Source organism: Nicotiana tomentosiformis, chromosome 9 (assembly GCF_000390325.3).
Source record: "Nicotiana tomentosiformis chromosome 9, ASM39032v3, whole genome shotgun sequence".
Taxonomy (NCBI): domain Eukaryota; kingdom Viridiplantae; phylum Streptophyta; class Magnoliopsida; order Solanales; family Solanaceae; genus Nicotiana; species Nicotiana tomentosiformis.
Window position 1 is genome coordinate 108,741,552 of NC_090820.1, and position 72,089 is coordinate 108,813,640.

General features: G+C 39.9%; 2 long non-coding RNA genes and 2 other non-coding genes across 4 annotated transcripts; 1 reads left to right on the forward strand and 3 right to left on the reverse strand.

The window, feature by feature from the left end:
• The first annotated feature begins 31,180 nt into the window (after positions 1–31,180).
• Positions 31,181–31,287, forward strand: LOC117273717 (small nucleolar RNA R71). Its single transcript, XR_004503745.1, has one exon. It is a non-coding gene; the product is annotated as a small nucleolar RNA R71 (small nucleolar RNA).
• A 1,537-nt stretch (positions 31,288–32,824) lies between these two features.
• On the reverse strand, positions 32,825–35,127 carry LOC138899626 (uncharacterized). The gene is made up of 3 exons (XR_011411376.1): positions 34,369–35,127; positions 34,106–34,166; positions 32,825–33,802 (listed from the first exon to the last, which is right to left on the reverse strand). It is a non-coding gene; the product is annotated as an uncharacterized lncRNA (long non-coding RNA).
• A 5,478-nt stretch (positions 35,128–40,605) lies between these two features.
• On the reverse strand, positions 40,606–42,926 carry LOC138899627 (uncharacterized). The gene is made up of 3 exons (XR_011411377.1): positions 42,150–42,926; positions 41,887–41,947; positions 40,606–41,583 (listed from the first exon to the last, which is right to left on the reverse strand). It is a non-coding gene; the product is annotated as an uncharacterized lncRNA (long non-coding RNA).
• Positions 42,927–49,006: 6,080 nt separating this feature from the next.
• Positions 49,007–49,113, reverse strand: LOC117273718 (small nucleolar RNA R71). The gene has a single exon (XR_004503746.1). It is a non-coding gene; the product is annotated as a small nucleolar RNA R71 (small nucleolar RNA).
• Between the last annotated feature and the right edge of the window lie 22,976 nt (positions 49,114–72,089).

A 72,089-nucleotide genomic window follows, 5' to 3' on the forward strand; every position in this document is an offset into this window, starting at 1 on the left:
AGCCTCGTTGGGCTCAAACCACCCGATAGGAGAACGACATTGCCGACCATATAAAGCCTCATATAGAGCCATCTCGATGCTGGATTCATTACTGTTGTTGTAAACAAACTCGACCAAAGGCAAGAAGTGATCCCACTGCCCCCAAAGTCAATCACGCATGCCCTTAGCATGTCCTCCAATATCCGCTCTGACTGGCCATCGGTCTGTGGATGAAATGATGTGTTGAGCTCTACACGGGTCCCCAACTCACTCTGTACGGCTCTCCAGAAATATGAAGTGAACTGAGGGCCTCTATCTGATATGATGGATACAGGCACATCGTGCAACCGAACTATCTCCCTAATATAAATTTGGGCCAACTTATCTGAAGTATATGTAGTCACAACCGAAATGAAGTGTGCCGACTTGGTCAACCTATTGACAATGACCCAAACTGCATCAAACTTCTGCAAGGTCCACGATAACCCAACCACAAAGTCCATGGTAATGCACTCCCATTTCCACTCAGGTATAGTCATTTGCTGAAGTAGGCCACCTGGCCTCTGGTGTTCATACTTGACCTGCTAGCAATTTAGACACCTAGCCATATACTCAACTATGTCTTTCTTCATCCCCCGCCACTAATAGTGTTGTCTCAGGTCACGATACATCTTCGTAGCACCTAGATGAATAGAATACCGAGAATTGTGTTCCTCCTCTAGAATCCTCTCTCTCAGGCCATCGACATTAGGAACACATAGACGACCCTGGAGTCGCAAAACACCATCATCGCCAATAGAAATCTCCTTGGCACTACCCTATAGTACTGTCTCTCTAAGAACTGCCAAATGTGGATCATCAAACTACCGAGCCTTGATCTGCCCCAATAGTGAAGACTGGGCAACAACACATGTAAGAACCCAGCTGGGCTCTGAAATATCCAACCTCACAAGTCTGTTAGCCAAGGACTGAATGTCTAAAGCTAGTGGCCTCTCCCCTGCTGAAATGAATGCCAAGCTACCCATACTCTCTGCCTTTCTGCTTAAGGCATCCGCGACCACATTTGCCTTGCCCGGATGATAACGAATGGTGATGTCATAATCCTTCAGTAACTCGAGCCATCTACGCTACCTCAAATTGAGATCCCTTTGTTTGAACAAATGCTGTAAGTTGCGATGATCAGTATAAACCTCACATGACACCCCATACAGATAATGCCTCCATATCTTAAGAGCATGAACAATCGTGGCTAACTCTAGATCGTGCACATGGTAATTTTTCTCATGAATCTTCAGCTGCCACGAATCATATGCAATAACTCACCCCTTCTGCATCAATACATAACCCAAGCCAATGCGTGAATCATTGTAATATACCGTATACATCCCCAAGCCGGAAGGTAACACTAGAACCGGTGTTGTAGTCAAAGCTATCTTGAGCTTCTGGAAGCTCGCCCTACAAGCATCGGACCAACGGAACGGAGCACCCTTTTGGGTCAATCTAGTCAGAGGTGCTGCAATGGATGAGAAACCCTGCACAAACTGGCGATAATAACTTGCTAATCCCAGGAAACTCCCGATCTCGGTCTCTGAAGCGGGACGAGGCCAACTCTGAACTGCCGCAATCTTCTTGGGATCCACCTTAATACCTTTTCCTGATACAATATGCCTCAAGAATGCCACAGACTCTAGCCAAAACTCATACTTGGAGAACTTAGCATATAGCTTCTGTTCTCGTAAGGTCTGAAGTACCACTCTCAAATGCTGCTTGTGCTCCCCCAGGCTACGTGAGTAAATCAAGATGTCATCAATGAAGACATTAACAAAGGAATCAATATAAGGCTTGAACACTCGGTTCATTAGATCCATAAACGCCGCTGGGGCATTAGTCAAGCCGAAGGACATCACTAGAAAATCATAATGGCCATATCTATTACGGAAAGCCGTCTATGGAACATCTGAGTCCTGAATCTTTAAGTGATGGTACCCTGACCTCAATTCAATTTTAGAGAACACCCTAGCACCCTGCAACTGGTCAAATAAATCATTGATACGCGACAGAGGGTACTTGTTCTTGATGGTAACCTTGTTCAACTGTCGGTAATCAATGCACATTCACATAGTCCCATCTTTCTTCTTCACAAATAATACTGGTGCACCCCAAGGTGATACACTTGGTCTCACAAACCCCTTTTCTAACAACTCCTCAAGACGCTCCTTCAACTCCTTCAATTCTTTCGGATCCATACGGTATGGTGGGATAGATATAGGTTGGGTGCCTGGAGCCAAATCAATACGTAAATCAATATCACGATCTGGAGGCATGCCTGGAAGGTCAGAAGAAAACACATCGGCGAACTCTTGGACTACTGGCACTGAATCAATTGTCGGAGACTCTGCGGTGGTGTCCCAAACATAAGCTAGATAAGCCAAACAACCCTTCTCGACCATATGTTTAGCCTTCTGAAAAGGGATGACCCGACTAGATATATTAACTGAGGAACCCTTCCACTCCAATCTCGGTAATTCTGGCATCGCCAAGGTAATAGTCTTGGAATGACAATCAAGGATGACGTGATATAGGGATAACCAGTCCATGCCCAGGATGACCTCAAAGTCGATCATATCAAGCAACAGAAGATCCGTTGTAGTCTCGTAACACAGAATGCGACCACACAGGACTGATAGATCTGACCCACAACCACAAAATCGCCCACAAGAGCGGACACATGAACAGGAGCACCCAAGGACTCACAAGGAATATCCAAAAAGTGAACAAACAGATATGACACATATGAATAGGTAGACCCTGGATCAAATAATACAGAAGCATACCTACCACATACAAAAATAATACATGTGATCATGGCATCTGAGGCCAATGCATCTGGTCTGGCTGGAAAAGCATAGAATTTGGCTGGAGCGCCGGCGGGCTGGCCTCCGTTTGACTGAACAATAGTTGACTGGCCTCCCCCGGCCTAGACTCCACCTCTAGAACGGCCCCTACCGGCTTGCCCTCCACTTCTGGGCGGCCGGACAACCGGTGCTGTAATCATGGGCTGCTGACCCTGCTGCACTGCCTTGCCCCGAAGCCTGGGGTAGAATCTCCTCACGTGACCGAGATCTCTGCACTCAAAACAGCCCCTCAATGCGGCGATCTGCTGCCCTGATGTCTGATCCTGATGGCTTGTAGACCCACTGGAAGAAGCCTGAATAGCCGGTTGGCGGTATGAACTCTCCGGTATGGCACTAAGATAGGAGCTAGAAGAACCCTGGAGGGCTGGTGGGCGGTAAGAACTCTCTGGCGTGGCACAGAAATAGGGGCGCGTTGGAGCACCTCGAGGAGGTGGTGGTGATGAATATGGGGGCCTAATAGGTTGACCCCTCCCAAACTGATCTCTTCCCCTAGCTGGGGCACCTCTAAACTCTCCAGAGAAACGGGCCCTCTTGTCTTTCTATATCTGCTCTCTCCCTCTCTGACGGTATCCCTTTATCCTCCGAGCAATCTCCACTACCAGATGATAAGAAGTCCCCATCTCAACCTCTCGAGCCATATTGGCCCTAATACTAGAGTGCAACCCCGCAACAAACCTCCGCACTCTCTTTACGTCCATAGGAAGTATCATAAGTGAATGGCGAGACAACTCAAAAAACCTCGCCTCTTAGTCGGTCACTGACATTTGACCCTGCTCAAGCTGATACCGTAACTCTTCCCTCTCTGAGGGTGGAATATACCTATCCAGGAAAAGCTGTGTGAACTGGCTCCAAGTCATGGGAGGAGAACCCACTGGTCTGCCAAGAAGATAAGACTGCCACCATCTACGTGCCCTGCCCTCCAGCTGGAAAGTAGTGAAGTCAACCCCATGAGACTCTAGTATCCTCATGTTGTGCAGTCTGTCCCTGCACCTATCTATGAAATCCTGGGCATCCTCATGGCACTCGCCTCCGAAGACAGGAGGGTGTAGCCTAGTCCATATGTCCAATAACTTATGCGGATCGCCGTCCGCAACCGATCTAGGCTCAGGTGCCACTGCTGTAACTGGCTGGGGCCCGTTCGCGGGTAGTGTACCTGGAGTCTGATAAACTGCAGCTGCATGCCCAGGAGCCTGATCAGTAGGGGTCTGTTCTCCCCCTCCCGCCTGAGATGTAGCTAGGTCTGCTAGAAATAAACCAACCTGGGTTATAGAATCCATGAACCGCAACATACGGCCCATGATCTCCTGAAATCCTGGTGCTGTCATGAAATCTACCGGGGTTGGCTCTACTGCGGGCACCTCTCCCTTCTCCACCACAATGAGATCCTCCACTGGATCTGTTGGTGGGGCTACTGGGGCAGCTCTGGGACTCCCTCGTCCCTTACCTTGGGCCGGTACCCTCCCCCTTCCTCTGCCTCGACCTCTAGCAACGGGAGGAGCAGCTCTTCCCGGGTTTGGAACGTCCGCAGTACGTGTCCTCACCATCTTCGTGAGAATAGAAGAAGAAAATTTAGTATACCATCAACTGCACGATAGGAGATGAATAATGAGTAGTTTCCTAACAACCCATAACCTCTCGAAGATAATTACAACATCTCCGCACCGATTCGCAAGACTTTACTTGGCCTGCCCATAACTTGTAAAACCTACGTGAACCTAGTGCTCTGATACCATGATGTCACGATCCAACTCCATGTTAGGCCGTGATGGCGTCCAACACCGTTGCTGGATAAGCCAACAGTGAACAACTTAGTGATTTCCCATTTTTTGCTTATTAAGCAATTCCAACATTTAGCTTTACTTACATTTAAAGCATTTGATAAATAACAGATTTTTTAGGCAAACAAACGGAAACATCTGCATTTGATAAATAACAGATTTTTTAGGCAAACAAACGGAAACATCTAAAAGTAGTTATATCTATTGAACTACAACCCAAAAATCAAAGTCTACTAATACGTGCCAAGATCTAGTATCACAAGTGTGTGGGAAACCAGTAGAATATATAAAAGATGACTATCCTACTGCCTGAAACAGAATAGACAGATAAAAACAAAAGAGAAACTCCGGCATGCTGTTGAACGGCTCAGAAGGGGGCAGCTCACTGTGAAGTCTCGGTCCAAGATCAGGTATGCGCGCCGGGCAGGTAACTAGATGCACTAGCCTCAGATCCTGTATAATTAAGTACATAAGCGTAGTATGAGTACATAAACAATATGTACCCAGTAAGTATCCCGCCTAACCTCGAAGAAGTAGTGACTAGAGGTCGACTTGACACTAACTAGGGCCAATAATAATGTAATTAAAGGATTATGTTAATTATAGATATCATCAATAATTCTGACTGTTCAATAACGGGAAGGGATAAGTACTTCTTTCAAAAATTAAAATTTCAATTTCGGTCATATTATTTAACCACTTACATTTCAAGGCATTTAAACAGTATAAATTATGAAGAGTTCCAAATAATCAACATACACAATTATGCCGAGGTCGTACAGCCCGGTCCAACATAATATTAAATTGTGCACCACCGGAGGGTCAAATGGCGCAAACCATAGATGCATCTATTTACTACCGAGGCACTCGACACGATCCACAAATAGCAATTATTTTTAAGGAAACACGAATTCTCATTTTACAATCAAGTATTCTAATAAACTCTTTAAATAGGTAAACTTAGCTCTTTTCTCGAGTTCTTTTGTCAAATTCTAACATGATTCGAGTAATTGAATTAGCAAGTAAGGGCACAAACTTTTCGAATAAGGTATGATACGGTTCCTAAACTGCCTCGACAATAGCACAATAGTAGCTACATACAGACTCTCATCACCTCGTACGTACGTAGCCCCCACAAATAGGTACACACATTTATTGAATTCACATATGGGGTTAATCCCTCTTACAAGGTTAGAAAGGAGACTTACCTCGCCTCAAAGCATACTTCCCAATTCAAGAACATGCTCAAACCTCAAAATTTGATGCCAAACGACTCGAAGCTAGTCAAACATTACATAAACTAATCAATCTATGCTCAAAAGTTCATAATTCCACCATTTAAATGATTACCCAACCTAAATTGCAAGATTCCTAAAATTCAACCCCGGGCCCACATGCTCGGATTCCAGAAATATTTGAAGAAGGTTGTTACCCATAACGTTAGGAACATAAATATATGATTTTTACTGAATTCCATAACAAATTTCGTGGTTAAATCTCATTTTTATCAAAAACCTAAGTTTTCACCTAAACCCATGATTTTCACTAATTTATATGTTATAATCTACCCATAAATTATGTATTTAACTCACATTAAGTAAACATTACTTACCTCACAAAGCTAGGTCGAAATTCCCTCCTTCAAAGCTCTCAAATCGCCCAAGAGTGAGAGAAAATGTGATAAAAATGGCCTAAGTCCGTATTAAATGATCCCTCACTGCCCAGTGACTTTCGCACCTGCGGTGCTTTGGGCTGCACCTGCGGCAAATGCCTTGCAGGTGCGCCTTTCCCTCATCTGGTCAGGCTCCGCATCTGCGGATAAAAAGGTCGTCTTCTGTGAGCCAAGCCGCACCTACGACCATGTCTCTCGCACCTGCGCTCACGCAGGTGCGCCCAATCTTCCGCATCTGCGGATTCTGGATGCCCTCCATTTCTCACTTCTGCGCCTCATGGATCGCACCTGCGGCTGACCAAGCACAAGTGCGATTATGACAGATCTGGGAGCTTCAGTTGTTTCTCCAAGCTCCCAACTTGGTCCGAGTCTCGTCCGATTGATACTTAGAGCCCTAGGGCCCCCACCCGAACATACCAACAAGTTTAGAATCAAATAATAGACTCGCTCGAACTCTCAGAATGCCGAAACAACATTAAAACCAAGAATCACACCCCAAAACCAATTGAATCAAACTTATGAACTTCAAGTTCTTCTACTCACTCAAAATGCGCCGAAACGTACTTAGACTACTCGGATTGGCATCAAACTTTGCGTTCAAGTCTAAAATTACATTACGGATCTATTACCGGTATCGGAATTTCGTTTGGACCTCGATATCACCAAAATCCACTCCAAAACAAATTTAATAAACTTCTAAAACCTTCAAGAACCAACTTTCACTATTAGGCGCCAAAACGCTCTTGGGTCATCCAAAACCCAATCCAAACATATGCCCAAGTCCGAAATCACCATACGAACCTATTGGAACCGTCAAGTCCCGATTCTGAGATCATCTACTCAAAAGGTTTACCAAAGTCAAACTTAGCCTTTCAAGCCAACCTTAAGGAACCAAGTGTTCCGATTTCAACCCAAACTCTTCTAAATCCCGATCCAACCATCCCCGCTAGTCATAAATCAGTAAAAGCAAGTACGAGGAGTCTTATTTAGGAGAACGAGGTTCTAGCAAGTAAAACGACCGGTCGGGTCGTAACACATACCATAACAATTATATCAACGGGCTGGGCCTCCCCATCTAAGGCGCCCTCTACCCGCTTGTCCTCCACCCCAAACTGGCTGTGCATGTGGGGTAGTAACTGGAATAAAACATGTAACCTGAGTGTTCTGATAAAATCCACCTCTCCCAAGTTTGGAACAATATCTCATGATGTGACTAGTATCACCATACTCAAAACAACCCCTCTGCGGGCGTGGCTGCTCATACTGAGTCTGTGCCGTATAACTTGAATAACCACTGTCAGAACCCCATGTCAGTGGTGCACTAAAAGTATTAACTGGAGCACTACGAGTACTCTGTATTGCAGACTGGGCTGACCGATTGCCCGAGCGTCTGCCATGATGAGTCATAGCTGCGGAGTAGAATCCTCTGAATCCTCCAGAGTTCCGAGACCTTTTGGCCTCCTTAGAATGCTTTTCCTTACTTCGAACACATTCTAACATTCTGGAAGTCTATAGTACTCGCTGAAATGGAATGTTAGTCTGCAACTCCTGAGCCATACATATTTTAAAATCATAACCGAGCCCTTCAATGAATCTGCGGACTCGCTCTCCAACGGTAGGAACCAAGATAGGTGCATGCCGGGCTAACTCACTAAACCTGATAGCATATTCTGACACCGTCATGGTGCCTTGGCACAACCATTCAAACTCTGTGCATCACGCATCCCAGAGAGTCTGGGGAACAAACTCTTTCAAAAATATCTCCGAAAATTGAGCCCAAGTTGGTGGCATTGCACCAGCTGGTCTACCTTCTTCATAAACTTTCCACCACTGATACGCTGCTTCTGACAAATGAAATATAGTAAAGGCAACTCCACTGACTTCTACAATACCCATGGTGCGGAGAATACGGTGAAACTTTTCTAGAAATCCCTAGGCATCCTCGGTAGCAGTGCTACTGAAGGTAGGTGGACTATACCTTTAAATCTCTCGAGTCTCTTTTGTTCTTCTTTTGAAGCCTCTGGCCTGACCTCAGGCTGAACCGGAATAACAGGCTGCACCGGTACCCCACCCGGAATCTGACCATTATGAACCTGTTACTCTAGAGTACGGGTGGTAGGAGTCTGAGCTCCTCCCCCTATCTGTGAAATATTTGGCGAAACGGAGATCAATCCTAATTGAGTTAATGTACCAAACATATTTAGGAATATTGCTAAAGTCTCCTGAAGTGCGGGGGTAAACACAGGTGCTTCATGTACTTGTCCCCCAACTGGAGCTACTGGCGGCTCCTCAATTGTTACTCTGGAAGGTGCTCTAGCTGCGACACGTGCCCTTCCTCGGCCTCTACCTCGGCTTCTACCTCGGCCCTGACCTCTTGTGGCTCTAGCAGTATGCGCGAGTGTTTGCTCAGCTGACCCGGTAGCATGTGTCCACACTATTTGTGAGAGAATAGAGATACAAAGGCTCAAATTCCAAATCAATAAATTCGCACGATAGGAATGAAATAAATAAAAATTTCCTAACAGTTCGGTAGTCTCTCGAAGATAAGTACAGACATCTTCGTACCGATCTGCAAGACTCTACTAAACTCGTTCGTGACTCGTAGAACCAATGAACCTAGAGCTTTGATACCAACTTGTCACGATCCAAAATTCCCACCTTCGGGACCGTGATAGCACCTAACATTTCACTTGCTGGGCAAGCCAACGTTAGAATAAATTTAGCCATTTTTAACAGTTCAGACAAAATGATAACAAATCAGCCAAACATCTGAAATACATCTGAAATAGAAATTTCCTACATTCCTAAAACCGGTAGTACAAGTCACAAGCTCTACAGAGTTTACTAGAAAATCTCTAATTATAACTGTTCAAGAATAGAATCAAACAATGCAAAGAAAAAATCAGAAGGTGGCTCTGAAGCCTGCGAACACGACAGCAGGTATATCTTGAGTCTCCACAACAATGCTCGATCAACTAACAAGGATATCAATAACTCTAGGGTACCTGGATCTGCACAAAAGGATGTGCAAAAGAGTAGTATGAGTACACCACAGTGGTACCCAGTAAGATCAAGCCTAACCTTAGTAGAGTAGTGACAAGGCCAGGTCAAGACACCTACCAGACATATAAAGCTGTATAATATGTTACATGAAGATGACAAGGAAATAGTATCAATGTAAGGCCAATAATAGAAGAATTTTCAATACAAATCAACAATGAAAATAATGAGAACACGGATGACATCGTGCAAACAATCAAGCAATTGAGCAACCACACATTCAGAGTACGAGTAATATAAAAATGGCACGACATCACCCTTCGTGCTTTTACTCTCGTCCTTACCATGAAATGATGAATAATTTAAACACGATTCAAGTCAATTCCAACTTGAACATAGTAAAGCGTCAAATGAGTTATTAAGCCAATTTAGGATTTAAATAAGGTAAAATAGTGGAGAGGTTATGCAAAAAGAATATCAGTTGAGTTTAGTTTAGAAATATATGAGATCCAATATAATATTGTATTTATACAATTTAAGACATTCAATAAAATATTTAACGCGATAAATATGGGAATTATTAAAGTAAAACGTAATAACAAATTTTCACATAAATTACATGATAATAAGATAATGAGGAAGTCGAGGTATCAATTAGACTAAAAATATAATCACCATTTAAATTAGTAGATTTTCGAATAAGATATGAGTTTTATTTTTGAAAGACACACAAGTGGAACAACTTGAAATTCTTTCATTTATATCTGCTAAATTTTCAGCAACTTAACATATCACATAGAATGCATGACTCACACAAGAAGTCCATATTATTCCATCTTTAATATATTGACGGTTAATTAATTATGCTCAAAATATAATGAAGTGATTTAAGAATCCACAATAACCGTCCTAGCATGGAGTGCATCATGAGAATCAAAATCGGAATTAACCTTAATATCACAATAATTTCATATTTGTTCATTTGTTGCGGCGTGCAACCCGTTCACACAATATAATCCTTCAATTAAATTCCGTTGCGGCGTGCAGCCCGATCCATCAATATATATTTAAGATATAATCCGTTGCGGCGTGCAACCCCATCCCACAATATAATCCTTCAAATAAATTCCGTTGCGGCGTGCAACCCGATCCACTAATATAATCTTTCAAATAAATTCCGTTGTGGTGTGCAACCCATTCCAACAATATAATCTTTCAAATAAATTCCGTTGCGGCGTGCAACCCGTTCCAATAATATAATCTTTCAAATAAATTCCGTTGTGTCGCGCAACCCGATCCAACAATATAAATCATATCTGTTGCGGTGTGTAACCCGATCCTCAAGAAACACCAATTAAGAAACTAATTTACAACCAATTACGGTATACCATAAAATAAAAAGGGATAACGAGGCTACATAAAGAAGTCACAACTAATGAAAAAGGCTTCACGATAGCTCACGAAATCCAATAGCAAGGAAGTGACAATCCATAAGACAAGGCACAATTTATGAGCATCAATTGACAATTAAGGCATGTAGCAAGTAAAGCATGAATTCAACGAGTGATTACAATCAACAATTAGCATATAAGGGTGAATTTGACAACAAGGATGGAACTTGTGTTAACAATTTCAAGTAAAGCACGTACAATTGTATAAAAGGAGCCTAACGGTCCATACAGGTCAAATACCACATATAGGTCGTGTACCCACTCGTCACCTCGCGTACACAACCTTCACATAATACGAATGACACAATCAGCTCAAATCCTAAGGGGTGGTTTCTCCCACACAAAGTTAGACAAGACACTTACCTTAACGGAGTTAGGCCGATATTCCAAATGTCCTACTCTCGTGAAATGACCTCCGTACGGCTCAAATCTAGTCTAATTAATTACATAAAATAATTACAATTCATAGAAAATATTTTCGGATAATGATACGTCAATTTCCAATACGAGTCAACCTCAAGGCACGCATCTCGAAACCCGACAGAAATTCACGAAATCTAAATACTCATTCCGATACGAGTTCAACCATACCAATTTTATCAAATTTTGATAACGAATCGACCTCCAAATCTTAAATTTTCATTTATGAAATATTTTGCAAAAATCCCATTTTCTTCCAATTGATTCACTAATAAAAGATGAAAATAATCATGGAATCATGAAATACAATGAAAATCGAGTAGGAAACACTTACCCAAATCCATTTGGTGAAAATCCTTTCAAAAAAAGCCCAAATCCGAGTTCCCTAGCTCCAAAAATATTGAAATGAGCTAAAAAATAAAACTGCTTAATAAAAACCCATTTCCCCTCACTAAAAATCCATTTCCCATCACTAATGGCCAACACTAGATCATGCTTGCACCAACAGTTTAGTATTTTACTAAAAAGGCTCTAAGTCCATCGTACGAACTCGGAATTCGACGATTCTTGTTCTTATGAGTCACAAATAATAATACTAACCCGATCGTTCAATCGAAACTCAATTCAGAACTCATTTTCTCGATGCGATACCAATTTCGCTCGTTAAACAATTAACTCATATTTTGTGCTAAAAATCCAATCACAACTTGATGAAATTAGACCAAACATTCCAGATCATTCCTATAATTCATTATCAAACTTCCAGAAGTCTCGAAATCTAATTTCGATCTTTAAAACTAAAAATGGACATTTGGATCATTACATACTTATGCTCAAAATACCAAATTCTTCCAAAACTCATCCGAGATAACTTGTAGTGCATCAATCATAACTTTTTGTACCCAACTCCAACTACCAAATGGTTTAAATTTATGAAAACTAGATATAAAGGACTACAATTTTCATTTTTGGATAATTGCCAAATTCCTTATAGATTACGAGATATAAGCTTCCAAAGTCAGCCATGTGCAGTAGAAATTTCTGCGATGTGCACTACCAGGCAAAAGAACTGTAGTATCACGCTTCAGTTAATTAATCATAACTTTCTATACAAATGTCCAAATGATAAATGCTTTACATTTTTGGAAACTAGACTCTAAAGGTAACAATTTTAATTTTGGATCATATCCAAATTCCTTACAGATTAGGAGATATAAGCTTTCAAAATTAGCCCTGCACATGAAATTTTTGCGATGCACACTGCTGTAGCCAAAAACCAATAGTTAACAATGGCCTAGAAATGGTCTGAAACCACTCTGAAACTCACCCGAGCCCCTTGGGACCCCGTCCGAACATACCAACAAGTCTCAAAACATATTACGGACTTAGTCGAGGCCTCAAATCACATTAAACAATACTAAAACACGAATCACACCCCAATTCAAGCTTAATGAAAACTAACGAATTCCAAATTCTACATTTGATGCCGAAACCTATCAAATTAATCCGGAATGATCCCAAAATTTTGCATATGAGTCCTAAATGACATAATGGAGTTGTTCCAATTTCTGGAATTGAATTTCGACTCAGATATCAATAAAGTCAACTCCTGGTCAAACTTTTTAAAAATCTTTCATTTTCCAACTTTTGTCAAAATGCGTCAAATTGTCCTGCGGACTTCTAAATTCAAATCCGGACATGCGCCTAAGTCCGAAATCACCATACGAAACTATTGATATTATCAAAATTCCATTCCGGAGTCATTTACTCAAAAGTCAAACTCCTTTTAACTCTTTTTATTTAAGCTTCAAAAATAAGAATTGTCTTTCAATTTAGTTTGGAATCTTTCGGATATCAAACTCGATCACACACGCAAGTCATAATACACATTACAAAATTTCTCGGCACCTTAAGTAGCTGAACGGAATGTAAATTCTCAAAATGTTAAGTCGGGTCGTTACAACAATGATAAGTGACAAACAAATCCTAGGATGTTCGAATTATTCTCGGATCTAATAGAAAAGTATGGAACAATATGGACGAGAAACTTGATGAAAATGTAGTGTTTGTATCTTAGTAAGAGAGAGAGAGAGAGAGAATCTTTTTCCAAAAGTCTGTTCTTTTCAAAATGAATGTCACATGCCTTATATCATTGTCTCTTTTTACATTTATATGAGACATTTTCCTTGTAAACCCTAATAGTACAAGTGCAGAGAATATCCACTAGAATATTCTCTTTAATATCCTATTTCGAAAACTAGTCGTTACAACTTCATCAACGGTGCTTAGCCTAGACCATTATTAACATCTCCACCACGAGTCTCGCTGTTTCCTGATCTACCCCGACTAACGACGGCTCGAGGTCTCTTTCTTTTGATTTTTTTTTTATCTTAAATATTCTATGGAATATTTTGGCCCATACAGTTAGTTCCTCCGCTTATTGAGGCCGGCCTCTGGCGGGCTTGATGAGCGAATTTCGTTTATTGTAGTCGAAATAATTAGACGAGCTGACCGGGCCGTGATAATTGGGGCGAGCTGGCAACGTTGACCTTTGTGAGCCGCAAACTCTGGAGTTGTGCTGTCCATGAATAAAGGTGATGTCATGACATCATGCGTCATTATGATGCATTTTCCCAATGCGTTGCTTCATTTCGCGTGCGTCGTTTTATTGAATCTGCCCCTTCGATTACGATGCCAGGTAATGATGAATCAATTTCTTGGTTATGATGCTTGAATTCCTATAAATAGGGGTGTGAGAGTATAATTTCAAACTTAACGAAATTCTTGCACCAAAACCCTGTATCTTCTTATTCCTCTTCAATTGTTGTGCATCTTTTCCTTCTGCTCCAACGATCCTTATCGTTTTTAATTAAACATTGTCTGATACCTTCCTCTTTTTGTTGAAACTATGTATTACATACCTTCTGGGCCTAGCGAGGTAGGTGACCCGGTCCCTTTGGAAATTCTTCTTCCTCCTCATGCAGACAATATTCCCACTGCTGCAGAGGACGGAAGCTTCCCGACTGTGGAAGAGATAGTTCCTCGTAAACCCGATGTTAGATCTGATTTCTCGAAACTGCCTGAAGCTGAAGCTGGAACCTTTAAGTCATCGATGAAGGAGGCTAATTTGTTAGAGCTCAAGGCAAAGTACGGCCTTCCTGATCACGTCGTGTTGATCCCTGCCGGGTGGGATGCGGTGCAGCACCACCGTTCTAGGTATTGTGCATTCTATGCCTACCCTTTTCATGTCGGTTACCCTCTTCCTCTCCCCCCACTGGCAGATGAATTCTATCACTTCTACGGCGTTTGCTTGACTCAACTCGCGTCATATGTTTACAAGTTCATAAGGATGCTCACCAAGTTCGTGGAGTTGGCCGGGGTCGAGATCACACTTCGACACCTGATGCACCTGTTCACTCCTAGCTTTTATCGGGGGACGATGTTGAATCTCCGCCACCTAGGAGGCAAATGGCTGGTGGTGAAGTTGGACGATAAGGCTAACCGCTAGTTCTGGCTTAACCTTTTCTTCATTAGAGCTGAGGACATGGTGGCCAATGTCGCCGACTTCCCTAAAGCTTGGAATTTCACTCGTAAGTGCCTCACTCCCTTGCATGTAGGTGCTTGGTTTATTTCGCTTAGTTGTGGATTCTGACCTCTCGTCCTTTTCTTATGCAGCCAAGGCCTCGCCTCCTCCTTTGGTCAAGGATATTTCTGGTTGGTTCGGTCAACTCATCCCTCACATCGCGCGTATTCGTGAGTGACCGGGATTCTTCAAGAGGTTTAGGATGGCTTCCCCCTTGACTAGTATAATTATGCTCGAAATACACACTTAAATTATGCTCGCTAGTCAAAGATAGTATAGTATAATACCATATCCACATGGATTGGAGTTAAATAGTATTTTCGTAGTTTCTACCTTGATTGCTATCCAGGAGAATCAACAATTGAGATGTATATGATTTCTAACTAAAATTACTTAAAAGTCTAAAGCTATTGACTAATAACAATCAAAACAACGAATGTTATCAGTGGGGGAAAATAGGGATTGATAGGATAGGTGCAAGATAATTATTCGGGATCTAACTATAGATAATTCCCTTCTAATGTTCATGTGAGTCTCTCTAATTCACTCAATTATTAGTTCAAGCATTCAATAAAAACTCCTCTCTCGATTATGTCTTAACCTCACAAGATGAACCTATTTAAGCACGTGAAGATATGCAAGAATGCATAGTGGATTGGTCTTTAGGAGAACCTCTTTCGATTATCCTCCTTACTAGGTTTAATCAATGATTCAACTAGTCTCTTTAGATTACTTAGAAGAATCTATGAACTCAACCACAATATAATGCAAAAATATCACAAGTAATGCCTCTCTCGATTACATGAACAAGTGAATATAGATGCAACAATTAAATCATCCAAAAATACTTCAATACATAAAACTAGAGTTATAATCCACAAACAATCATCAATACACAAAATCCATCAAACCCTAAAGAGAACTACTCCATAGATATGGAGCAATTCATCACAAATAAAATTAAAATATAGAAAAACATAAATTCAATCCAAACTCGTGTCTTGAGTGAGGAAGGAATGATGGAATCCTTGTGCTCATGTTCTTCCCACTCCTCCTTAGCCTCCTTAGGTCAAATATGTGTCAAAAGTCCAGAAAATAATATTTTTTCATGTATTTATACCAAGTAGGGTCGGGCCCAGACGAAATCACCTTTTCCTAGACGAAATAGGTCATTTACTTTGTAAAAATTGTACAGGCATGCCGCCTTACGCGAGGCGCAAGTGGAGAAGTTCAGAGAGCACGTTCTGACGAACAACAACACAATAGCACCGTCGCGCCGTCCAGTGCGCCGCACTGCGCGCCACACTAATGGAAAAATTCAGAGGACATTATTCTTTAATTCCTGATGACAATTTACTTGTCCCTTTTGTTGGCCACGTTGGCTAGCACAAAGTGCTAAGCCACTTTATCAAAATATTTCAATTCCTTGCAAGTTTTGTTGCCTAACATTTGATTCGGCAGTAACCTCGTCATGCCCAACCAGCTTCCCGCTGTGCTAGGCCATCCAATTGGTCTTGAGCATTTTTCTTTTATTTTTCATATGTATACTCAGTTTTTGACCCTAAACTCAATCCCGACTTTAATTTTCGAACTTCTACTCTGACTTCAAAGCTCTACATTGTTCGATCTAGTTTCAAATTATATTTTTAACTTGAAATCACTTCCTGCAAGGCGTAAAACACATAATAAGTGCAATACACTATTATTTAAGCTCAAACACAAATAAAATACAGTAATTAGAGTGCAAACTATGACTAAAACATGAGATTATAGTCTACCATCAACACCCCACACTTAAACCATTGCTCGTCCTTGATCAATCAAACTACACTTCACATAGACACGACCTTTTTAAACAACTCTCCTAACTCATCATACCAAGAATATTTAAAATAGATTAAGCACAATAACATAACATCCTAGCCTCAAGATTTGACTCAAAAGCACCACACATTATTTATAACCCGCTCACTTACTCTAAAACAGAGTTCAAAGACATTACTTTTCCTTCATGAATCAAGTGCCCTCACGCAACAATAGAGAGTAGTTCCACACATAATAGAAATTAAAAACAATTAGGAATTCAAGATAGAAACAATTCACTCACTCTCAGAAATAACATTCATATGCCACAAAAGACGTACCGTAGGCTTGCCGGTAGTGTACTACTCTACTAATTGAGCTCATTCAGTCAAGAATCAAGTAGGACTTTAACTGGTTGTAATGTAGGCTGCGAGATGGGTAGGATACATTTAGATATAAGAGTGGCTACACCTCCCTAAGCACTTCAATACATACATTTCATTGTTCAAAACCCCACACTTATGTCAAACCATAACTTCACCTTCACATCAATATACATTAACTTCCTACTTCTTTAAGCAAAATTACATCAAGAGTCACCACTATCAAAGAATATTTTGCACAACCATACAACTATTTGTTTTCTTTTTCAATTCAAGTGGCTCTTACTTTTTAAAAACAGACTACCTTTTTTCTTATTTCATTAGTTCCACTCAAAAGCCAAACCAACCACCCCACACTTCAACTTTTACAAAGTTCATATCAAATTCAAGTGCTCACGAGAGGTACAAGGTTCAAATAGATGGTCAATTCAAACAAATGGGTAAGGCTTGTAATGTGGTTGTCAAAGAAACAAGATTATATGCTCAAAGGAGTTAACTAAGATACATAACAATTAGGTGGGTAAACATATATCTGGCTTAACAAAGAAATGCCTATATCACTTCCAAAACTGAATAAAACTACTATTTCACTTTGCAAACACACATGGCAAGTTCTAGACATCAAATACAATGCACATAATACACAAAACCTCACACACACATGGCACATAACTCACTCAGGATCGGACTCATCAAGACAATCTAGTCAAATGAGTTAAGCAAAGTTAAGATCATACAATTTAAGGTACTTGTACAAGAGTCAAAAACTGAGCATAAGCATCACAACTAAAGCACTTATTATTTTCAAGGTATAATAAAGTTAAGAGATATTTCTTTCAATTCAAATCATAGCACAAGATTTCCAACTCCTAAAAAAAATAAAACTAACTACACCCAGTTCAAACAAAGCCCTTGGAAAAGAACCGTGACACAAAGAAAAACCAAGGGGGAATTAATACACTACCTAACAAAAAACAATCTTTTTGTCTTTTTCTTTCGACTTTAATCCCTCAAGAAACCCGTCGAATGATATCCATCATCGGGAAAAAGCAAAAGATTTTCAATTTTTATGGGTTTTTTTTCAATTTCTTTCTATCTCTAACTACTAAAACAACAAAAATTAAAACTAAAATACATACATACATACATACATACAACCTATCCCCCACCCCACACTTTAAGTTGTGGCATGTCCCCATGACAGATAATTATAAAGCATAAGGTAAAGAAAACTTCCCTGAACATCTAGTCGGGGTCTGAGTCGAAGTCAGGATCCATTCCTCGCCTTCGAACTAATGTGCACATCCATGCAGACAGCTTTTTCTCAGCCTTTTTGGGGTACACCCCACATTTCTTTCTCTCACTCAGTGCAACCTTCTCTTTTGAGCCCTTCACTTTCCACTCAACACTTGCAGCTGGTTTTTCTTTTTGCACCCCCTTTTCTACATCCATGTTAAATGTCACAGTTTCCTCACCCACTCTAAGCATGAGTTTTCTCTCAAGTATATCCAATATTGCTCTACCCATTGCTAAAAATGGTCTTCCTAGGATTAGGGGGACCTCTTTGTTCTCCTCCATATTCACCACTATAAAGTGTACAGGAAATACAAACTTATTCACCTGAACTAACACATCTTACACTATCCCCTCGGGTATTAAAGTCGTCTGTCTGCCAGCAGCAAAGATATTAGCACCGACCTTCTCTCTCCAATCTCCTTCTCAAGTTTCCTGTAAATAGATAGAGGCATTAAATTAATTGAGGCACCAGAATCACATAAGGACTTATCAAAATTAATAGAGCCTAAAGAGCAAGTTATAGTAAAACTCCCTGGATCTCCACACTTTTGTGGGAGTTTATTTTGCAATATCGCGTTGCAATGCTCTATAAGATTGACCACTGAGGTCTACTTTATCTTACTCTTCTTTGTAAGGATCTCCTTTAGGAATTTGGCATAAGTAGGCATTTGTGAGAGCACTTCTAAAAATGGTAAGTTTACATGAACCTGTTTCAGCACATCCAGAAATCTCCCAAACTGCTTGTCTAGCTTTTCTCTATATAGATTTTGAGGGAAAGGTAAAGCAGGCATATGCTCGCTCTTCTCAGGTTCCTTTCTTCTTCTTCTTCTTCTTCTTCTTCTTCTTCTTCTTAGTTTTCATCGGGCCTTTCTTCTTTTTATCAACTTCATTCTGCAGCTGCTCCCCACTTTCTTTTTCAAGTTCCACATCTTTTTGGACCGGGGTGGGATCTTACAACACTTGCCCACTTCTTAGAGTTACAACATTCACTGTTTCTTTGGGATTTCTTTCAGTATCAGCGGGGAGAGTTCCTGGAATCCTCTCAGACAATAGAGTCGCTAGATGCCCAATCCGTCTTTACAAGTTTTGAGAACCAATGCCTAGTTCTTTGATAGCTGCTCCATGTTCCCTTATAGCTGAGCTATGAGCTTTAAGCCTCTCATCAGTTTTTAGAATGAAAGTCTTCATGAGATTTTCTATGCCAGAATGAATGGGCTGTTGAGGCTAAAATTGCTGCCTCTGCTGATTTTGGTATGCTGGAGCTCCTTGTCCCTGGGGTAAAGAGTTATTTTGTTGCCATGCATTCGTTGTACTTCCAGGTGAACTCCATGAAAAACTGGGGTGCCTCTGACCCATTGCATTTAAGTTGTAGTTCCCCACAACATTCACTTCCTCAATTAAGGCTTGACACTCATGAGTAGATTGTCCTCTTCCACATATATCACAAGCTATGTGAGGCTCATTTTGTATTGAGGCTAAGGTCATCTTTTTTTTGTTTAGCCAGAGCATCGAGCTGTACCTGCAGAGATGTGTTAGCATCAACTTGGTGAACACAAGTTGCTCTTCTTCTTTCAGCAATCTAAAAGGTCCACTTATTTACATCTTTAGATAACTCATCAAGAATTGTAACTATATACTCTGGAGTCTTCTTCATCAATAGGCCTCCAACTGCATTGCTCAATGTTCTACGTGAGGTCTTTGTCAATCTGTCATGACCCAATTTCCCATGTAGGATGTGATGGCGCCCAACGTTACCACTAGGCAAGCCTATAGTAAACTAATCATGCGAGTATTTCTTTTAACAATTTAGAAATAGTTAATTTTTAATTATTGAGCAAAAAGGAAGCCACAATTTTCATAAAAGTGAGTAATAGACAATTTAAGAGTAAATGAGAGGAAATAGATAATAAAAAATCAACATATGTCTACTAGCAAAATTTCCAAGACGTGGTGTCACAATTTTATGAGCAACTAGTAGAACATACAAAACACTAGCTACTGTCCGAAGTAGAGTAGACAGAATACAAATACAAAAGAGAGACTCTAGGGACTGCAGAACGGCTTTGGAAGCAGCTCACCACTAGGCCTCGGGATATCTGGGACATGCGCCGGTAGGACCTCCAGATGCACCTGCCTTAGATCCTGCACGGTTAGTGCAGAAGTGTAGCGTGAGTACATAAGCAATATGTACCCAGTAAGTATCAAGTCTAACCTCGAAAAAGTAGTGACGAGGGTCAACTTCAACACTTACAATGGGCTAGCAATATGAATAAATAAATTTCTAAATAACAAGAGTAATGTAAGTAATAATAATAACTCATCAACAAGCATAAGCAAATAGGTTCTTCCATAATTCTTAATAATCCCAGATAGATCACTTTCTTTACAAATCATAACCTTTCAAACCACAACATGATATAAGGTATGGTTAGGCACTAAGTATTATTAAGCATGATTTATACCAAGGTTGTACGGCCCGATCCAGAATAATGTGTACACTGCCGAGGGTCGAACGACATGAACCATAGTTGCATCTATCTACTGCCGAGGCGCTCATCTCGCTCCACAAGAAGAGAGGATACTTTATAAGCATTTGACTCAACCGTTATTAAAAGCAAATACACAAAGTACCACAAATTCCATTAATGGTCTTCCACAATTTAATCAACAAGTTCTAAATAATTTAGGCACTTTAACTAACAAGTAGGGTGCCAACATTTCAAGTAATCCATGATTTGGGTCCTAGACTACCCGGACATTAGCATGAATAGTAGCTACACATGGACTCTCGTCACCTCGTGTGTACGTGGCCCCCACAATTAGAAGCAAATAATAATTTATATCACCTAGGGGGAGAATTCCCTCTTACAAGGTTAGACAAGAGACTTACCTTGTCTCATAGCTCACTTTTCGGCCTCAATTTCCACTCCAAGGCCTCAAACTCGGCGCCGAAAATCCGAAACTAGTCAAATGTGGTGAAAATCGATCAGTATATGTTCAAAAGTTCATATTCTAACCATTAGAGTGATTACCTAACCCCAATTGAAAGACTCCTAAAATTCATCCTAGGACCCACGTGCCCGTATTCTGAAAATTTTCAAAGAAAGTTGTTACCCATAACTTCACTAACTCAAATGTATAATCTTCACTCAATTCCATAACCATTTTCTTGGTTAAATCTCATTTTTATCAAAATCTAGGATTTTCATCTAAACCCATGATTTTCCTAAAATTTTCATGTTAAATATATCCATGATCTATGTATTTAACTCACATTTGTGTAAACATTACTTACCTCAAAGGGTTAGGTGAAACCCCTCTCTAAGAGCTCCAAAAATCGCCCAAAGATTGAAATAATTGAGCTCAAAATGCCTAAGTCCCGTCTTAAATGAGGTTTTGCAATCTCTGATTTTCGCACCTACGGAGGGTTGGCTGCTTCTGCAGCTCTACGTCTGCGAAAAAGTCATCGCAGATGTGGCCCTTGCCCAATGACCTACTTTCACTTCTGCGGACCGCTGGCCCGCTTCTGCGACACACACGATGCTGCTTCAATTTCTTCTATCACACTTGCAGGTTAGCATGTGCGCACGCCCACCCAATAAGTATCAAGTCTAACCTCGAAGAAGTAGTGACGAGGGGTCGACTTCAACACTTACTATGGGCTAGCAATATGAATAAAGAAATTACTAAATAACATGAGTAATGTAAGTAATAATAACTCATCAACAAGCAGGAGCAAATAGTTCTTCCACAATTATTAGTAATCCCAGATAGATCACTTTCTTTACAAATCGTAACCTTTCAAACCACAACATAATATAAGGTATGGTTAGGCACAAGTATTATTAAGCATGATTTATTCCGAGGTCGTACGGCCCGATCCGGAATAATGTGTACACTGCCGAGGGTCGAGCGACACGAACCATAGATGCATATATCTACTGCCGAGGCATTTGGCCCACTCCACAAGAAGAGAGGATACTTTATAAGCATTTGACTCAACTGTTATTAAAAGGTAATACACAATGTATCAAAAATTCCATCAATGGTCTTCCACTATTTAATCAACAAGTTCTAAATAACTTAGACACTTTTACTAACCAGTAGGGTGCCTAAATTTCAAGTAATCCATGATTTGGGTCCTAGACTACCCAGATATTAGTAAGAATAGTAGCTATGCACGGACTCTCGTCACCTCGTGTATACGTTGCCCCTACAATTAGAAACAAATAATAATTTAAATTACCAAGGTTAGACAAGAGACTTACCTTGTCTCAAAGCTCACTTTCCGTCCTCAATTTCCACTCCAAGGCCTCAAACTCTGTGCCAAAAATCCGAAACTAGTCAAATGTGGTGAAAATCGATCAATATATGTTCAAAGGTTCATATTCTAACCATTAGAGTGATTACCCAAACCCAATTGAAAGACCCCAAAAATTCATCCCCGGGCCCACGTGCTCGGATTACGTAAATTTTCATAGGAAGTTGCTACCCATAACCTCACTAACTCAAATGTATAATTTTCACTCAATTCCATAAACATTTTCGTTGTTAAATCTCATTTTTATCAAAACGTAGGTTTTTCATCTAAACCCATAATTTTCCCAAAATTTTTATGTTAAATCTACCCATAATCTATGTATTTAACTCACATTAGTGTAGAAATTACTTATCTCAAAGTGTTAGGTGAAAAACCCTCTCTAAGAGCTCCAAATATCGCCCAAGGATTGAAATAATTGTGCTCAAAACGCCTAAGTCGCGTCTTAAATGAGGTTCTGCCTTCTGCGATTTTCGCACCTGCAGAGGGTTGGTCGCTTCTGCGGCTCCGCATCTGCAGAAAAGTCATCGCAGATGTGGCCCTTTCCCAATGGCCTACTTTCAATTCTGCGTACCTCTAGCCCGCTTTTGCGGGTCCGCTCCTGCGACACACACACCGCTCCTGCGATTTCTTTTATTGCACCTGCGAGTTCACATGTGCGCACGCCCACCTGCATCTACGGTTCCTGGGGTGGTCTTTCTGGGCTGCTTCTGCGGCTTCTTGCTCGCTTTTGCGAGCTCGCACCTGCGGCTAACCCTCCGCAGGTACGGTTACACTAGAAGCCTGGTGCTTCAACTGCTGCTTTTAAGTCCAAACTTGGTCCGTACCTAGTCCGATTGACACCCGGGGCCCCGCCCAAAGATAAAAACAACTTTTGAAATCATAAAACGAACTCTCTCGAACCCTCGGAATGCATAAAACAATATCAAACCTAAGAATCACACCTCAAACCAAATTGAATCAACTTAGGAACTTCAAGTTCTTCAACTTACTCCGAGCACGCCGAAACATACTTAAACTACTCACAATGACACCAAATTATTCGTGCAAGTCTTAAATCACCATACAGAACTATTCCCGAGCTTGGAATTTCAAACAGACCTTGATAAAAGCAAAACCTACTCCAAACTAAATTTAAAGAACTTTAAAACCTTCAAATAGTCAACTTTCACTATTAAGCGCCGAAACGCTCCCGGGTCGTCCAAAACCCGATTCGAACATATGCCTAATTCCAAAATCATTATACGAACCTATTGGAACCGTCAAATCCCGATTCGAAGGTCGTTTACTAAAAATGTTGACAAAAGTCAAACTTAGGCTTATTTAGACAACATTAAGGAATCAAGTGTTCCGATTTCAACCCAAACCCTTCCAAATCCCGAACTAACCATCCCCGCAAGTCATAAAACGATAAAAGAACCTACGGGGAGTCTTATTTATGGGAACAAGGATCTATAAGGCAAAACAACCGGTCGGGTTGTTACATTCTCCACCTCTTAAATAAACGTTTGTCCTCGAACGGGTCTAGAATCATACCTGGAGGGCTGAACAAGTGTGGATATCTGCTCTGCATGTCCTCCTCGGCCTCCCAAGTCGCCTCCTAGACTGGTTGGCCCTTCCACTGAACCTTTACCATGGAGATCCTCTTGGACCTCAATTGGCGAAGCTACTTATCAACAATGGCAACTGGCTCCTCCACATAACCCAGGCTTTCATCTAACTGAACCGTGCTGTAGTCTAACATATGCGACTTGTCGGCATGATACCTTCGGAGCATAGACATGTGGAAAAGCAGATGAACTCCAGATAGACTTGGAGGCAAATCAAGCTCATAAGCAACCTCCCCAATACCTCAAATGGTCCTATAAACTTTGGTCTCAACTTGCCCTTCTTCCTGAATCTCATGATTCCCTTCATCGGCGAGACTTTCAAGAGAACCTTCTCGCCCACCATAAATGATAAATCACGCACCTTCTGATCCGCGTAACTCTTCTTTCTGGACTGTGTGGTTCAAAGTCGCTCCTGAATCAACTTTACCTTTTCCAAGGCATCCTTCACCAAATCAGTACCATATAACTTAGCCTCATCGGGCTCAAACCATCCGATGGGAGAACGACATCGCCGACCATATAAAGCCTCAAATAGAGTCATCTCGATGCTGGACTGATAACTGTTGTTGTAAGCAAACTCGGCCAAAGGCAAGAATCGATCCCACTGTCCTCCGAAGTCAATCACACATGCTTTGAGCATATCTTCCAAGATCTGAACTGTCTGCTCTGACTGCCCGTCAGTGTACGGATGAAAGGTTGTGCTGTGCTCTACACGGGTTCCTAACTTACTCTGTACTGCCCTCCAAAAATGTGAAGTAAACTGAGGGCCCCTATATGATATGATGGAAATAGGCACATCATGCAATCGAACTATCTCCTGAATATAAATCTGGGCCAAGCTCTCTGAAGTATACGTGGTCATAGCTGGAATGAATGTGCCGACTTGGTCAACTTGTCGATAATGACCCAAACTACATCAAACTTTTGCAAAGTCCGCGGCAACCCAACTACGAAGTCCATAGTAATGCGCTCCCATTTCCACTCAGGTATAATCATCTGCTGAAGTAGGCCACCTAGCCCTTGATGCTCATACTTAACCTGCTGGAAATTTAGACATCTCGCAACATACTCAACTATGTCCTTCTTCGTCCGCTGCCACCAATAATGCTGCCTTAGGTCACAATACATCTTCGTAGCACCTGGATGAATAGAGTACCGAGAGCTGTGTGCTTCCTCTAGAATACTCTCCCTCAGCTCATCAACATTAGTAACACATAGACGACTCTGGAGTCGCAAAACACCATCCTCGACGATAGTAATCTCATTGGAACCACCCTCTAGTACCGTCTCTCTGAGAACAATAAGTGCGGATCATCAAACTGGTGAGTCTTGATCTACTCGAATAGTGAAGATTGGGTGACGACGCATGCAAGAACTCGGCTGGGCTCTAAAATATCCAACCTCACAAGTTTGTTAGCCAAGGACTGAATGTCCAAAGCTAGTGGCCTCTTTTTCGCTGAAATGAATGCCAAACTACCCATACTCTCCGCCTTTCTGCTCAAGGCATCTGCAACTACATTCTCATTGACCGGATGATAAAGGATGGTAATATCATAATCCTTCAGTAACTCAAATCACCTGCGCTACCTCAAATTGATATCCCTCTACTTGATCAAATATTGTAGTCTATGATGATCGGTGTAAACCTCATAGGACACCCTATAAAGATAATGCCTCTAGATCTTAAGAGCGTGAACAATCGTGGCCCACTACAAATCGTGTACAGGGTAATTTTTCTCATGGGGCTTCAACTAACATGAAACATATGTAATAACTCGCCCCTCTTGCATCAATACACAACCGAAACCAATGCGTGAAGCATCGCAATACACAATATACATCCCTGAACCGGACAACAACACTAACACTGGTGCTGAAGTCAATGCAGCCTTGAGCTTTTGAAAGCTCACCTCACAATCATCGGACCATCAGAACGGAGCGACCTTTTTGGTCAACCTAGTCAAAGGTGCTGCAATAGATGAGAAAACCTTCACAAACCAACAATAATAACCCGCTAACCCCAGGAAGCTCCTAATCGCAGTCGCGGTGCTAGGACGAGGCCAATTCTAAACTGCCTCGATCTTCTTGGGATCAATCTTTATACACTCGCATGATATAACATGCCCAAAGAATGCCACAAAATGTAACCAAAACTCACTCTTGGAGAACTTAGCATATAGTTTTTGTTCCCGTAAGGTCTGGAGTACAACTCTCAGATGCTGCTCGTGCTCCTCCATGCTACGCGAGTAGATCAAAATATCATCAATGAAGACAATGACAAATGAATCAATATACGGCATGAACACCCTGTTCATCAAATCCAAAAATGTAGTTGGGGCGTTATTCAAGACAAAGGACATTACCAAAAACTCTTAATGGCCATATCTAGTCCGAAAAGCAGTCTTCGGAATGTCTGAATCCCGAATCTTCAACTGATGGTACCCCGATCTCAAGTTGATTTTAGAGAACACCCTAGCACCCTGCAACTGGTCAAACAAGTTATCAATATGCGACAACGGGTACTTTATCTTAATTGTAACTTTGTTCAACTGGCGGTAATCAATGCACATCCGCATAAACCCATCTTTCTTTTTCACAAATAATACCGGTGCACCCCAAGGCGATACACTCGGTCTGACAAACCTTTTTGCTAGAACCTCCTCAAGCTACTCCTTCTACTACTTCAACTCTCTCGGAGCCATGCGGTATGGTCGAATAGATATAGGATGGGTATCTGGAGCCAAATCAATACCGAAATTGAAATCGCGATCTGGTGGCATACTTGGAAGATCAGAAGGACACATATCAGAGAACTCTGGGACCAAGGGCACTGAATCAATTGCCGGAGTCTCCGTGGTAGTATCCCAAACATAGGCTATATAGGCCAAGAATCCCTTCTCGACCATATGTCGAGCCTTCAGGAAAGAAATAACCCGACTAGGTGTACAAACAGACGAACCCTTCCACTCCAATCTAGGAAACTCTGGCATCGCCAAGGTAATAGTCTTGGCATGGAAATCAAGGATGGCGTGATATGGAGATAACCAATCCATACCCAGGATGACCTCAAAGTCGGTCATATCAAGCAACAAGAGATCCACTCTAGTCTCATAACCACAGAACGTAACAATGCAGGACACATACATAGGAGTACCCAAGGACTCACGATGAACACCCAAGTAATGAGTAAATAGAGATGAAACATATGAATACGTAGACCCTGGATCAAATAGTACCAAAGCATCCATACCGCAGACAAAAATAGTACCTGTAATCATGGCATCTGAGGCCACTGCATTTGGTCAGGCTGGAAGGGCATAGAATCTAGTTGGAGCTCCCCCTGGCTGGCCCCCACCCGACTAGCCTCTACTTCTAGGACGACCCCTACCCACCTACCCTCTGCCTCTAGGCGGTCGGATGGCTGGTGGGGCAGGAAGCACTGGAATAATAGGCTGCTGACCATGCTATACTTCCTTACCCAGAAGACTGGGGCAAAATCTCTGCACATAGCTAAGGTCTCCGTACTCGAAACAACCTCTCGGTCTGGTGGACTCCTGACCTAAAGTCTGACCCTGATGGCCTGAATACATACTGGAGGATCCCTGAATAGATGGCGGACGGTAAGAACTCTCTAGCAGGGCACTGAAATAAGGCCGCACTGGAACACTCCGAGGAGGTGACGATGTTGGACATGTAGGCCTGCTAGACTCACCCCTCATGAACTGACCCCTTCCCCCAGCCGGGGCTCCACTGAACACTCCAAAATGCCGGAACCGCTTATCCCTCGTAGCCTGCTCCCGAGCACGCTAACGTGCACCCTCAATCCTCCGAGCTATCTCTACAACTAGCTCGTAAGAAGTCCCCAACTCAATCTCTCGGGCCATAGTGGCCTGGTTGGTAGAGTGCAATCCTGCAACAAACCTCCGCACTCTCTCTCCATTGGTCGGAAGTATCATAAGTGCATGACGAGACAACTTAAAGAATCTCGCCTCATAGTCGATTACTGACATTTGGCCCTGCTGGAGCTGCTCGAACTGAAATCACAACTCTTCCCTCTTAGACGGTGGAATATATCTGTCCAAGAAGAGGCGTGTGAATTGGTCCCAAGTCATGGGAGGAGAACCTACTAGTCTGCTAAGAAGATAAGACTGCCACCATCTACGGGCCCTGCCCTCCAGCTAGAAAGTAGTAAAATCCACCCCATGGGACTCCAATATCCTCTCAGACAATAGAGTTATCACGACCCAATTTCCCCTGTAGGCCGTGATGGTGCCCAACATTACTTCTAGGCAAGCCTATAGTGAAATAATCACATGAGTATCTCTTTTAACAATTTAGAAATAGTTAATTTTCAATTATTGAACAAATAGGAAGCAAAAAAATTTAAGAGTAAATGAGAGAAAATAGATAATAAAAAATCAACATGTGCCTACTATCAAAATTTCCAAGACCTGGTATCACAAGTTTATGAGCAACTAGTAGAATATACAAAACTCTAGCTACTCTCCGAAATAGAGTAGACAGAATACAAATACAAAAGAGAGACTTTAGGGACTGCAGAACGGCTTTGGAAGCAGCTCACCACTAGGCCTCGGGATATCTGGGACGCATGCCGGTAGGACCTCCAGATGCACCTGCCTTAGATCCTGCACGGTTAGTGCAGAAGTGTAGCGTGAGTACATAAGCAATATGTACCCAGTAAGTATCAAGTCTAACCTCGAAAAAGTAGTGACGAGGGTCAACTTCAACACTTACAATGGGCTAGCAATATGAATAAATAAATTTCTAAATAACAAGAGTAATGTAAGTAATAATAATAACTCATCAACAAGCATAAGCAAATAGGTTCTTCCATAATTCTTAATAATCCCAGATAGATCACTTTCTTTACAAATCGTAACCTTTCAAACCACAACATGATATAAGGTATGGTTAGGCACTAAGTATTATTAAGCATGATTTATACCAAGGTTGTACGGCCCGATCCAGAATAATGTGTACACTGCCGAGGGTCGAACGACATGAACCATAGTTGCATCTATCTACTGCCGAGGCGCTCAGCTCGCTCCACAAGAAGAGAGGATACTTTATAAGCATTTGACTCAACCGTTATTAAAAGCAAATACACAAAGTACCACAAATTCCATTAATGGTCTTCCACAATTTAATCAACAAGTTCTAAATAATTTAGGCACTTTAACTAACAAGTAGGGTGCCAACATTTCAAGTAATCCATGATTTGGGTCCTAGACTACCCGGACATTAGCATGAATAGTAGCTACACATGGACTCTCGTCACCTCGTGTGTACGTGGCCCCCACAATTAGAAGCAAATAATAATTTATATCACCTAGGGGGAGAATTCCCTCTTACAAGGTTAGACAAGAGACTTACCTTGTCTCATAGCTCACTTTTCGGCCTCAATTTCCACTCCAAGGCCTCAAACTCGGCGCCGAAAATCCGAAACTAGTCAAATGTGGTGAAAATCGATCAGTATATGTTGAAAAGTTCATATTCTAACCATTAGAGTGATTACCTAACCCCAATTGAAAGACTCCTAAAATTCATCCTAGGACCCACGTGCCCGTATTCTGAAAATTTTCAAAGAAAGTTGTTACCCATAACTTCACTAACTCAAATGTATAATCTTCACTCAATTCCATAACCATTTTCTTGGTTAAATCTCATTTTTATCAAAATCTAGGATTTTCATCTAAACCCATGATTTTCCCAAAATTTTCATGTTAAATATATCCATGATCTATGTATTTAACTCACATTTGTGTAAACATTACTTACCTCAAAGGGTTAGGTGAAACCCCTCTCTAAGAGCTCCAAAAATCGCCCAAAGATTGAAATAATTGAGCTCAAAATGCCTAAGTCCCGTCTTAAATGAGGTTTTGCAATCTCTGATTTTCGCACCTACGGAGGGTTGGCTGCTTCTGCAGCTCTACGTCTGCGAAAAAGTCATCGCAGATGTGGCCCTTGCCCAATGACCTACTTTCACTTCTGCGGACCGCTGGCCCGCTTCTGCGGACCGCTGGCCCGCTTCTGCGACACACACGATGCTGCTTCAATTTCTTCTATCACACTTGCGGGTTCGCATGTGCGCACGCCCACCCACATCTGCAGTTCCTGGGCTGCTCTTCCTGGGCTGCTTTTGCAGCTTCTTGCTTGCTTCTGCGAGCTCGCACCTGCGGCTAGCCCTCCGCAGGTGCGGTTACACTAGAAGCCCGGTGCTTCAACTGCAGCTCCTAAGTCCACACTTGGTCCGTGCCTAGTCCGATTGACACCAGGGGCCCCGCCCAAATATACCAACAAGTTTGAAATCATAAAACGAACTCGCTCGAACCCTCAGAATACATAAAACAATATCAAAACTAAGAATCACACCTCAAACCAAATTGAATCAACTTAGGAACTTCATGTTCTTCAACTTACTCCGAGCGCGCCGAAACATAATTAAACTACTCAGAATGACACCAAATTTTGCGTGCAAGTCTTATATCACCATACAGAACTATTCCCGGGCTTGGAATTTCAAACGGACATTTATAACACAAAACCTACTCCAAGCCAAATTTAAAGAACTTTAAAACCTTCAAATAGTCAACTTTCACTATTAAGCACCGAAATGCTCCCGGGTCGTCCAAAATCCGATTCGGACAACGCCCAAGTCCAAAATCATCATACGAACCTATTGGAACCGTCAAATCTCGATTATGAGGTCGTTTACTCAAAACGTTGACCAAAGTCAAATTTAGCCTTATTTAGCCAACATTAAGGAGCCAAGTGTTCCGATTTCAATTCGAACACTTCCAAATCCCGAACTAACCATCCCCACAAGTCATAAAGTGGTAAAAGCACCTACGGGGAGTCTTATTTAGGGGAACATGGATCTATAAGGAAAAACGACCGGTTAGGTCATTACACAATCCATCCTAAAAGTCCTGAAGTTGCATCCATAGTTCAATTTCACTATATTTACACTTTCTAATAATCTCCTTAAACCTCTCCCAAGCTTCAAAAATAGTTTCATTCTCTTTCTGGAAGAAGTTATGGATTTCTCTTCTAAACTTACCTGTTTTAGTTGAGGAGAAATATTTATCAAGAAATTTTCTTGTCATTTCCTCCCAAGTTCTAATTGACCCCGTGGGTAAGCATTTTGTGACACACCATTGTATTGAAAGGTATTCATAATCTCCTCAAAGTCCATCAGATGTGTATTTGGATATTCGTTTGGCTTCCCTCTGAAGACACAACAATTCTGAAGGATTTGAAGCAACCCTTTCTTCAACTCGAAATTGTTTGCTTCAATTAGAGGTGGTCTAACACTTGATAAACCTTGATTTTATACCGGTCTAGCATAATCGCCAAGTGGTCTCCTAGGCAAGGGTTGATGTTGATTAAGTTTGAGACCCCTCTCTTCTACATAGATGTTCTGCGCATCTTTAATAACTGCTTCCTCAGCATCCCGTGCAGCTTGTTCTCTTCGTCGGGCTGCTTCTCTCACATCCAAATCCACATTATCTTCACCATTTCTAGCCATAAGTTTTTTGGTTGAGGATTGCCCAACCTTTTCTATTTTCTCGGTGAGATTTCTTTCCTTCTTCAACTGTCGCAGTTGTTTTTCAATTTCTGGCTCGTATGGTAGCACTTCCTTCACAAAAATTCTAGTCATGCACCACTCTAAACCTGTAATATGTGCACAGTCAAAGAACACCAACCGTAAAAACGAAAAAATAAAATAAAATAAAAAGAAAAATTCTTGAATTAACACTACAAACTATTTCAAACATTATTAGTTACCAATTCCCGACAACGACACCAAAATTTGACGAGCTCGAAACACACACTTAAAATTATGCTCTCTAGTCAAAGATAGTATAGTATAATATCGTATCCATATGTATTGGAGTTAAACAATATTTTCATAGTTTCTAGCATGATTGCTATCCAGGAGAATCAACAATTGAGATGTATATGATTTTTAACTAAAATTACTTTAGAGTCTAAAGCTATTGACTAATGACAATCGAAACAAATAATGTTATTAGTGGGGGTGATAAGAAACAAATATCATTTATAAATTTAGTTATTATCTTTAAAGTTTTGTAGTAATATTTTTATTTTCTTTGCAAGAAATAATTATCTAATGAAAAAAGGGAAATGATTGACCTTGGAGAAATTTGAACACAAAGAGCTAAATTTTACAATGAAGATTCATGGTGTTGAAAAAAGAAAAGAAAAGATATGGAAGAGAGGAGCACGTATCTTGACTTGAGAATTGGATTTGTAAAAGCATTTGGATTGTATCAATTATGAGGAGAAAATGAACCAACATACCTAAGGTGTCACGACCCAACTGGAGGGTCATGACTAGCACCCGGGCCATACTTGCCGAGCACCAACGTACATTTTATCTAACCTTCCTTATTATCTTTAAGGGCCGACAAGATCAATATAAATAGTAGACATGGATCATGAACATCCAACAATGAAAGATAATGTCATGAACATACATAACATGGGACGACAAGACTGTCAAGAACTATATATAAGGTACGAGCTAACATGATGCCATGAAAGACTATACAACAAAAAAATCAGCCGACAAGGCATTCTAAACCATACATAAGTCGACACCTGTCTATGAGCCTCTAAAGTTACATCAGTGCTACAACATTGCCGGAACAGGGCCCCGACATACCCATAATGTCAATAACAAAAATGCATACCAAGACCACGGCAAGTCCGGAGAAAGGATCTTGCCAATAACGCTGAACCGGATAGCCTACTGTGATGGGGGAGCTGCGTCTACCCGTCTATCAGGACCTGCAGCACGACATGCAGGGTCCACAAATAAAAGGACGTCAGTACGAATAAAGTACTGAGTATGTAAGGCAGAATAGCATAAGTAAGAACAATAATGTAAACAGTGATAGGGAATATACAACCTGTGACATCTGGGTACCTCTGAGGGCTACTAACATGAAATACATGATACATACATATATATATACATAAACTTTTAAAACATATGCCTTTGTGGGCATCATCATCATCATATCATACCCGGCCGTAATAGGCTCGGTAAAACGTACCCGGCCATCATAGGGCTCGGTAGAATCGTACCCGGCCACGTGGAGCTCGGTAAAACCCAACTGATCAGTGGTTGCACAATAGGTGCCATACCCGGCCAACTATAGCGTGGCTCGGTAGAGTAAAATAGATACATATATATGATGCATGCTGGACTCATTGGAATCACATTTTGAACCTTTTGGAGTGACGTAAGGTCGGTATCCTTCGTACATGTTATTAGGATTAACCCTTCATCAAGAATCTTATAAGAATAAGGAGCTACCAACAACATTGATAATATAAGAATAAGAGAAGTAACATCAATATTAATCGTTTCATAAGAAGGGCAGCAATGTAAGTACTGCTAGCTTCTAAGAGTAGAGTATCTTTGGGAGCTCGTTCATTACATTATGTACAATTGGAGTCGTGCAAAATAATGAAGGGGATAGCCTCACATACCTTGTATATACTGCCCAACCTCAAGCTATGCAAATGTCACGACTCCTTAGTCTACAATAAGACAAATGACACTATCATTTTCGTTTAAGCGTCGTAACTATTATGTATCGACCACAACCTATTTTACGATGAAATGGACAGCACCTCCCCTATTTATATGACTTCACACAAGTCAATACAATCACCAAACAGCCCAAACAACATCATTAATAATCATATTGAGCCTCCAAAACAGTCCACCAACCAACAACATTACTACCAAGCCTTTCGATATATATTTCACAAGTTCTAGCTTCAATGACTTAGCTGCAACTTGGATAATCTTAAATATCTATAGAGTAAGGGGTTCCTTACCTTTAAACAGAAAGAACAACTCCAATTTGACCTTAATGTTCCACGAAATATCCCTCAAATTCTGCCACAAGAACAAGGAAGCGAAACTAGCAATCAATTTGGGCTTTTCGGAACTAGAATTACTTTAGAAGACTTGAAATCACCTAGGGTTGATATTAAGAACTTTAAGGAGTATTTACAGAACATAAAACACTTAAAACAACCTCCAACACGAGCTGGAACAACACAAAAATCAGCAACAACAAGAAGAACAAGAAACTTACTAGCGCCACGGGATTCCCGACACTTGATTTGTGTTGTTTGCCCTTTGTTTGGGTCTTGGATCATGAGAGAACCTTGAGAGAGTGTTTTTAGGTGTCTAGGGTCTGAAGAGAATGAAAATTAATGAGTTAAAACGGGGTTAAAGGGTCTGATATATATCAATATATCTCAACCGCCTATGTGGGCCCCATAGAGAGCTGCTTGGCGCACTCTCACAAAAACGCGAATATCTCTCTATTCCGAGATCGTATCGACAAACGGTTTAATGCGTTGGAAAGTAGACTCATAGATCTTCAATTTGATAGGAAGATCACCCCATAATTCCATGTACATTGGGAGAAAACTGTAGTAACATTTGACCTAAATTTTATGTAAAATTATAAACATAAGTTGCGACAACTTTTATCGACTTTTGTTTCATAACTCTCTTGACTTCAAGACTTATGATATGGATATTATATTATTCAAATACATTAAAACATAACCTCTTGGGACAATTAATCACCTCTAGTTTTACCCGAAAATGCGGGTTACAACATCCTTGATTCGTTTCACTTCTAATACTTGTTAACCACTCTTATACACCCTTGTATCGTTTAAGACCAATAGGATTAACTTCTTATCATCTAAAAGATAATCTCTTCTTGGATTTACGTCGACTAACTTATGGAATGATCTAAGGTACGCAAATTTGGGTTGTAACATCCTCCCCCCCTTAGGAACATTCGTCCTCGAATGTAAGGGTTTATGGAGAGTCTAACTTATCGTGGATTTTGACGGAAATGTCCGGCTTAGTTTCCCCTATAAAATGGACACTAGCCAACCTTACAAGAAGTTAAACCCAACCTATGGCCTTACAATACTATACAAAGCATTATGGATATGTACATTATCTGCATATCACCATTTTGTATTAAAAAAATAGTATTCACAAGCTATTGCTTACCTCATAGAGCCGTTTCACTTTATAATACGTCTTGCTTTCCCCCGGCATCCTCGTTATCCTCACTCTGGAATAGGTAAGGGTATTTAGACTTCATCTCCTTTTCTGATTCCCATGTCATTTCTTCTATATTCTTGTTCCTCCATAATACTTTGACGGAAGCTACATCCTTTGTTCTCAGCTTGCGGACTTGTCGATCTAATATAGCCACTGGCACTTCATCATATGATAGATCCTCTGTAACTTGTACATCTTTGATAGGGACGACCCGAGAAGGGTCTCCAATACATTTCCTCAACATAGATACATGGAATACCGGGTGGACAAATTCCAATTCGGATGGCAATTCTAACTTATAAGCAACCTGTCCAATTCGTTGAAGAATTTTGTACGGCCCAATATACCGCGGACTCAACTTACCTTTCCTCCCAAAACGCATAACACCCTTCATCGGTGAGATCTTCAGGAAAACCCAATCACCAACCTCAAATTCCAGATCACGACGTCGGACATCGGAATAAGACTTTTGCCTGCTTTGTGCCGTCCTCAGTCGCTCTTGTATCACTTTCACCTTCTCAATGGCTTGGTGAATCAAATCTGGCCCATATAATTCTGTCTCACCGACTTCGAACCATCCAACTGGTGATCTACATCTCCTCCCGTACAGTGCCTCATACGGGGCCATTTTAATACTGGAATGGTAGCTATTATTGTAGGCAAATTCAATGAGTGCCAGATGGTCATCCCAATTCCCCTTGAAATCTAGAACACATGCTCGTAGCATATCTTCAAGCGTCTGAATGGTACGTTCAGCCTGTCCGTCAGTCTGCGGATGGAATGCAGTGCTGAGATTTACTTGTGTGCCTAAACCCTTCTGAAAAGACCTCCAAAAGTTAGCCGTAAATTGAGCTCCTCGGTCTGATATAATAGATACCGGCACACCATGAAGCCTAACAATCTCCTTGATATACAACTTCGCATAATCTTCAGCCGTGTAAGTTGTCTTAACTGGCAGGAAATGGGCAGATTTTGTAAGTCGATCGACTATCACCCAGATGGAGTCAAACTTATGATAAGAGCGAGGTAATCCAATAATGAAGTCCATATTAATCACCTCCCATTTCCAGGTCGGAATCTCTATATTCTGAATCAATCCACTGGGTTTCTGATGCTCGATCTTTACTTGTTGACAATTAGGACACTGGGCTACAAATTCTGCAATACACTTCTTCATGTTATCCCACCAATACTGCTCCTTAACGTCATGATACATCTTTGTCGAACCGGGATGGATAGAATATCGGGACTGATGAATCTCAATCATAATCTTCTCTCGCAACCCTGCCACACTAGGCACACATAATCGGCCCTGGTATCTCAGTGTCCCATCCCCTCCGATTTTGAAAGCTGTAATCTTACACTGCTGAATTCCCTCTCTCAATCTTACTAAGGTAGGATCTTCATATTGCCGTGCTTTTACCTCGGCTACCAAAGATGATTCTGCTGTATTCTGTACAGTAACACCTCCGTCATCAGAGTCCAACAATCTGATTCTCATATTGGCCAGCTGGTGAAGCTCTTTGGTCAACCCTTGTCTACCTGCCTCAATATGTATTAAGCTTCCCATTGACTTACGGCTGAGAGCGTCTGCCACAACATTGGCTTTACCGGGATGGTACAATATCTCGACGTCATAGTCTTTCAGTAATTCAAGCCACCTACACTGCCTCAAATTCAACTCCTTCTGCTTGAAGATGTATTGTAAACTTTTATGATCTGTGTAGATGTCAACATGGACGCCGTATAAGTAGTGCCGCCATATCTTTAAAGCATATATTACTGCAGCCAATTCCAAATCATGAGTCGGGTAATTCTTTTCATGCTTCTTCAATTGTCTTGATGCATAAGCAATCACCTTCCCACGTTGCATCAATACGCACCCCAAACCTATACCTGAGGCATCACAATATACCACATAACCTTCTGTTCCTTCTGGGAGAGTGAGCACTGGCGCGGATGTCAATCGATTCTTTAGCTCCTGAAAACTATATTCACAAGAATCAGACCACTGGAACTTGGTAGCTTTCTGTGTTAACTTAGTCAATGGTGCTGATATAGAGGAAAACCCTTCTACAAACCGCCTATAATATCCTGCTAGCCCCAGGAAGCTGCGGACTTCTGATGGTGTTGTAGGTCTCGGCCAATTCTTCACTGCATCGATCTTCTGAGTGTCGACACTAATACCCTCATCAGATATCACATGGCCAAGGAATGCTACTGAGTTCAGCCAGAATTCACATTTAGAGAACTTAGCATATAACTTATGATCCTGAAGGGTCTGTAATACTATCCGCAAGTGGCCCGCATGTTCCGCCTCCGAACGAGAATACACCAGAATGTCATCAATGAATACGATCACGAACACATCAAGATAGGGCCTGAATACACTATTCATGAGATCCATAAAAGCTGCTGGGGCATTTGTTAGCCCGAACGACATCACCAAGAACTCAAAGTGCCCATATCTTGTCCGGAAGGCCGTCTTTGGAATATCCTTCTCCTTAACCCTCACCTGATGATACCCTGAACGCAAGTCAATCTTGGAGAAATACTTGGCACCCTGGAGTTGGTCAAATAGGTCATCAATCCTTGGAAGTGGATACTTGTTCTTTATTGTAGACTTATTCAACTGTCGATAATCGATACACATCCTTAACGACCCATCTTTCTTCCGCACGAATAAGACTGGCGCACCCCAAGGTGAAGTGCTAGGCCTAATGAAACCCTTATCCAGCAAGTCCTTCAACTGCACCTTCAACTCTCGCAACTCTGCCGGGGCCATCCTGTATGGAGGGATAGAGATCGGTTGAGTGTCAGGCAATGCATCAATGCTAAACTCAATCTCCCTTTCAGGAGGCAGGCCTGGGAGTTCATCCGGGAAAACATCTGGAAATTCATTGACCATGGGGATTAATTGTAGAGTAGGAGGCTTTGCCTCCACATCCCTCACGCGAACAAGATGATAAATGTAACCTTTTGAGATCATCTTCCTTGCCTTAAGATAGGAAATAAACCTACCTTTCGGCGTTGCAATATTCCCCTTCCATTCAATGGCGGGTTCATCAGGAAACTGAAACCTAACCATCTTCGTACGACAGTCAACATTTGCATAGCATGAGGCCAACCAGTCCATTCCCATTATCACATCGAAATCAACCATTTCTAACTCAAATAAATTTGCCGAGGTTTTATGACTACAAATCATCACAGTGCAACCCTTATATACCCTTCTAGCAATCACAGAATCTCCTATCGGAGTGGATATCGCAAGTGGTTTACTTATCAATTTAGGTTCAATGCCAAACTTATTAGCCACAAAGGGTGTAACATATGATAAGGTAGACCCCGGATCAATTAGTGCATATACATCATAAGAAAACACAGACAATATACCTGTAATGACATCCGGAGATGACTCGAGATCTTGTCGACCTACTAGAGCATAGGTTCGATTTTGAGCACCACTCGAACTCGGCATTGTACCTCTACCTCTACCACGACCTGTCGACTGTTGAAAACCTTGTGTTGGAGGTCGAACTGATAAGGAAGAACCAGACACAGATCCAGTCGGCTGAGCCATACCACCACCTCCTCTGTTAGGACAATCCCGCATCATATGGCCATGCTGTCCGCAAGAATAGCACGCATCGGAACCTCGACGGCACAGTCCAAAGTGGGCCTTGCCGCACTGATCACAACGAGGTGTTGGGGGTCTCGTTTGACTAGTATCTCTATGAAATTGTGAGCCTGATGCCCTCGAACTCTGACCTGAACCAGAATAGGTAAATCGATCATACCGAGGCCTCTGAAACTGTGGAGGAGCACTAGCTATAGGTGGCGTCGAACTCCTCAAATATTGGGGCCTGATACTGCCTCTGAACTCATTAGAATACCCTGCCAATCTCGCCCTCTTATGCTGGCCCCTATCCTGCTCCCTATCTGCCCTTTGCTGGCGCTTACGATCCTCTAGGGTCTGGGCATAAGCCTGAATACGGGAAATATCCATGCCCTCTACCAAGGAGGCTGTTGTGCACTCATTTATCAGATGTGGTCCCAACCCGTTCACGAACAGATGCACCCTATCACTCATCTCTGACACCATATGGGGAGCATACCTTGCTAAAGAGTCAAACTGTATACTATACTCTCGTACACTCATATTACCCTGTCGAAGGTTCAAGAACTTATCAGCTCTAGCTCGTCGTATCTCAACTGGCAAGTAGTGACGAAGAAAGGCCTCAGAAAATTCCTTCCACACGGCTGGAGGAGCGTTCGGACCCCTAGATCTCTCCCAACTATCATACCAGAAAATGGCTAAATCCCGTAACCGATAAGAAGCCAACTCTACTGCCTCCGTATCACTAGCATGCATAACCCGCAATGTACGATGAACCTGATCAATAAATGTTTGTGGGTCCTCCTTGGGGTCTGATCCGGTAAACACTGGAGGGTCTAGGCTAATAAAATCACGAACTCTCGCACTAACTGGTTTATCAGCAGCACCGGTATTCTGCCTTTGAGCCTGAGCAGCTACCAAGCTAGTCAACAACTGCACTGCACTGCGCATATCGTGGTCTGTAGTGCCAGACGGTGGAACTGGATGTACTGGGTGCCTCCTAATATCCTCTGGAGGAGACGGAGAGGTATGAGATGGCATCTCACTCTGAGCCTCACTTTGGCCTGCTCTGGCTGGAGGCACCTGAATGTTACCCTCGCCCACAGCTATATCAAGCCGTTTACTAATCGCTTGCTTCCTAGTCGAAGGCATCGCTGAAAGAAATCAATGTGAATATTAGATATGAACATTTACGACTCAACTCTACGAACGATCTAGATTTAGGAAGAAGGTAACAACCCTAGATGTCACGTAGCCTCCTGATTATAAATGTGGCGCGCTACACATCCATAATCAAAACTCTACTAGACACGGCTCATAGACAATCCTAGGACAGACTTGCTCTGATACCAAGTTTGTCACGACCCAACTGGAGGGTCATGACTAGCACCCGGGCCATACTTGCCGAGCACCAACGTACATTTTATCTAACCTTCCTTATTATCTTTAAGGGCCGACAAGATCAATATAAATAGTAGACATGGATCATGAACATCCAACAATGAAAGATAATGTCATGAACATACATAACATGGGACGACAAGACTGTCAAGAACTATATATAAGGTACGAGCTAACATGATGCCATGAAAGACTATACAACAAAAAAATCAGCCGACAAGGCATTCTAAACCATACATAAGTCGACACCTGTCTATGAGCCTCTAAAGTTACATCAGTGCTACAACATTGCCGGAACAGGGCCCCGACATACCCATAATGTCAATAACAAAAATGCATACCAAGACCACGGCAAGTCCGGAGAAAGGATCTTGCCAATAACGCTGAACCGGATAGCCTACTGTGATGGGGGAGCTGCGTCTACCCGTCTATCAGGACCTGCAGCACGACATGCAGGGTCCACAAATAAAAGGACGTCAGTACGAATAAAGTACTGAGTATGTAAGGCAGAATAGCATAAGTAAGAACAATAATGTAAACAGTGATAGGGAATATACAACCTGTGACATCTGGGTACCTCTGAGGGCTACTAACATGAAATACATGATACATACATATATATATACATAAACTTTTAAAACATATGCCTTTGTGGGCATCATCATCATCATATCATACCCGGCCGTAATAGGCTCGGTAAAACGTACCCGGCCATCATAGGGCTCGGTAGAATCGTACCCGGCCACGTGGAGCTCGGTAAAACCCAACTGATCAGTGGTTGCACAATAGGTGCCATACCCGGCCAACTATAGCGTGGCTCGGTAGAGTAAAATAGATACATATATATGATGCATGCTGGACTCATTGGAATCACATTTTGAACCTTTTGGAGTGACGTAAGGTCGGTATCCTTCGTACATGTTATTAGGATTAACCCTTCATCAAGAATCTTATAAGAATAAGGAGCTACCAACAACATTGATAATATAAGAATAAGAGAAGTAACATCAATATTAATCGTTTCATAAGAAGGGCAGCAATGTAAGTACTGCTAGCTTCTAAGAGTAGAGTATCTTTGGGAGCTCGTTCATTACATTATGTACAATTGGAGTCGTGCAAAATAATGAAGGGGATAGCCTCACATACCTTGTATATACTGCCCAACCTCAAGCTATGCAAATGTCACGACTCCTTAGTCTACAATAAGACAAATGACACTATCATTTTCGTTTAAGCGTCGTAACTATTATGTATCGACCACAACCTATTTTACGATGAAATGGACAGCACCTCCCCTATTTATATGACTTCACACAAGTCAATACAATCACCAAACAGCCCAAACAACATCATTAATAATCATATTGAGCCTCCAAAACAGTCCACCAACCAACAACATTACTACCAAGCCTTTCGATATATATTTCACAAGTTCTAGCTTCAATGACTTAGCTGCAACTTGGATAATCTTAAATATCTATAGAGTAAGGGGTTCCTTACCTTTAAACAGAAAGAACAACTCCAATTTGACCTTAATGTTCCACGAAATATCCCTCAAATTCTGCCACAAGAACAAGGAAGCGAAACTAGCAATCAATTTGGGCTTTTCGGAACTAGAATTACTTTAGAAGACTTGAAATCACCTAGGGTTGATATTAAGAACTTTAAGGAGTATTTACAGAACATAAAACACTTAAAACAACCTCCAACACGAGCTGGAACAACACAAAAATCAGCAACAACAAGAAGAACAAGAAACTTACTAGCGCCACGGGATTCCCGACACTTGATTTGTGTTGTTTGCCCTTTGTTTGGGTCTTGGATCATGAGAGAACCTTGAGAGAGTGTTTTTAGGTGTCTAGGGTCTGAAGAGAATGAAAATTAATGAGTTAAAACGGGGTTAAAGGGTCTGATATATATCAATATATCTCAACCGCCTATGTGGGCCCCATAGAGAGCTGCTTGGCGCACTCTCACAAAAACGCGAATATCTCTCTATTCCGAGATCGTATCGACAAACGGTTTAATGCGTTGGAAAGTAGACTCATAGATCTTCAATTTGATAGGAAGATCACCCCATAATTCCATGTACATTGGGAGAAAACTGTAGTAACATTTGACCTAAATTTTATGTAAAATTATAAACATAAGTTGCGACAACTTTTATCGACTTTTGTTTCATAACTCTCTTGACTTCAAGACTTATGATATGGATATTATATTATTCAAATACATTAAAACATAACCTCTTGGGACAATTAATCACCTCTAGTTTTACCCGAAAATGCGGGTTACAACATCCTTGATTCGTTTCACTTCTAATACTTGTTAACCACTCTTATACACCCTTGTATCGTTTAAGACCAATAGGATTAACTTCTTATCATCTCAAAGATAATCTCTTCTTGGATTTACGTCGACTAACTTATGGAATGATCTAAGGTACGCAAATTTGGGTTGTAACATCCTCCCCCCCTTAGGAACATTCGTCCTCGAATGTAAGGGTTTATGGAGAGTCTAACTTATCGTGGATTCTGACGGAAATGTCCGGCTTAGTTTCCCCTATAAAATGGACACTAGCCAACCTTACAACTTACCAAAGTTGAAATAACAAGTTGCCAAACATTCAATGCACACTACTCTTGGAAACATCTATAAATAGAGACACAGTTAGCTGCTCCAAGACATGAAATGAAGGGGGAGATAGCTTAGAGCTACGGTTTGGAATTCATTTCTTTCGGGTTTCTTCTTTTCTTTATTCTTTTAGCCATTACACTCACATCATTTCTAGTTCCAAATAAACTGTAATGTTAAAAATTACTCTAGTTCCTATTTTTAATTAAGTAGGGGGGATTATTCTTTTGAATATTTCTTTCTATTTTCTTATTTAATGGGCAAGAATATTTCCGTTGTCAGTATTAACTCCATTATGTAGTAACTTTTCTTGTGTTGGGAGAATGGCGGATCTTAATATTTCTATATAATAGTAGATATTATTCCTCAATTTCAGATATTTCAGCTGAAGCTTTTCATTTAAATTTTATCTGCTTTATAGTTAGGTGTTATTTAATTTGTTAACATCTATCTATTTCGTACTATATATTAACTTCTTACTAATTCTGTAATCAAAAGAGGTGAAAGAAGTAATATAGTTAATTTTGGTATTGATAGATGTTAACTTTTATTTAGTGTCATCTAGCACTTATATGTTAAAATTGACTCTACACTCTTTGTAATCGAAAGAGGCGAATATTGTAGTAATCAATTATAACAAGTATGGTAATCGAAAGGGACTTACTAAAAAGAGCATGTTTTAGTTAACATATATATTTCTGGTTCTTTAATATTACCATTTTAACGATTAATTCGTATAACCGAGAGGAGTGCAATTAATTGTTCAACTATGATAATAATATATAAATATAATCGTGAGAGGCATTTATACATTTCTGAGAAATAAAAATTGAAGAATAAATATATCTACTGTATAATAAAAATATTAAGTGAAGTGAGGATAGCACCTTTTTATTATATTTATGAAAAATAATATATTTTCTATTGCTCTATTCATGCATTTTTAGTAAGTTAATTCACAACTAAACTCTTTCTCATTTTCTCAAATAGTAATTAAAACAAGAAACGTCTGTAGAATAGATAAACCAATCTCTGTTGGTTCGACATCTTTCTATATTATTATTTGACAGAGTATAAATTAGAATTTTATACATGCCACACACTCGTCAAAGTTTTGGCGCCGTTGTCGGGGATTGACAACATCTACTTCAGATTAATTGGTTTGTTATTAATTTGAGAACTTACTATTATTATTATTATTATATTTATTATTATTATTATTATTATTATTATTAGTAGTAGTAGTATTAGTATTAGTATTATTGTTATCTTTGTTTTGTTACTACTGTAACTATTATTACTAGTAATGTCTTTCTAGTTTTCTCTTATTAACAATATAACTACTTACTGTTTTCGTATCTTTCGTTATCATATTAATTTTTATTTTACTTTACAGTATCATAATATTGTTTCTAGGATCAACTAGCTCTTTTCATTAAACAAAACACACTTTATTTTCTGTTTTTAATTAGTATCACTAGTTATATTAACTACTGCTACTATTTTAATGTTTATATACATTTTTTTTCTTTTTAGTGTCACCACTACTATTTTAGGAACTAAGTTTGATTTTCTTTGAAAAAAAAACGTTGCTTTAAGGATTTCAGGTAGTTTATGACCCGCTCTTCTACAAAAGAGTTGGCTAATTAGGAGCGGGTATATTTCAGTCAGAACCGAACAAACCGACCGAATCAAATTTTTTTTAATTTCGGTTTCGGTTATTCGGTTTTTTCGGTCGGTTTCGGTTTAAATTAAAATTTCAGTTTTTCGGTTCGGTTTTCGGTTATTAATTTATTTAGTTCGGTTAACCGAAAAACTGAATTATTAGTATATAAATTCTTTAAGTTATATATAGGCTAAGCCCATAGGTAATAAATTAATACTATTAGGTCCAATCCATTAAAGACCCAGCCTAATTAAGTAAGTCCATCAACTTCCCAATCTTAAAGACTTTCACTATATTAAAACTTTCACAACATATATGATAGTACACCGAGAGGATTTCACACAAAATTATAATTTACACTATGTTTGAATTTTATGATCCATAATAGTGTGCAAAGTTTAGTCTATTTTTTTTAAAAAAATAAAAACAGTATTTTCAAAAAGTCCGAAGTTTTGGAAAAAAATAACAAATTCGCCAGTCCTATTATTATATAGAAGGAGCCCAATATGATAATGTTGGAACTGAAAATCGATCTGAAAAAAACCGAACCGAAATTAAAAAACTGAACCGAACCGAACTTATATCAGTTCGGTTTCGGTTACTACCTTTACAAAATCGAAAACTAAATAACGTACCGAATTTCTTCAAACCGAACCGAACCGACCGAACATCCACCCCTATGGCTAATTACGACCCCAAAATTGAAACATCTCTTCGATTGCGCAGGAAAGGACAAACATCATCTCCTCAAAGTATAGCTTGTGAAGAAATAGAGAATGAAGAGCATAACAATAAACAACTTCCACCATATCAAGTGGAAGAACAGTTCGATGAGGTGGCTCCACGACGCGATAGAATATTCAGAGATTATGTAAGGCCGGATCATTTTGAAGGAGAATCAAGTTTGAGAAAACCACAAATTTCAACAACTTTGAAATTCGCACAGGCTTGATTCAAACCATTCAACAGTCATGTCAGTTTACTGGTGATGCGAGTGAAGATCCTCACACCCATCTAATTAATTTTTTTGAATTAGTTGAAACTTGCAGGTATAATTGTCACGACCCAAAATCCAACTAGTCGTGATGACACCTAACACAACCCGCTAGGTAAGCCAACTTTCGATTATTCAATTTCAATAACAATTATTAAAGTAATTTAAGTGAATAAACATCTTAATCTTATACATCCCCCAAGAACTGGTAGGACAAATCATGAGCTTCTAAGAATAGAGTATACAAAGCGGAAATGAAATAAATACATAGTCTGTTTGAATAATACATAAACAGAGCTTTTATAAATCTAAGGCTACCCTGAACAAAAGGCAGCTATAACAGGAACGCAGGTACATCTTCAAGTCCCGCAACCATCGATCACAACAACAACAACAGCCAACATCTGCACGCAATGTGCAGAAGTATAGTATCAGTACAACCGACCCCATGTACTGAGTAAGTAATAAACCTAGCCGTAGGTTGAAAGTAATGACGAGCTTCCACCAAGGTCGGGTCCATAACCAATAGTCCACAACAGTCCATAATAACATAAAGCAAATAATACCAGAAGTGACTCAGAGATAAAATGCTCAGCCAAATTATTATTTCAAAAATAATAGTTCTTCCTTTAAAATACATCAGTGAAAACCCAAATCCTTTGCCGAAGTTTTCCATAATATAAATAGTTTGAAAATAATAAATTTCTCCAAATATATTCTCAATAATAAATAATATATTTCATTTTCCTTCCGGATAACCCATGTAAAACAAATGCATCACTATGCCCATATGTAAAAAATGTGTGAGAAATCATGAATGATGTGATGTTGTACAATATGAGAAAAAATACATCTCTATGCCTGTATGTCATGTGTGCATGCCAATGCAATGTAATTCAGTGATAAAATCATAAACAGCCCCTCGGGCAAACCTCACAGTCACTCGTGCCACTCGGGCATACCTCACAATCACTCTTGCCACTCGGGCATACCTCACAATCACTCTTGCCACTCAGGCATACCTCATAATCAATCATGGCTCCCAGTCACTCAGCACTCGGCACTCGCACTCAATAGGTACCTGCGCTCACTGGGGGTGTGTACAGACTCCGGAGGGGCTCCTTCAGCCTAAGCGCAATAATCTGCACGGACAACTCACGTGCCATAATAATAAAGTATGCTGCAGGCGGGCAGCCCCGATCCACACTCATCCTCACAAATCAGGCCCTCGGCCTCACTCAGTAAAATAGGGCATTCGGCTCAAAACATTTATATGCATCAAAATAGAGTCATAAAACTGAGTTATGATATGCAATGAAATGAATATGACTGAGTATGAATTTTTAATTTAACACAATAATTTACAGCAATATGACCTCTGTGGGTCCCAATAATACTAGCACATAGCCTCAACATGGTTTTTAATATGCTTTTCAGCTCAATTTCTTTAACACATAAATCCGCATGGAAAATGCCAAGGTTATTTAACTATAAAATTTCATATAACAATTATGTCATAATTTTTATAGTGCACGCCCACACACCCGTCACCTAGCATGTGCATCACCTACCAACAATTCACAAAATACATATATTCAGGGTTCATACCCTCAACTCCAAGATTAGAAGAGTTACTTACCTCGAACAAGCCGAATCCAATGCCGAGCAAGCTAAACAATGCTCCATAAATCCCATTATGCGCGTATCAACTCCCGAACGGCTCGAATCTACCACAATTAATTTGATTCAGTCCACACAATTCATACGAATTAATTCCATATCAAAATGCTAATAATTTCCACAAAAATCCAAAATTACGCCCCAAAAATCACCCGTAGGGCCCACGTCTCAAAATCCGACGAAACTCATAAAATACGACAACCCATATAATTACAAGTTCAACAATACTAATTTCACTCAAATCCGACTTAAAATCAGTATTCAAACTTGAAAAATTCTTTTTGTGACATTATAGAAATTTTCTTATATTTCTCTTGAAGATTCAGTAATCTTACACCAAAAATGAAGATGAATTCATGGAATATAATCACAAGGGAGTTAAGAACACTTACCCCAAGTTGTGTGGAAAATTTTCGCTCCAAAATCGTCCAACCCGAACTCCAAAATCCAAAAACGGATCTAATGTTGAACCATCGAGTTCTGCCCAGTCGATTTCCGCATCTGCGGACAAGATTTGCACACTTGCGCATCCGGTTTTGCAGACAAAAAAACAATGCGCGCCTGCGGAAACATCCAGCCTCCCAAAACCTCACATCTGCGGCCTCGCAGATGCGCCTTCCCCTTCGCACCTGCGGTCGCCTCACGCCAACCCCAGTCCGCATCTGCACAACACTTTCGCACCTGCGGCCTCGCAGATGCGAAAAATTCCTCGCACCTGCGAGCACTGCCCAGTCCCACTCTTGGCCGCTTCTGCGACTGATGTCGCGCACATGCGGCATCGCACCTGCGATCACACCAGTAGGCAGCAGTTCCAGCATTTCCTTAAGTCCAAATTAGATCTGTTAACCGTCCGAAATTCAACCGAGGCCCCCGAGACCTCAACCAATTGTATCAACAAGTCCCATAACATAACATGGACCTACTCTAGGCCTCAAATCAAACCTAACAACATCGAAACGATGAATTATACCTCAATTCGAAATCATTAAACCTTGAAACTTCAAATTCTACAACTTGCGCCGAAACACATCAAATCACGTCTGATTGACCTCAAATTTTGCACACAAGTCACATTTCACATTACGGATCTATTTCAAATTTCCGAATCGGATTCCGACCCCGATATCAAAAAGTTACCCCCGGTCAAACTTCCCAAAAATTTAACTTTCAGCAATTCAAGCCAAATTCTACTACGGACCTCCAAATAATTTTCGGACACGCTCCTAAGTCCAAAATCACCATACGGAGCTATTGGAATTATCAAACCTCTATTCTGGGGTCGTTTACACATAAGTTGACATCCGGTCACTATTTTAACTTAAGTTTTAAACCTTGTAACTAAGTGTTCCAATTCATTCCAAAACCTCACTGGACCCGAACCATTTACCTCGACAATTTACACAAAAACTGTAAAGTACAATTTGAGCAGTAAAGGGGGAAGCAAGGCTGTAATACTCAAAACGACCGGTCGGGTCGTTACAATAATGGAGTCACAACAGATGCTATCAAGTTTTTGGCTTTTTTCTTTTTCATTAAAAGGTGAAGCAAAAATATGGTTGCGAAGTATGCCAAGAGGTTCAATCACTACATGGGACCAAATGACTGAGAAATTTCTTAATAAATATTTTTCACCTACAAAAACATTTAAAATAAAGCAAGAAATCAATAATTTTATGCATACAGATTCTGAATCTGTATACCAAGCATGGGAACGATTAAAAGTAATGTTAAGAAAATGCCCATACCATGGTATCCAAGATCATGATATCTTATATATTATTTTTATCATGGTCTTAAACCCCCTGCTAGAAATGTAATTGATGCAGCATTATGAGGATCCATAATGAGCAAAACCACTACAGAAGCAATGTAATTGCCCAATAAAATTTCAGAAAATGCTGTGCAATGGCCCTCAGACAGAATTATGATTGTTAAGAAAGTAGCAGGAATTAATCAAGTTGAAACTTGGAATTCATTAGCGCAACAAATTGCAATTCTGACACAAAAAGTTGAGGCCTTTTAGGTAAATACTCAATCATTATCTCAACATGAGAGTTGTGACGTTTGTAGAGGTAATCATCCCACTCATGAGTGTCAAGTTTCAACACAACATAAAGAAAAAATAAATGTTATTGGTTATAGAACCAGTTACCTATTAGGTAGTGCCATGGAACAAAAACATCCGGGATTCCAATGGAGTAACCCAAATGGTGCTGAAAATCCTCAAAGATTTTTCAATCAAAAGCAACAAGTGCAGGGACCCCCTGGTTTTCAAAAGCAAAATAGAGGGCAACAAGATTTTAAACAATATCAACAACGACCCAATATATCTCATCAGCAAAGCCTTGAAGACATGATGTACAAATTCATTAAGGCTACTGACGAGAAGGTTGAAAGTCAAAATTAAGCCACCAAGAATTTGGAAATTCAGATGAGCCAATTAGCAACCCTCATGTCTAGACAAGTAACACTGAGAAAAATCCAAAGAAACACCTCAAAGCCATCTCTCTGTAGTCAGGCAAAACTCTTGATGATCCATATACATATAGACAAGGAAAGCCATAAGAAATGGAACAGGTAAATGAAGGTGAGAATAAAAGAGACCCTGAACTTCTAAAAGAACAAAAAGTTAAAGGAAACAAGGTACAAGAAAATGGATTGATGACAAATCCTCACTCTGTACCCCTCATTTTCCCCCAAAAGCTAAAAAGAAAAAGGCTTGACAAACAATTCTCAAAGTTTTTAGAAATTTTAAAGTAGCTTTACATTAACATACCTTTTATAGATGCTTTGAAGCAAATGCCGACATATGCTATATTTCTTAAAGAAATTTTGTCAAGTAAAAGAAAATTGGAAGAAGTTTCAGTGGTTAAGCTTACATAAAACTATAGTGCTATACTTCAAAATAAGCTTTCACAAAAACTTGGTGATCCAGGTAGTTATACAATTCCTTGTACTTTGGGAGGTGATCATTTTGAAAAAGCATTATGTGATTCAGGTGCTTCAATAAATCTAATGCCTTTTTTAATTTTCAGGAAATTAGAACTTGGTGAAATGAAGGACACTGGTGTGTCTCTACAATTGGCTGATTAAAATACTAAAAAACTGAAAGGAATACTAGAAAATGTCCTCGTTAGAGTTGATAAGTTTATATTCCCGATAGATATATAGTACTTGAAATGTAAGAAAACTGAGGTACCGCTGATTTTAGGTAGACCATTTCTTGCAACAAGAAGAGCAAACATTGATGTCCATCAAGGACAACTAATTTTGTGAGTTGATGAGCAAAGAGTAATTTTTGATATGTAGAAAATAATGAAATATCCTGATGATGAGTCATCATCATCTTGTTTTCAAATTAATTTGTTGAATGACATTGCAGATGAATATAAAGATGATCAGTTGATTACTGATTCATTGGAAAGATGTTTGGCAAAGTCAGGTACCATAAGTGATGATGACACCACAATAAAAAAAAGCAGAAATGCTGGAAAAAGATTCAGAAAATGACAAAGTCTCACTAGAAGAAGTTCAACCAAAATTTAAACTCAAACTTCTTCCTTATCATTTGAAATATATTTTTCTTGAACCTGATTTATTTTCAGTAATCATTTCATCCTCTTTGACTACAGAACAAGAAAGAAAACTGATTGAGGTATTGTGAGAATACAAAAGAGCTTTTGGATGGACTATAGCTGACATCAAAGGAATCAGTCCAGCTATTTGCACGCATAGGATCCTTATGGACAATAATTAAAAGCCAATAGTCCAACCCTAGAGGATATTGAACCCAACAATGCATGTATCATTTAACCCAACAATGCATGTATCAAAGAAGTAGTGAAACTTCTAGCGGCATGTATCATTTATCCGATATCTGACAGTCCTTGGGAAAGTCCGGTGCAGGTAGTACCAAAGAAAGGAGGTATGAAAATGATAAAAATGAAGATAACGAACTCATACCTACCAGAACAGTCACAAGGTGGAGAGTCTGTATTGACTATAGACGACTTAATGAGGCTACAAGAAAAGATCATTTTTCTTTACCTTTTATTGATCAAATGCTTGAAAGAGTTGCAGGTCATGGTTTTTACTGTTTTCTTGACGGATATTCTGGGTATAATCAGATACCAATTGCTCAAGAGGATCAGGAGAAAACCACATTCACATGCCCCCAAGGTACGTATGCTTGCAGTAGAATGCCATTTGGAATATGTAACACTCCTGCTACATTTTAGCGTTGCATTACGGCAATTTTCTCAGATATGACTTGAACATTTCTTGATATCTACATGGATGATTTCACACTTTTTGGTAAGACATTTGAAGATTTTCTATATCATTTAACTTTGGTGCTTAAAAGATGTGACGAGACAAATCTAGTTCTTAACTGGGAGAAATGTCACTTTATGGTAACAAAGGGAATTATTTTAGGACATAAAATTACTCCTAATGGAATAGAAGTTGATAAGGCTAAAATTGATCTTATAGCAGGATTACCTCCTCCTACCACTGTTAAAGGCATTATAAGTTTCTTAGGCCATGCAGGTTTTTATAGAAGGTTAATAAAAGATCTTTCAAAGATTTTAAAACCTCTGATTAACCTATTGATGAAAGATGTGAAGTTTGAATTTTCAGATGATTGCAGAAAGGCATTTGAGATTCTCAAGAAGCAGTTGACTAATGCTCCAATAAATATTTCTCCTGGTTGGAGCCAACCATTTGAAATAATGTGTGATGCAAGTGATCTAGCAGTTGGAGCGACATTGGGACAAAAGAGAGACAAGATTTTAAGGCCTATCTACTATGCCAGTAGAACCCTCAATGAAGCTCAAAAGAATTATTCCACAACTGAGATGGAGCTACTTGTAGTAGTATTTGCATTTGATAAATTTCTGTCCTATTTGATAGGAAAGAAGGTTACATTATTTACTGATCATGCTACTTTAAAGTACCTCTTAGCAAAGAAAGATGCTAGACCCAGATTGCTCAGATGGATACTTCTTTTGCAAGAATTTAATCTTGAAATAAAAGATAGGAGAGGTTCAGAAAATAAGTAGCTGGCCATTTATCACGTTTGGAACATCCACAAAATGGGGACAACAACTATCAAGGAGGAATTTCCTGATGAGCATGTTTATACAATCGTAACAGTTACAAATCAGACACCTTGGTTTGCTCACAATGCCAACTACTTAGTTAGAGGATGGATCCCAAAGGATTTGCCTTACGAACAACGAAAAAAACTTAAAAAAGAAATAAGATATTATTTTTGGGAAGATCCTTACTTGTTTAAATTTTGTGCAGATGTCATGATTAGGAGATGTGTACCAGAAATAGAGATGAACAATATCCTAAGTCACTGTCATGATGGAGCTGTAAGAGGACACTTTGGAGGAAGACGAACATCCACAAAAGTACTTGAAGCTGGTTTTTTCTGGCTCACTTTATTTAGAGATGCGAGGAATTATGTCTCCACTTGCGACAAATGCGAGAGAAGCGATAACATTTCAAAAAAGGATGAGATGTCTCTTAACCCTATCCTTGTATGTGAAATATTTAGTGTTTGGGGCATTGATTTTATGGGTCCTTTTCCCCTTCAAATGGATGTGAATATATTTTAATTGTTGTTGACTATGTTTCAAAAGGGGTAGAAGCAATGGCTACTAGAAAAAAGGATGCTCATGTTGTTTGTGCTTTTCTCAAGAAAAATATATTTTCTAGATTTGGAACTCCATGAGTTATCAAAAGCGATAAGGGAACTCATTTTCTAAATAAAGAATTTGCTAGTTTGTTGTCAAGATATGGAGTAACTCATAAAACAGGAACTCCATATCATGCTCAAACAAACGGGCAAGTTGAAGTATCCAACAGAGAATTAAAAAGAATTTTAGAAAAAACTGTTTGTTCTTCTCAAAAAGATTGGTCTTTAAAGTTAGATGATGCATTATGGGCATACATAACTGCTTTCAAAACTCCCATAGGCATATCTCCTTATAGACTAGGTTTTTGAAAAACTTGCCATTTACTTGTGGAATTAGAACATAAATCATATTGGGCTATAAAGTTGTTAAATCTAAATTTTCCAGATGCAAGTAAAAATCATCTGTTGCAGCTTGATAAATTGGAGGAGTTTAGACTTGAAGCATATGAAAATTCTAAACTGTACAAAGAAAAGACAAAAACAATGGTATGATAACTTCATTCGCCGTGAGGCGTTTACAGTTGGAGACCAAGTTCTTTTGTACAATAGCCGATTGAGATTATTTCCGGGAAAATTCAAGTCGCGTTGGCCAGGACCGTACATTGTAACAGAAGTAACCCCTATGGTGCCATTGAAATACAATATACAGATGGGGGAGACAAATTCAAAGTAAATGGTCATCGTTTGAAGCCTTATATCAGCAAATTCTTCGACAAACAGGCTTCAACAATCCTTTTTACCTAGTTTTATAAATAAGTCGAGTTGGCGACGTTAAACTCAGAACTATTTTATCTCCCTATCTTTAATCATTTAAGTAATTATTAGTAGTAACATATAATATTTCCTTTCTAGTAAACAAATAATTAATAATTACATATTTGTATTATATTATATATATATGTGTGTATGTAGTATGTATTAATATATTTTGTCATGATAAAGAATCACTCTCATGATTTCGACAATGAAAAAAGAACATTTTTTTGCCATAATCTTGTCTTTGTTACATGAGAAAAATCTTAAGAAGCCAAGAAAAAGGAAATGAGGCTAGAATCGTAAAACAATTCAGGGAAGCTCCTTTATCTCCTTTTACTTTTAGTTTGTTTATCACGAGGACATGAAATTATTTAAGATTGGGGGTAGAGGAATATATTTGTTATATATGTGTTTCTTTAAATTCTTTTTTCTGTTAAAAAAAAGGGGTAAACAAACACTATGTTACAACTGAAAAATGTGTTTTTAGTAAAATTATAAAAAAAAACTGAAAAAATAAAATAAAATTTGAGTTGCCTTATTCCAAAGCAAATTATTTCATGTACTTCCATGGATTTCTTGTTCGGTTCTTTGCCATGGTTGTAATATTTTGAACCAAATTGTTTTTGGACTTTTAATTGTTTTAATTTGTTTTGGTAAATAAGTTGGCTAAACTTGATTTAAGTTGATAAGCATGAGACTTAGAAAAGATGAATTTGATTAAGTACTATTCATGGATTTTAAGATTTCCTTTCTAAGCTCATACTTACTTATTGGTGATTGAAATCATAGTTTTTGTAGGTCCCAAGTGCATTGTGTGGTTAGATTAAATTATCTAGTTCTCTTGCTTACTTGAAAATCTAGACCTTGCATTGAATGTGGTTCAAGGCGAAATTCTAGGTAGATCTTAGAGTTGAGAAATGAAAGTAGGTCTTCTTTGTTAAGACATAGCCTAAATTGATCTACCTTGATGATATTTATCCCTAGTTAGCCCAGTTGAGCTCAAATAAATATATCTTATTTTGTTGGTCGCCAAGCTTTAACCCTTAGTATGTTTGTTGTTATGACTTGTTATTTGTTCACCCAATTTCCTTTTGGGCACTTTAAGTGTCACGACCCAAACATCCCTCAGAGACATGTCGTGACGACACCTAGTCTCTACAACTAGGTAAACGTAACAGATTGCGAAAATATCAATAATGGAAGCAAAACTAAACAGCTAACTGCATTAGATACTGAATAATCAATAATAATACCGCTCAGCATATACAATAACCAAAACACTAGACGTACACAGTTTTCCCAAAATCCGGAACATCGTGAATCACAAATGACAGAAGAAAATCTAGTATCTCTATACATCAGAGTCTAACTAAAGAAATACAGAAGATAATGGACATGGGTAAGAGTAGAAAGGGACTCCGAGATTTGCTGTCGCGGCAAATGTACCTTGAAGTCTCCAAAGTTTTCTCGACTCACTGATAATACAGCTGGTAATGAGTACCTGAATCTGCACACGAAAACATGTGCAAAAGAGTAGCATGAGTACACCACAATTGGTACCCAGTAAGTGCCAAGCCTAATTTCGGTCGAGTAGTGATGAGGTCACGCCAGGCCCACTGGTATATAATAAATAAGCAGGAGAATATAACAATATAATAAGAGAATGGAATTTAAACAAAGAGAACATAGAAAAGTAGCAACGCATAACACAGGGATAAACAATAGGTGATCTCCCGAGACACATTTTCGTAGTCCCAAAATAAAAATGCAAGGAGATCTCCCGAGGTACCGCCTCGTAGTCTCAAAAGTAAATATGCAGGGAGAACTCCTGAGGAACCGCCTCGTAGTCTCAAAGGTTAATATGCAGGGAGAACTCCCGAGGAACCGCCTCGTAGTCTCAAAAGTAAATATGCAAGGGGTTCTCCCAAGATACCATCCTGTAGTCCCAAAATAAATACGCAACTCAAACAAATGAATATAACAGTTACAGCAAGGAACCTATAATTTAGACTAAGTACAAGTCAAGAAATAAGCAGGACTTACTAAACATGCTGCAAATAGTTCAAATAGGCAATTAGGACACGTAGACATGCTATTCTAGGGCAACAGGATAACTACACATGCTAGTATACTCAGATAAGATGAAAACAAGCTATTACTCAGTAAAAATCATGTTTTTCTACAAATAGCCCGTGCACGCACTCATCATCTCGCAAACACGGTGCTCACATATCTTAAAAACACTAAATCCTTAGGGGATTTCCCCCACACAAGGTTAGGCAAGTGTTACAACCCATGTTTTCGTACGTACGAGTACGTCGTAAGTCAATTGATGTAAGCTCAGAAATGAAATCATATTTTAAAAGTATATAAAGTAAGATAATCATGTTACCTTTGAGGTTACAAATATTTAAGATCATGAACAACAAGTACAAAGAGGGTTGGACGGTTCAGAAACTAAAGCAATTGAAGAAAACAATGTTTCGTCGAAAGTCGACAAGTTGGGAATGTTATAACATGTACCTTTGGGGTGAGACTAGGGTGCTTAACATGATAAGGAGATTATGTTATGATTTATATTAGTCGTATGACATCCGTGTGTTATGTTTTGAAGCCAAGCGAGTTGTGGAACAAAAGTCGATGAAAGTCATCACAAGTTACATTCATAAGTTTTACTGAAACTTTGGGTCCAATGTAACTGCAATTTTCTCCCAATATACTTAGAGTTATGGGGTGTTCTACTCATAAAATTAAAGATCTATGAGTCTATTTTTCAACGCATTAAACTGTTTATCAATACGACATCGGAGTAGAGAGATATGGTCATTGTTGCGATACTGTGCAAGCTGCTAGGTGACAAGTAGGTGTGTCACCTACTTGCTTAAATGAGAGCCCAAAAATGGGCCATTTCGGGTCATCCAAAGGGGCCTTTTATAGGCCTATTTTCTTCATAAATTAGACTTAAAATAGAGCATAATAACCAGACATAAGCTCTGCAAAATTCCTCCCAAAACTTTTTCCACAAACCCTAATTGATTTTCTCTCCATTTCAAGTTCTAATTGGAGGTAAAACCTAGAGTTTGAAGAACCAAGATAGGAGCTGAGTTATCCAACAAATAAGGTGAGTTTACTGCTCTCTTTCATCCATTTCTTCTGCTGTAAATTCATGGTAAGTCATTCTATACTTGTAAGAACTCACGGGACGGTGATCGGAAGCCGTGAGTTCGAGTTATTCACTTGTAGCGGACTGTTTTGTGAACTGTTTTGTGCTGCTGTTTGGCTGCGTGTTTTACTACTATTTTGTAGAGTTTTGGAGGAGTAAGGGGGTGTAGAAACACCATATAAATGTAGGGTGTTAGGCTGTTCGTTCGTCATAATATTTCCTGGTCGTTTGACACTATTACAGTGGTCGTTTTGTGTATGAAGAGATTGGGGTGTGTTGGGCTGTTTTATAGTATTTGATGGCGTATATAGAGCTGGAAAATGATGTATATATGTTGTTATTGTTCTGTTCTTGTATTGTTGGTGTTATCTTGAATTTGGAGGAAGTAAGGATTATAGGGGAGATGCTGCCCGTTTTAATACAAAATAAGCTTGTCTTTCGTTGTGCGATAGTTGTACCTTTCGTAACTTAACGATAGCATTATTATCATTCTTGTAGATTAAGGTGCAAAGAGGTGAGTTCAACTTGGTGATTGGAAAGATTGTAATAAGGTATGTTAAGGCTAAACCTTTCTTCATTTTGGCATGATCTCGTAACTACATGAGTTTGATAACGAAGCATAAAGAGAAGTTTGTATTCCTGAATTTATTCACATTATCCTAGTCTCAGAAGTTATAGTATTCTCCCTTATCGGGACTTCATATTCAGTTTAGTATTGGCTTATTTCAGCCAATAGAGCATAGGGTGTATATATATACAGTGTTACAGTATTTTTACCACCATCGAGCTATAATCGGTGGGCAGGCCCCTATTGGGCAACCTCTGATCAGATGGTAAGTTATATACAGAGCCTACTGTGGCCGAGCGCCTATGAGCGAGCCCAGAATGGCCGAAATACAGAGCCTAGTATGGCCGAGAACCTATGAGCGAGCCTACTACGGCAGGGCAGTTACACATACTGAGCCTTATAGGGCCGAACAACTATTTTACATACTATATGGAGAGAGTTGAGTCAGTATCAATAGGTAAGCATATCTTCATATTATTTTTGACTCCCATTTACATTCAGTTATTATATCATCAGTTCAGTTTTAGCTTTCAGTTATTTTGTTGCCTTACATACTCAGTACATTATTTGTACTGACGTCCCTTTGCCGGGGACGCTGCATTTCATGTGTGCAGGTCCTGATAGACAGCTGGATAGACCTTCCCAGTAGACAGAGCTAAATGACAGCTTGGTTGGTAAGCTCCACTTCCCCGGAGTTACCAGGTCTAGACCTTGGAGTCTGTTTTATATATACAGGTTTGATGGGTAGGTCGAGGCCCTGTCCCGACCATGATACAGTTCAACTATCTCTAGAGGCTTGTAGACAAGTCCTGTATAGTTTGTATATCAGTAGATATTCATGGCGGCCTCGTCAGCCTGCACATTTATATATATATATATATATTTAAATATATATGAGTTTTGGGTATGTTTACCCCTCAGATGAGAGAGACGATATTTTCAGATGATTCAGAATATGGCCTCATCGACCTAGGTTGAGGGTTACCCCTCTAGAGTTCATAGTTACAGAGTGGTACGCTCGGGTCGAGTATGGTACCTAGTGCCGGCCACGTCTCTTCAGGTTTGGGGCGTGACAGCAAGCTACTTACCTCGAACCAAGTTCAATCAATCAGTAAGAATGCCCTTTCCTTGATTATCCGACTCCGAATGACCCAAATCTCGCCAAAAATAATTACATATCAAAAATACAACTATAATAGACTAATCTAATTAATGAAATCAAGACTTTAACAAATATTACGAAATTCGTCCTAAAAGGTCGACCCGGGCCCATGTCTCGGAATCGGGTAAAAATCACAAAATATGAACACCCCTTTACTCACGAGTTCACTCGTACCAAAATTATCCAAATTCGATGTCAAAATCCCAATCAAAACCCAAAATCTTGGTTGAAAAACTTCTTTCCATTTTCCCCAAATTTTCACCCCAAATCCGAAATTAAATGATGAAATTAATGATAGATTAGTGGGATATAACCAAAAACAAGTGAAGAATCATTACCCAATCGATGTCTTTGAAAATCCCTCTAAATCTCGTCCAAATCCGAGCTCCCTATCTCAAGTTTTGCTAAATATGGCTTAACCCTCGATTTTGGAATGTTATATTCAGCCCAGGTGCTCACACTACGCGATCGTGTAGAACAAAATTCCAACAGCTTTAAAACAAGCTATGCGAACGCATCACCTCACCCGTGATTGCGTACCAGAGACTGCATAAACCTACACAATCACGTAACTCTCCGCGCGACCGCATAGAGTAAATCCTCCCACCGCCCAGGTAGTCTCTTCCTCACTGCAAACGCGGAACTGGCTATGCGTTTGCCTATCAATGGCCACGCAAACTTCGCGATCGCGGACGAGCTATTGCGATCGCATAAAAAAAATGGTGACTGCCTAATTCAAGGCTTCGCGATTGCATCTCCTCCTACGCGACCGCAAAAGAGGAAACCAATAACTGAAAACACTAGAAATTTCTGAAATCTTTCAAGTCCAAAACTAGTCCGTTAACCCCCCGAAATCCACCCGAGGCCCATGGGACCTCAACCAAACATACCAACAAGTCCTAAAATATCATACAAACTTAGTCGACCCCTCAAATCATATCAAATAATGCTAAAAACATGAAATACCCTCCAATTCAAACTTAATGAACTTGAAACTTCAAATTTCTACAACCGATGCCAAAACCTACCAAACCACATCCGATTGACCTCAAATTTTGCACACATGTTATATTCAACATTATGGACCTAATCCAACTTCCGGAATAAGAATCAAACCTCGATATCAAAAAGTCCAGTTCCGGTCAAAATCTTCAAAAATTTGACTTTCGCCATTTCAAGCCTAAATCAGCTACAGACCTCCAAAATACAATCCGGACACGCCCTAAAGTCCAAAATCACACAACGGAGCCAACCGAACTGATGGAACATCATTCCATAGTCGTCTTCATATAGTTCCGAATACGGTCAAAATCTTATGGCTTAAGCTTCCGTTTAGGGACTAAGTGTCCCAAAACACTCCGAAGCCCAAAAAATACCTCCCGGCAAGTCACATAAGCAGAAAACGATACGTGAAAAACAGTTAATAGGGGATCGAGGCTATTACTCTCAAAATGACCGGCTGGGTCGTTACATCTTCCCCATCTTAAAACAATCGTTCGTCCTCGAACGAGCATAGAGACATACCTGAAGTGGTGAAAATAGTGAGGATAAAGGCTGCGCATATCCTGCTCGGTCTCCCAAGTCACCTCCTCGGCCGACTAACCCCTCCACTGAACCTTCATGGAATCAATGTTCTTTGACCTAAGCTTTCAAACCTGCCTATCCAAAATAGCCATTGGCTCCTCAACTTAAGATAGATCCTTGTCCAACTGGACGGAGCTGAAATCCAGCACATGAGACGGATCACCGTGATACTTCCGGAGCATAGAAACATGTAACACCAGATGAACTCCTGCTAGACTAGGAGGTAAGACAAGCTCATAAGCAACCTCCCCAACTCGCCGCAACACCTCAAACGGACCAATGAACCTTGGGCTCAACTTTCCCTTCTTCCCGAACCTCATAACGCCCTTCATAGGCAAAACCCGGAGCAAGACCCGCTCTCTAACCATGAATGCAACATCGCAAACCTTCCGATTCGCATAACTATTCTGTCTGGACTGGCCTATGCAAAGTCGATCCAGGGCATCCTGAACCAAGTTTGTACCCAATAATCTAGCCTCGCCCGGCTCGAACCAACCTATTGGAGACCGACATCGCCTTTCATACAGAGCTTTATATGGTACAATCTGAATGCTTGACTGATAACTATTGTTGTAGGCAAACTCCGAAAGTGGCAAGAGTTGATCCCAAGAACCTCCAAATATATCACACAAGCGCGGAGCATATTCTCCAGTATCTGAATAGTGCTCTTAGACTATCTGAATAGTACCCAATACCTGCTGTACAACCTTCCATAACCGTGATGCAAATTGCGTACCCCGGTCAGAGATGATAGATACCGGTACACCATGAAGCATGACAATATCGCGGATATAAATTCAAGACAACTGCTCGGAAGAATAGGTAAGCATCACAGGAATGAATTGAGCTGACTTGGTCAACCTATCCACAATCACCCAAACTGCATCAAACCTCCGCTGAGTCTGTGGGAGTCCAACAACGAAATCCATAATGATCTGATCCCATTTCCACTCTGGAATCTCTAACTTCTGAAGTAACATATAACGACCGGTCGGTCATTTTAAGTATTACAACCCCATCTCCCCATTTACTGCTCAAGTTATATTTTTCAGTTGTTTTATGATTTACCGGGTTGATTGGTTCGGATCCGGTGAGGTTTTGGAATGATTTGGAGCACTCAGTTCCAAGGTTTAGAACTTAAGTTGAAAAGATTGACCGGATGTTGAATTATGTGTAACGACCCCGAAGAATTTTTGCTAAGGAAATTAAGGTTTTGTGGTGTCGAGGTAGATCAATTAGTACAAAGGTTGTAGAACTTTCTACCTTGGATATTAATTTCAAAGCAACAAGACTAAAGAAAATACAGTGAGCAATATCCCCATAGCGTAGCTACAACACAGGAGGGAAGCTGAAAATTTTAGCAAACCAGTGAGCTAAAGCCTTATAGCACAGGGATTGCACCAGTGGAAAAATATTGTATCCGATTTTAGCAAAACAGTGAGCTAAAGCCTTATAGCATAGGGATAACACCAGTGAAAAAATATTGTATTCGATTTTAGCAAACTAATGAGCTAAAGCCTTCTAGCACAGGGATAACACCAGTGGAAAAATACTGTACATGGGCCTATTAATACATGAGCGGGGAGAGAGAAAAATAAAAGGATTTTAAGACTAGGGATTTTCTCTCCATCACCCATCCGACCAAGGCTTCCAATACACACTTAAGGTGAGTTTTTAAGAGTGTTTTTATGATGATTTCACTTCTCAATCACTAGTTATAACAAGATTTTGTATTGGATTCCATAGGATTATTTCAAAATCTCAAGAACAACCCAAAAGTTGACTTTCAAGATTTGGTCTTCAAGAGGTAATCTTTTACTTTTAAATCTATAATCATGGATTGTTAGTTAATATTGAGAAAGAAATAAGCATTAGCACTTATTGGATGGTGCTTGGAAGCCATAAATACTTCAACTAGATTATTGGGCGATGTAGAGATTTTTGTATTGAATTAATTAGTAACAATTTGGGGGATGTGAGTTCATTGATGATTGCAATGGTGCTAAAGAAGGCAATTTGTAGACAAATAATGGTTTAGTTTCTCTTATTGGTGGGAAGGAGGGATTGTTGGATGAAAAAACACCATTACTAGAGGTAGTTGAATGCTATGCACTCTAGGTGTTTGATAAAATGCCAAAACGACAAAAAATCTGGAAATTTTTACTAATATTGGTCCAATTGAATTATGTTGATGTAGATTGATTTTGTAAGAGTAGTGGGTGGTTTTCGTAGCACTAAAGAGCTCCGTCAAGATTCGAGGCTTTCAGAGACCAATTCTCATTGCAAGGGCATAGCGGAATAAAGAATTACACGGGTTGAGGTAAGTAACACTTCTAAAACTTAGTTCTGAGGGTATGAATTCATGAATTACGTGTTGTATGAATTGTTTGGAGATGACGCACATGCTAGATGATGGGCGTATGGGCGTGCATCATAGGAATCGTGGCTTAATCTTGGTTCTGAGGGTATGATTCTGTAGTTGAATGAAACTGTTTAAAAATGTAATTTGTACTCAGTCACATCTATTATTTGTATATCATATCTCAGTCTCTGTTGTCATTCATTGATACATCATATCATCAAGTCGGGCTGATTTTCATATCATTGTGAGCCCGAGAGACTAGAGAGGTTTATGACTGAGTGAGGCCGAGAACCTGATTTGTGAGTTATAATTATGGGATCGGGTTGCACGCCACAACATGTTTATTTATTTATGCCTGGATCTGACTATTATAGCGCTTGGGATGAAGGAGCCCCTCCAGAGTCTGCACCCCCACAGTGAGCGTAGTTGATATATATATTGAGGGATTGATCTTCCCTGGGCATGGATCTTTCCCGAAGCATTTATACTGAGGGATGGATGTTTCCTGGGTATGGATCTTGCCCGAAGCATTTATATTGAGGGATGGATTTTCTCTGGGCATGGATCTTTCCCAAAGCATTTATATTGAGGGATGGATTTTTCCTGGGCATGGATCTTGCCTGAAGCATTTATATTGATGGATGGATTTTTTCTGGGCATGGATCTTGCTCGAAATATTTATATTGAGGGATGGAATTTCCCTGGACATGGATCTTATCCAAATCATATATATTTGGGGATGGATCTTCCCCTGGGTTGGATTGGCCTTGTACAGTACTGAGCGACTAGATGTCAGTTATTATGTATATCTATTGGGATGGATCTTACCTGGGTTGGATTGGCCATATACAGTACTGAGTGATTGAATACTCTGAGAGTGTGAGTACATGAGTTCATCTCTGAGGTACATAGCATTGACATGCATACATGACATATATGCATAGAGATGTATTTTGCTCATGCTGTTCGGTATCACGTCATTCATGACTTCTCACACATATTGACATATGGGCATAGTGATGCATTTTACACTGGCTATCTCGAAAGAAAATGAAACATCTTATTTATTGTTGAAATGAGTTTTGGGAGAATTACTGTCTTCAAACTTACTCATATTTTTGGCAACTTCGGTAAACGACTTGAGTTTCAATGATACACTTGAAAGACATAACTATTTTCAAAAATCATGATTAAGCTGAGCATTTTATCTTTGAGTTACTTCTCTTATTACTTGCTTTATGTTGTTATGAACTGTTGTTGGTTATTGGAGTTAGACTTTGACCTTGGTACAAGCTCGTCACTACTTTCAGCCCAGAGGTTAGTCTTGTTACTTATTGAGTTGGTTGTACTCGTACTACACTCTGCACCTCGTGTGCAGATCCAGGTACTTCCGGATACGGCGGTTGCCAGATTTGAGGATTTATCTGTGGAGACTATCAAGATAGCTTCTTAGCGTCCGCAGATAGCTTTTTGGCGTCCGCAGACTTTGACTCTCTTTCCTTTCAGTTATTGTATTATTCTATATTTTCAGACAATGATTTATATCAGTCAGACTTTGTATTCATTTAGATGCTCATGTTCTCAGTGACACCGGGTTTTGGGAGTGTTTATATATGTATTTGTGAGATTTTCTTTCGCTGAATTTAAATATTATGTTTTCAAACTTAATAGATATGGTGGTTAATTGAGATTGTCGGCTTGCCTAGTATTGAGATAGGTTCCATCACGACAGGTGAGATTTTGGGTCGTGACAAGTTGGTATCAGAGCTCTAGGTAACATAGGTCTCACGAATCATGAGCAGTTTTAGTAGAGTCTTGCAGATCGGTACGAAGACGTATGTACTTATCTTCGAGAGGCTTCCAAACCCTTAAGAAATATTCACTTTCTTGTATTCAATCGTGTGGAATTGATTCAGCTTAAAACATAACTCTTTGAATTCCTTTCACGCATTCGTGTGCGCATGTGAGTGCTCAATATCAGTTGTGCATCACCGGCTTGTGATTCCATGAATGAGATTTGTGATATGTATTATGTGTTGTGGTGATGGGCCAGTCTAGAAGACTTGAGGCCAGGTTTAGACCGAAGCTTAGACTCAGCATTTTTAGTTGTGAGAACTTGTACATTTGGACTCATATGTCCGGTAATGTCCCTACGAGTAGAATTTGTGGCTCGATGAGAGGTTAAATGGATATATGATAAGTATGATGTGATTACGGGATGTGTTAAGGTAGTTTGAATGTGACGAGAAGCGCTTTCCATTTTATGATGGGCTATTGGGTGCTTAGTGTTTGTCTTGATTTGACGTATAGTCTCGAGTATGAATGTGTTGAAGGATCTTTCACGTTGTTAAATTGTGGGACAAATTAAATTTTCATGTTTTGTTAATGAGTTTGGACTCAGAAAGATCATGTGATTGCGTAGTAATTGTGGCTGCGAAAGGGTATAACAAGAGGCCAGTTTGAGGCTAAGCAGGTGGGTTATCTCCTGCGGAGTAATCTACGTAGGTGTGTTCCTTGTAATGTTGCGTAGAGAGTTTCTTTTCTATCATCAGAGTGTATGTGTTGAGATTAAAATTTGAATCTCGTTGAGAAAGTTGACTTAACTGTCACGAGAATTAAGGCGAGCTTAGCAGATGAATTGAGGTATTTTATGGTTTGTGTTACCTGATATTGTGAAGAATTTTCATTGAACTGACTGCAGTATTATGGCAGTAATAGGGTATGGGTAATGTGAGTTATCGAGTGTTTTAATCTATGGCTTTGAGCCAAGTGGGGGAGCCTGCTATTGACAATTCAATTCATGGTTATATGCTAAATTTTAGTTTTGGTCTGAGGCATACTTGTGGATTAGTTATGACTTGCAGAGGTTGAGATCGAGGATGACTCGAGTACTGAAATTCCTAAAGACGTGTTATATTGCGCTTTATGAGTATATGAAAATCATGGGATGATCGAGCTGTTATTGTTGGATGTAGTACACATGGAATATGAATTGATTGGTGGAGTAAAGGCAGGATTAACTCTTTGAGTGTTGTGAAGCTAAGAGAGCATATGTCTTTCGGTCCGTTTGGGCGGTGCAATTTAGATTTGGTCAGAGTGGATGACTCTCTATAAGGTTCTAATGAGATTCTCGATCTTTTCATATGATAGATGTGGTATGTTGTGCGGGATTTAGATTTACATGTACAGGGTGCCAGTTCATTCTTAAAAGGAAGATCACGAATTTTGGACAGAATGGTTAGTTTAAGATATTTAGATGAATGTTATAACTGCTTGGTAATCCCGAAAAAAAGGTGCGTATTTCAAAAGGCGCATTGTGTTTTGACTTATGGATGTTCATTGGTATTGCGGTACTTACCTGGTTGATAGACTGCTGATATTCAATTTATTGCTATGTGACATGGAAGAATTATGAAAGTATTCCTCGTGGAATGATCGTGCGTAAAAGATGTGTTAGTCATTCGAGTGCTGAAGCTGGGATCGGTTATGGTGATTTATGTATTCTATGAATGCAGAGACTGGGAGTTCTCAAAAGCATATTGTTTCAAGGTTGCGGCCTGTTTGAGGCGAGTATTTTATTTTAATTCAGTGGAGGAACTAGATGCGTTAATTATTTATGATAGAAACACGCTATAAATGTGTATATATGTGAGGTTTGAGCCAATGTGCGGGCATCAGGGCAAGTACTCATACTCGAAAGAATGCTTAGGCTATGATATGCCTAGAGTTGACTGTTAAGCATAAAGTTATAATGTTTTTCGTGTTCGTACCTTTGTTGAAAACTATCTGGGCTACATTTGAGGTTATAAAGTGGCTAATTCCCCTAAATAAATGGGGTAGTTACTATTTTTGCGTTAACTTGCCAATTTGAAGGGTGACAGCTGACTTTGCACATGCTTACGCTATAGCGTGTTATTTATACCAGTCCAGGAGCATGTGAATCTTATTTTATTTATCATATACATGTGTACTTATTTGATTGCTCCTCTATGATATGCTTGGGCTGGAGGCCTGTGACCATGCCAGGCGGATTATGTTATTGGCATGTGAGTTTTTCGTGCGGATCCATATACTGATATTATTGGCACGTGAGTTATTCGTGCGGGTCCAGATATTGATACTATAGCACGTGAGTTGTCCGTGCGAGTGATGTTAATGTGAGCTCTAGAAGAGCTGGTTACTGTTATTAAATTTGTGTGTCTTGGTTCTACTATATATAACGAGCTTATAGCATTGCAGTTGTGGTGGTGCTTGTTGAACTCACAATACGGTTCTCTTATATAAGACATTTTTCATATTTGGGTACACAGATTGCGCAGTTGTGGCCAGAGTTATATTGATATGGCATGTCTTTGGGACAGTTGTGCTTAATAATATAAGGTCATTGAACCTAGAATGGGTACTATCAGGCTTGATTATGGTATATTCGGATGGATAATATTGAAAGCCGGCTTAGGAGAGGATTATGGTCCTGGTTGGGCGAGAGAGCTCCATGGCTAGTTGATCTCATGAGTGGTTATGAGGTTTTTGATTGTTTCTTTCATCATTGGCAGTGTACGAAGGTTTTGGAATGAGGTTATGTTGAATGCGGGGTTTTATACTAGTACTTGGTTGGTTTTGAGTAGTTACTGTGATCAGAAATGGTGCTACGAGTATGCGAGTTGTGTAGTATGATATGTGATTATATCTGGGGTTATGGTTATGGCTTGAATACAGCTTGTTCAAACATATTCAATGTGTAGATGTGAGACTCGGGTCTGGAAGAAATTCTGGATATTGGAAATTGGGTTCTATGTTTACGGGCTAAGGTTAACGTAATGATCTTCAATTGTGTTTTGTTGTCAGGTCCATGGAATAGGGTGGCGTGGGATCACCCCCGGGTATATGCGTGGTAAGATGGAATAGTGATGTGATGGCTTTCAAATAACTCTTGGCACGTTTGAGGACGAACGTACGTTTAAGTGGGAGAGAATGTAACGACTCAGCCAGTCGTTTTGAGTATTACAACCCCGTCTCCCAATTTACTGCTCAAGTTATGTTTTTCAGTTGTTTTATGATTTACCAGGTTGATTGGTTCGGATCCAGTGAGGTTTTGGAATGATTTGGAACACTTAGTTCCAAGGTTTAGAACTTAAGTTGAAAAGGTTGACCGGATGTTGAATTATGTGTAACGACCCCAGAGAATTTTTGCTAAGGAAATTAAGGTTTTGTGGTGCCGAGGTAGATCAATTAGTACAAAGATTGTCGAACTTTCTTCCTTGGATGTTAATTTCAAAGCAACAAGACTAAAGAAAATACAGTGAGCTATCTCCCCATAGCATAGCTATAGCACAGGAGGGAAACTGAAAATTTTAGCAAACCAGTGAGCTAAAGCCTTATAGCACACGGATAACACCAGTGGAAAAATACTGTATCTGATTTTAGCAAACCAGTGAGCTAAAGCCTTATAGAACAGGGATAGCACCGGTGGAAAAATATTGTATCTGATTTTAGCAAACCAGTGAGCTAAAGCCTTATAGCACATGGATAGCCCCCGTGAAAAAATACTGTACCTGGGCCTATTAATGCATGAGCGGGGAGAGAGCAAAATAAAAGGATTTCATGACTAGGGATTTTTTCTCCATCACCCATCCGACCAAGGCTTCCAATACACACTTAAGGTGAGTTTTTAAGAGTGTTTTTATGATGATTTCACTTCTCAATCACTAGTTAAAACAAAATTTTGTAATGGATTCCATAGGATTTCTTTAAAATCTCAAGAACACCCCAAAAGTTGACTTCCAAGATTTGGTCTTCAAGAGGTAATCTTTCACTCTTAAACCTATAATCATGGATTGTTAGTGAATATTGAGCAAGAAATAAGCATGAGCACTTATTAGATGGTGCTTGGAAGCCATACATACTTCAACTAGATTATTGGGTGTTGTAGAGATTTTTGTAATGAATTAATTAGTAACAATTGGGGGGATGCGAGTTTATTGATGATTGCAATGGTGCTAAAGAAGGCAATTTGTAGACAAAGGATGGTTTAGTATCTCTTATTGGTCAGAAGGAGGGATTGTTGGATGAAGCAAATCATTACTAGAGGTAGTTGAATGCTATGCACTCTAGGTGTTGGATAAAATGCCAAAACGACAACCTAGAAATGTTTACTAATATTGGTCCAATTGAATTATGTTGATGTAGATTGATTTTGTAAGAGTAATGGGTGGTTTTAGTAGCACTAAAGAGATCCATCAAGATTCGAGTCTTTCAGAGATCAATTCTCGTGGCAGGGGCATAGCGGAATAAAGAATTACACGGGTTGAGATAAGTAACACTTCTAAACTTGGTTCTGAGGGTATGAATTCCTGAATTACGTGTTGTATGAATTGTTTGGAAATGACGCACATGCTAGATGACGGGCATGTGGGCGTGCATCATAGGAATCGAGACTTAATTGATTCTATGGAGTTGCATAATTAAATAAATGTCATTAACCACATACACTCCACGTGTTGTAGAAATTGAGATGAGATTCATATTAGGGATCATGTTTAGGCTAAATGCCGATATTTTTGGGACCCACAGAGGTCGTGTTGTTGTTGAATTAAACTGTTTAAAAATGTAATTTGTACTGTCACATCTATTATTTGCATATTACATATCTCAGTCTCTGTTATCATTCATTGATACATCATATCATCAAGTCGGGCTGGTTTTCATATCATTTTGAGCCCGAGAGACTGGAGAGGTTTATGACTAAGTGAGGCCGAGGGCCTGATTTGTGAGTTATAATTATGGGATCGGGTTGCACGCCGCAATATGTTTATTTATTTATGCCTGGATCTGGCTATTATAGCGCTTGGGCTGAAGGAGCCCCTCCGGAGTCTGCACCCCCACAGTGAACGTAGTTGATATATATATATATATGGGATGGATCTTCCCTAGGCATGGATCTTTGCATAGATATATATATATTGAGGTATGGATCTTCCCTGGGCATGGATCTTTCTCGAAGCATTTATATTGAGGGATGGATTTTCCCTGGGCATGGATCTTGCCCGAAACATTTATATTGAGGGATAGAATTTTCCTAGGCATGGATCTTGCCCGTAGCATTTATATTGAGGGATAGATTTTCCCTGGGCATGGATCTTCCCCAGGGATGGATTTGCCTTGTACAGTACTGAGTGACTGGATGTCAGTTATTATGTATATATATTGGGATGGATCTTCCCTGGGTTGGATTGACCATATACAGTACTGAGTGATTGAATACTCTGAGAGTGCGAGTACATGAGTTTATATCTGAGATACATAGCATTTCCATGCACACATGACATACATGCATAGAGATGTATTTTCCTCATGTTATACGGTATCACGTCATTCATGACTTCTCACATATATTAACATATGGGCATAGTGATGCATTTTACACTGGCTATCTGGAAAGAAAATGAAACATCTTATTTATTGTGGAAATGAGTTTTGGGAGAATTACTGTCTTCAAACGTACTCATATTTTTGGCAACGTTGGTAAATGACTTGAGTTTCACTGATACACTTGAAAGACAGAACTATTTTTAGAAATCATGATTAAGCTAAGCATTTTATCTTTGAGTTACTTCTCTTATTACTTTCTTTATGTTGTTACGAACTGTTGTTGGTTATTGGAGTTAGACTCTGACTGTGGTACAAGCCCGTCACTAGTTTCAGCCTAGATGTTAGTCTTGCTACTTATTGAGTTGGTTGTACTCTTACTATACTCTGTACCTCGTGTTCAGATCCAGGTACTTCTGGATACGACGGTTGCCAGATTTGAGGATTTATCTGTGGAGACTATCAAGGTAGCTGCTTGGCATCCGCAAACCTTGACTCTCTTTCCTTTCAGTTATTGTTTTGTTCTATATTTTCAAACAATGATTTCTATCAGTCAGACTTTATATTTATTTAGATGCTCATGTACTCAGTGGCACCGGATTTTGGGAGTGTTTATATTTGTATTTGTGAGATTTTCTTCGGCTGAATTTAAATATATTTTTTAAAACTTAAGAGATATGGTGGTTAATTGAGATTGTCGTCTTGCCTAGTATTGAGATAGGCGCCATAACGACAGTTGAGATTTTGTGTCGTGACATAGCCCAATTGGTCGCTGATGCTCATACTTCACCTGCTGGCAATTTAGACACCGAGCTACATATTCTACTATGTCCTTCTTCATTCTTCTCCACCAGTAATGCATCCTCAAGTCCTGGTACTTCTTCGCGGCACCCGGATAAATGGAGTACCGTGAGCTGTGAGCCTCCTGGAGAATCAACTCACGCAAACCATCTACATTGGGTACACATAACCTGCCCTGCATCCTCAATGCACCATCATCCCCAATAGTGACCTCCTTAGCATCACCATGTTGAACCGTGTCCTTAAGGACAAGAAGATGGGGGTCATCACACTGACGGTCCCTGATACGATCATAAAGAGAAGACTGAGAGACCACACAAGCCAATACTCGACTCGACTCAGAAATATCCAATCTCACAAACTGGTTGGCTAAGGCCTGAACATCCAACGCCAATGGCCTCTCTGCTGCTGGTAGATATGCTAAACTCCCAAACTCTCTGCTCGATGACTCAAAGCATCGGCCACCATATTGGCCTTCTCCAGATGGTACAAAATGGTGATATCATAGTCCTTAAGTAGCTCCAACCACCTCCGTTGATGCAAGTTAAGGTCCTTCTATTTGAACAGATGCTGCAAACTCCGGTGATCGGTATAAATTTCACAAGGGATGCCGTACAAATAGTGCCGCCAAATCTTAAAGGCATGAACAATAGCTGCTAACTCAAGGTCATGGACAAGATAGTTCTTTTCATGCACCTTTAGCTATTTGGACGCATAGGCAATCACCTTACCGTCATGCATTAACACCGCACCGAGACCAATCCGCGATGCATCACAATATACAGTATAAGACCCCGAACCTGTAAGCAATACCAATACTAGGGCTATAGTTAAAGCTGTCTTGAGCTTCTGAAAACTCTCCTCACACTCCTCTATCAACCTGAACAGAGCACCCTTCTGGGTCAGCCTGGTCATAGGTGCCGCAATAGATGAGAATCTCTCTACAAAACGAAAGTAATACCCTGCCAAACTAAGAAAACTCTGGATCTCCGTAGATGATGACGATCTAGGCCAACTCTGTACTGCTTCTACCTTCTTCGGATCCACTTGGATCCCATCACTCGATACTACATGAGCCAAGAATGCCACTTAGTCTAGCGAAAACTCACACTTTGAAAATTTTGCATATAACCTCATTTCTCTCTGGGTCTGAAGCACAGTCATCAGGTGCTGCTCATGATCCTCCCGAGTTCGAGAGTACACCAGAATGTCATCAATAAACACAACGACGAAAGAGTCAAGATAAGGCCGGAACACACTATGC